This window comes from Salarias fasciatus, chromosome 5 (assembly GCF_902148845.1).
Source record: "Salarias fasciatus chromosome 5, fSalaFa1.1, whole genome shotgun sequence".
In the NCBI taxonomy this organism is placed as follows: Eukaryota; Metazoa; Chordata; class Actinopteri; order Blenniiformes; family Blenniidae; genus Salarias; species Salarias fasciatus.
The window spans coordinates 17,224,414-17,293,884 of NC_043749.1; the positions used below are offsets into that span (position 1 = coordinate 17,224,414).

General features: G+C 42.5%; 4 protein-coding genes across 7 annotated transcripts; all 4 read left to right on the top strand.

Moving 5' to 3' along the window:
* Positions 1–3,710: 3,710 nt before the first annotated feature.
* LOC115388620 (guanine nucleotide-binding protein G(s) subunit alpha-like) lies at positions 3,711–34,574 on the top strand. 3 transcript variants are annotated; one of them, XM_030091836.1, is made up of 13 exons: positions 3,711–3,958; positions 5,307–5,445; positions 8,125–8,197; positions 12,168–12,222; positions 12,377–12,496; positions 19,455–19,552; positions 30,409–30,463; positions 30,815–30,888; positions 31,254–31,312; positions 31,473–31,593; positions 31,986–32,116; positions 32,245–32,339; positions 32,846–34,574. In XM_030091836.1, the coding sequence occupies exons 1-13, from the start codon at positions 3,785–3,787 to the stop codon at positions 32,990–32,992; spliced, it is 1,341 nt and encodes a 446-aa protein (XP_029947696.1). In that variant the 5' UTR covers positions 3,711–3,784; the 3' UTR covers positions 32,993–34,574. The 3 variants fall into 3 exon arrangements, with proteins under 3 accessions (XP_029947696.1, XP_029947697.1, XP_029947698.1); XM_030091837.1 differs by having other exon boundaries at positions 3,712–3,958; positions 32,245–32,312; XM_030091838.1 differs by having other exon boundaries at positions 3,816–4,182.
* A 4,621-nt stretch (positions 34,575–39,195) lies between these two features.
* Positions 39,196–51,237, top strand: ipo9 (importin 9). 2 transcript variants are annotated; one of them, XM_030092775.1, is made up of 24 exons: positions 39,196–39,470; positions 41,611–41,672; positions 41,832–41,918; positions 42,051–42,252; positions 42,598–42,686; positions 42,976–43,062; positions 43,169–43,288; positions 43,409–43,509; positions 43,604–43,662; positions 43,757–43,908; positions 43,991–44,089; positions 44,275–44,381; positions 44,489–44,628; positions 44,840–45,002; positions 45,136–45,362; positions 45,503–45,651; positions 45,857–45,985; positions 46,626–46,901; positions 46,998–47,164; positions 47,303–47,436; positions 48,072–48,191; positions 48,303–48,413; positions 48,527–48,603; positions 50,398–51,237. In XM_030092775.1, exons 1-24 carry the CDS (start codon positions 39,311–39,313, stop codon positions 50,506–50,508), a joined length of 3,129 nt encoding a protein of 1,042 aa, XP_029948635.1. In that variant the 5' UTR covers positions 39,196–39,310; the 3' UTR covers positions 50,509–51,237. The 2 variants fall into 2 exon arrangements, with proteins under 2 accessions (XP_029948635.1, XP_029948636.1); XM_030092776.1 differs by having other exon boundaries at positions 44,843–45,002.
* A 1,684-nt stretch (positions 51,238–52,921) lies between these two features.
* On the top strand, positions 52,922–58,872 carry shisa4 (shisa family member 4). Its single transcript, XM_030092778.1, has 5 exons — positions 52,922–53,210; positions 55,583–55,760; positions 57,304–57,440; positions 57,528–57,719; positions 57,922–58,872. The coding sequence occupies exons 1-5, from the start codon at positions 53,135–53,137 to the stop codon at positions 57,960–57,962; spliced, it is 624 nt and encodes a 207-aa protein (XP_029948638.1). The 5' UTR covers positions 52,922–53,134; the 3' UTR covers positions 57,963–58,872.
* Positions 58,873–62,576: 3,704 nt separating this feature from the next.
* lmod1b (leiomodin 1b (smooth muscle)) lies at positions 62,577–66,550 on the top strand. Its single transcript, XM_030092777.1, has 3 exons — positions 62,577–63,068; positions 64,163–65,833; positions 65,918–66,550. Exons 1-3 carry the CDS (start codon positions 62,805–62,807, stop codon positions 65,942–65,944), a joined length of 1,962 nt encoding a protein of 653 aa, XP_029948637.1. The 5' UTR covers positions 62,577–62,804; the 3' UTR covers positions 65,945–66,550.
* Positions 66,551–69,471: the final 2,921 nt, after the last annotated feature.

Here is a 69,471-nt window from a genome sequence, read left to right on the forward strand (position 1 = left end):
TTACTCATCTTTACAGTTTCTTCAGTCCTTTACATTGAAAATCAATAATAGCCAACTACAGTTCAGCTTTATGATTTACACAGATCAATGATTTTTGTGGTTATATAAAAACTGGATCAGTGTCTTTGTTTATCTGTCCTGTTAGAGGGAAGAAAAGCTTTCCAGGTACAAAAACTGTCTCTTTGACAAGGTTGCAATGTGTCCTCTGCTCAGTCTGTTGACACAGGAGGGGGGAAAGCAGGAGGTGGCAGAATACGCTGTTAGTTCCGTGGCTAAATTTGACTTCTAAAGGTTCACAGGAACAGAACATAAACAATGCTGTACATAAAAACATATCTTTTAAAAAACACTGAAGTTAATCAGCAAAAACCTTCACCAGCCTCCATTTAAATGTGATGTACCGTTATATTGGGTTGTATCTCTCACCAGAACAGACTGAAATGCCACATGCTCTCATACGTGTGTCACTCACTGCTGCGTTTGCTGTAATATTTTCCACTGTGAGCAAATCGTTGGACACAGGTCTGGTCTATATTTACCAGTATCACAGTGAAACAGTTTGAGAATCCTCTTGAAGACACGGTGGCCTTTTAAAAATCAACAAGTCTGACGTCCAGATTGGAGAACGTAAGGAGAAAAAAAAAGCACACGCAATATAAATGTTATTTTCTTCGACAGAGATTTGGACTTCAGTTTGTTTCTTAGATCTAAAGTCAACATTTCTGTTTTCACTTGTCTCCTGTTCAGGTTCATTAGAAAGCCACAATAGCGTTTACTGTCACTGATGACCTTTACGTGTTTTGCCCTGAGCTTCTTCCCCATGCCTTTTGACGTATTTATGGAGAGGTGTGTGTATGTGTGTATGTGTGTGTGTGTGTGTGTGTGTGTGTGTGTGTGTGTGTGTGTGTGTGTGTGATTTGTGATGCACACAGTGTTTGCATGTAGGAGCTAAAGGGCAGAGAAGTGTTTAAATCACCATCAGGTGAGTTGAGATGATGAGAAATCAGGTTTTCATTCACAGTGTTTCAAAACTGTATTGATCAGGTTTAATCAGTGTATTCACTCATCATTGCCCCGAGATTTCAATAATTCTGTTTTGTGGGTCATTAAGATGCAAATATCACAATCATGACAAAGTCCAGAACTATTGGGCCTATAAAGAAGCATTTCATAAAGTTGCAGCAACATTTAGATAAATTTAACTTTCCTTCATTGTTTAGTTTGTAAAGTCAAAGTAAAGTCAGTTTATCTTCTAAAAGCAGAATAACCAATTAAAGAAAATAATAAACTAACTATTTTAGAAAATAACTAATTAGAGCAGTGATAAAAAAAAAAGTGTGACCCTGGTCTACTCATGGGCCTGAAGATCCTGGAGGAGGGCTTTAGGAGGAAAATTTGAATGACTTGATAAAAACTTTTCAATATTAAATTTTGCAGCTGAGTCTGGTATTTTTGAAAGTTATGAAGAAATACATATGGTTATTAAGCACATATTTCTTCTTATATCTTAAAATAAGACTTGATTTGAATGAAAAACGTCCTTCAAACCAATGTTTGTATCAGTTTGCCGCCACATTTCCTAAAACTTAAGTTTTCCCTGCACCAAAACCTCAAGAACGGTGCTTTAAGTGCTGCTTATGTTGGTTATTGCTTATATTTAATGTTGCTTATTCAAATGAAACATTTTGGGTAGTTGCAAACATCATAAGAACTTCCTTCCATCCGTCCACCATCTGTGGATGGAATCATCAATTTACCTTCAATGTAAGTGTTTTGAACAGTGGGAGGAAACTGGAGTATCCAGAGAAAATTCATGCATCTATAGGTAGAATATGCAAACTGCGCAGAAATAAGGGATATTCTTGCTGAGGCATGCTTGCTATCCATGACACCGCTGTGCTGACCAATAGAAGAATTAGTCCTGAGTTTATCTCTGATCTAAGTTTGTTCGCCACCACATTGAGAGTGAACCACAGAAAACTGTTCAGCAAAACCACAACGTAACATACAAGTTCTCTGAGCTGTTTAAAGCTTGCTGTGGTTGTTTGGCTGTTCAAGATGCCACTGCAGTGGGTGAAGCAAAGGATTCAAACCTCCATTGATCATGAGGTCAACTCTATAATGTGTCTTTTTTGGGGGGGGATCTGTGATGCTTTTGTAATCAATATTTGGGACACAATTCTACAACAAATTGAACTGGCACGTTTTTATTTTGAACCAACACCTTGCACTGGGATTAAAATATGTTTTGTTTTTGTTTTAGTGACAACTTCAGAACACCTCGTTGTCAAAACTGAATATAGATTTGATCAAATCCAATGACAGCTCTGTAATTTACTTGAAATGAATGTACTGGGTCCTTTAAATAATAATAATAAAGCACAGAGTAATGAGATACTGTTCTTACATGGAGAGTCAGTAGCCATCAACATGAACTTCAGCAGGTTAAGGTCATTGCAGTTGGAGACTTGGAAAACATCTACTCTACCCTGCTTAGTGTTATTTGTAATTTGCAGTGTAGTTTTTCCACTAGTGTTCCGTTATTTGTCAAAGAACGCAGCTGTGAATGTATTAGAGAGCGAAATGTTTTTGTGTTAAAGTGAAGAAATATTTAAATGACTGTACTTGGAGGTTTAGGTTGGTGTTGATGGAGGCTTTTTGGGAGGATTGCTGGACGATCACTGTGCTTCAAAGAGGGCGCCTCTCCCCTTCTGTACCTCCGCTTCTTGACGCTCCGGGCAATCATGTGACCCGACCTGCTTCAGTCCAGATCCGTCAAGTCGCAGCAGGACAGGGACCAGAAGCGCTCAGAGTCTGACTTCACACTACAGGCATGGACCGCGCTTCACTGTCTCTCTCTCTCTGAATGAGAGGTCATTCCAGTAAATTCTCGTGATTAGGACGTTTTTAATTCCCTCGTTGTATCTCATCTATTTATTTGTTAAAATTTAATTTTTCCTTTTGATTATTTGATAGAATCTTATCAATTCAGCATCGAACACAGAAACTTATCTTTGAATATTACTTTTGAGAATATTTCTTAAAATATGTTTAAAGTTTATTCAGTTACTTGTTTTTTCAATTATATTTAGATTCTGTGTTTATTTGAAATTTGTAGAACTGATACCTTTATATATAAGCCCCTGGTGTTCAAATCACATAATCACAACAGATATTCAAGCCGTGAAGATCCATTTTATATCCTCTTAAAGAAAAAGTATTTGCACAATGAATCCAAAGCAATCAGACATGTGTGTCTATTTATGTAGGGGACATTGCGATTGACAGCTATTTTTACAATACCACAACAAGAACTCCTGTGCACAAATAAGAATAAATAAAAAAAATAAGCAGAAGGAAAAATGTGTGTGCATGCAGTGTATGTGTAAACAACAACAGCATGGAAAATTGCTGAAAAAATATAAAATACTGAAAAATACACAGTTCTGGGGTTGAATAAACTGGACACCGATACTTGTGCCTCCATTTTAAACCAATAGCACTAATATTTTAAATAAATCATATACATCTCAGTGTTTTCTTTTAATTATTTTATACATGAGGCTAGAAAAGGTATTTGAGTCCTTTTAACACGGTGAAATTGAGGCAGTTTTTAGTGAATATCAGTGCGTTGTCGCCCTCGGAAGCTCCCCGGGGTTTATTCTGAAGGGTCCGGCCGGACCTGGCGCGCCTCGCCGTGCGTAAACTTCACCGCGGCTCTTCGTTCCCAGGGTTCCGTGAGAGCCGTTTGCCCCACCCCACCTCTTCAACGCTATCTATCTCAATGTACAATTCTCAGAGAGAGGAGAGAAAAAAAGGGGGGCAAAATAATTCTGAGAAATACCGCAAAGAAAGCATCCTCAGCAGCTCCCGGGGCCGGTGGATCGGAGCAGCCGCGGCCTGTCGGCGGCAGAAAACGGAGCGCGTCTCCGCGGGACCAGTGATTGAAAACACCGCGGTATGTTCATGTATCATGCACATGTAACCATAATCTGCCATACGGATTCAAAGGGAATACAAAAAGCCGAGAGACTTGACAGCGGGCTGTACCTGCGCCAAACGGGGAAATAACGGAGGATTTCCACCGATATCACCTGGATAGTGCGTTTTTATTCAAGGACATCCAGCTGCCAGGAGAGGGAGAGGGAGAAAAAAAAATCCGCCCCGGAGAAGCTTTCCGATGTGAGGAGAAATACAAATTAACATTACGGAGCGAGAAAAGGACGGAGAAGGGGCCTTTTTTGGGGGGTCTGGTCAAAGCGTTTCAGAAAAGAAGAAGAAAATAACCCGAGCGCCAGCATCTGTTGACGGACAGAGGAAATCATTTGGACATCAGCTGAAAACAGGATATTATCGATAACCACCACCCCCCCACCCCTCTGAAAAACGGTGTATAATGTGAGACTGTGATAGAGAAAGAAGCCCCGGTGTAGTCTGATGATTCACATGCCGTCATTTTAAGAGGAAATATTTATTTTTTTAATTTTTTTTCCCCCCCACCCAACCTCTAATGTGCTTCGGTTAGGTGGGAGAGCGGATCGAATTTAACAATAACAACCCGGTATTTATATTTAAAGGGGTTTAGCGACAACAGCGGTAATAAATAAATTAAAAAATAAACAGCAGTGGGGAGGTGGTGGAGAAAACAGGGCTTTGCTTTGGGAGTGCAAATGAATTGAATGGCAGGGTGAGATATCTGCCGAAAATGGGCTCCGGAGGAGACATTTGCTGAGAAAAATCCAACATCAGACGCTAATATCGGAGAAATAAAAAAAAAAAGAAAAGCCTGCATTTTGAATCTGAAGGAAACGGGACCATCGACTCGTCCATTCATGTCGCCGTGAGACGCTGGATATATCACATCCCCTCTCCCATCAATGTTGATGACTTCATTGCGGATTTACAGTGAAAAACACAGGAATCGAGCGTGTGAGAGGGCGGCATCGCTGCTCCGCTGCTTTCTGACGGATCTCTGGCGGATAGAACACCAGTAGATACCCACCACCCATCCATACAAACCGTGCCAGAAGCCAAAGTGGAGCCCACCCTCCTACTACCACCACCACCACATCTGCTCCATCCGCATCTGGCCACATAAATGTCACCCATTTTGAGCCAGCTGCTGCTACTCTGGTGGGCCCATCTAGGAATTTAGGATCGATTGATTTTCTCTTTTTCCGATCAGACACCCTCCCTGTACCTCCCTCCTTTCTCCCCCCTCTTCCTCCCTTCACCCGTCCGCCAACCCGCCCGACCAGCCGACCGTCCTGCCTCCCCCCTGGGCCTGCCTCTGGGTGTTTGGGAAGATGGGCTGTCTTGGCAATAGTAAGACTGAAGACCAACGAAATGAGGAGAAGGCACAGAGGGAGGCCAACAAAAAGATAGAGAAGCAGCTCCAAAAAGACAAACAGATATACCGGGCCACTCACCGGCTACTACTATTAGGTAGGTTTTGATGATATCTGTCGTTTGTGTGTGTATGTGTGTGTGTGTCTGTGTGTGTGGAGGCCTCAAGGATTTCTTCCCCCTACCTGTTTATGCACATGTAGTAGCCATTGTTTGCAACCGCGTCCCTGTAAAAGTGTTTTATGACCACTTCCTCAGCCCGTAACGGCGAAGCCCACCCCGCACATGATGCAGATGCACGAAGTCACTCCACCACGACTGAAGACGCAGGCCCCGTCTGCGTCTGCTGGTCATTCCGGAGCGTGATCGCAGAAACATTTTGGGGTGGGCGGGCGAGGAGGTGAGGGGGCAGACAGACACCACCATCTGCGCGAGGAGGGCAGCACATGCAGGCACCATGCAGAGGCCGGGAGGCCGCCGATAGGTGCTCCGAACTGCACAAACTTGGGATCTGCTCCGTGTTTGTGCGTGAGTGTGTCAGCAGTGTGGATTCACCGTCACCATAGCCGATTGAAGCCTGCTATTCAGAATCCGCTCGCACCCTGTGCACGACCCTCTCCACTCAGGCCTCTCTGAAAAAAAAAAAATAAACGTTCTCCAGTTCAGTTGTGTTCTGATAAAGCTATTTCTGGGGGCTTTTTATGTTGTGATACTTGTCTGGAAATGTTGAGGCCTGCTAAACCTCTTGGAGTGCTGAGTGCAAATTAGGATTACTAGCTTTAGCTGAACGCCTTTCTCACTCACTGTAATCTGTAAATGATCTGAGATTTGTGGGCTGCAGATGGCAAGCTTGTGGCCTCGCTGGCTCCCTGTGTTCAGGTCAAGAGATGTTAAACTCATATGCTTTCATTGTAAATGATACCACCACATATATTAGATCATTTTAAATCTAAAAGAATTAACTTTTTTCCCCCCCGACTGTTTTTATTCAAGAAAGAAGCCTCATAGAAAGAACTGATCTTCGTCTGAAATGAAGCCATGATGTCCTCATTTATGGATCTTTTACTACTCCAGCTCCAGAGTTGAAAATAAAGGAAAATATGAATAAACTGTTAAAATATGAAGATCTGCATGATTTTCAAACTGGCCGGGCAGCTGCTTGTATCTTCGTCTCACTGTTGATGGAGGAGGCCCAGTCGAGGCCGTAGTAGGGGCCTGGACATCTGTAGTGTTTCAGAAGATAAATCTGAGAGGTTTCAGCGTAATCAAGAAAAAACAAACAACGTCTTTGTTTCATCTGTGAAGATTCTCAGTCATGTAGGTCAGATTCTATCTAAATGTATCATGCAGGCGAGTGGACTTGCTGCAGGACCTTGAATTTCCAGGCTACTTGGTTCAAACCGATTAAACCTTTCAGCTGATAAGTAAAACTCTACAAAGTAAAACTCCACTATAATTCAAGCAAGTTCACGGGGTTTCATAATACAGTTAGAGAAATTTAGTTTTTTTTCTTGGATAAAGGGCCTTAGTGTTTATTTTTTAATGAGAATCAAATTGAGGAACTATTTCTGCTTTTGTAAAACGTTGCACAGAATGAGACCTAGAGGTTTAATCTTTACCTTTTATTTTAAATTACAAAGTCAGTATGCAGCTTATGGGCTGCACAACACAACAATATCCAAAAACCACCGCGGTGACGCAAGCTGCAGCTACATGGACCACGAGTAATCCAGTTAAACTCCAATCTGATTACATTTGCATCATGTAAACACCTTTATCTGATAAAATCGGCCCTATATGATTGGATTGGAGGTGTGGTAAACCTGTTCATGATCCAATCAGAGTCCATCTAAAGGGCACATCTGATGCTGCCTGTGCTTTGTGCGCATGTCAAACACCACGAGAGGCTTCACACAGTGTTGAGAGAAAAAAAATGGTGGCAAAACACGATATGCAGGAGGAAAATTCATTTTCGCCCCGTTTAGATCAGACTAAACGAGACGGTTGTGTTTTAAAAGAATCAAACCAGCTTGATTCATCTGACTAACAAATCGAACTTCAATATGGCCGATCTTCCTGCTGGATGTGGATGTGGGATCATGTGTTCATGTCAACAGTGGGCCACTTCATAGAGCAAAGCATGATGGGATGATATTCATGGTGCATTCAAACCTTCACACCAAGCTGAATACTTCACTTACTGTTTATGTACATGAACAATGTAACGTACCAAATTCAGGCAGATTGACGTTGGAGGTAATTATCTGACCTCCGACCGACTTACCTCAATTACAGTAATGCCATTTGTCACATCAGATGTCAAAAATCAAACCAGCCCAACATGCGAAGGCAGTGAGTCACAGTGAGACGGAGGCAGCGTTGGGCGTGTTACGGCGTCACCGCGGTGGAGTCTTAAACTTGGCTCTATGTAAAAGCTTCTCAATAGGTCACTTCGTGTGGCGTTCAGATGCTGCACCTGTCCTCAGTGTTTCATGCACCATTCAAAGTGAAAAGTTCCTAAAAGATGGAAATATATACATATATATATATGTATTTGTGAACTGAAATATGTTTTTTTTTTTAAAAGAACTGTAATTTTTCTCCTTAGATCTCACCATGTTAAGTTATCAGTGGCGTTCGAGTTCGCATCCTCTGTCCTCACAGTGGCAGCTTTCTCGCATCTTCTTTCCGCCAGGACACTTGATTTTTTTTAGTGGTTCTTCTGCAGCTTTAACAAACAAATGTCTGACTTCTTCTCTGTGGTTTCTCTGCTTTCAGGGGCCGGTGAATCCGGGAAAAGTACAATAGTCAAACAGATGCGAATATTGCACGTGAATGGCTTCAACGCAGAGTAAGTGGTGTTGGTTTCCCGTCTGCTTTAATGTGTTTTTTCCTCTAAGTGTCTCCACTTTTAATCCATCATAGCGTAAATAGCTTTCATGATTTTTTTTTTTAAATTTGATGGTCTTTTCAACAAACTAGGCAATGCTGATATGTTCAAATGTACAGATATTTATTATGATGTGTTTAGGAGGATGAATGCTTTTTATAATGGATAAGAAACTTAACTTCTGGGCGAAGTTTCTAATTTTAGGACTTTTAAAAGAATTTACGGTGAGAAATTGCATAATGAAAGTGCAGATTTGGGTGCGGTTTACATATAATTTTGCTTTTCAACTGCTTTTAAATCATTCTCTCAGGTTTGGTAGACCAATGCTGAAATAAGGAGTTTCCAGTGTAATTAAATAACATTTTCCAATTATGTATGTTAGCTTTTCCTCATTAAGCTATGTTTTCACATTCTAATGCACTTTTAGAAAATGCTACATTCAGTATATATGTGCTGTTTAACTTTAGAACCATAAAATGTTAGTAAATGAATAAACTATGAAACTTTCTTTGGAATTCCATTATTCCTGATGATATAAAGTATGAAAGGATGAAGTTTTGAAATTTAAAGTTAGTCGAATTTTCCAGACACTGAGGCCACAGGAACAGCAGTAGTTGATCCGTGCAGACAAAGTGCTGTTTATGAACCTTTTCTTTTGTTTAATAGCACCGATATTTTTCTTTTCTACAACTGTAGCCCAAATAAGAAAATGACTCCATACTTTTTAGCAATTTGTAGTTTATGAAAATGCTGATTTTTAACATTAAATAACTTTTGGAGCTAGGGAAGCAGCAAGAGGCACTTATGAAATGTTTTTAATGCAATAAATCAGATGGCAATGATCTATAAGCTTGTTTCTGAGGATTTGGGGTTTTTTCTGGAATAATTGCATGACGTTATTAAGAAGTTATTAAGAGCAATACGTTGCTTTGTTTTGAATTACATTGTTCCTGAATCAGGATGTTGTCTCTGCACACCGCTGCAAGTGTCGGTCGTTCATTAAGCTTTTCTTTCCAATTAATCGCTGAATAAAGTCTGTTTTATTAGCGACAGGACTCCTTGGTAAAAATTTGGTAAAGATATTTCATGTTTTCGTAAGCTTGTGACATCTCGCAAGGTTGTGGGTTCGATCCCCCATCTTGCCTCATATCAGAGTGTCCTTGGGCAAAACACTGAAGGCCAAGTTGTTCTGAAAGGATGATGAGTGCCTAAGAAAATCATATTCAGCCTGCCTTTGAATTAGTGTCTGTTAACATTTTGAAGTTAAATTTGCAGATTTTCTTTTTAAATTCAGAGTAAAATCAAGATGTTGTGATTTGATTTACTTTTTAGCCGAGTGTCATGATGAAGTTTAAGGATTCAGAATATTTTCAAGAAGTCAAAATCAGGGCAACTTTACTTGTTAACTTTGAAAAACAAATGTAGTTCTTTCATCTGTACAGTTCTGTGCACAAGTCGAATAGTTGTTTTTTTGTTTGTTTCATAAACTACTTTTACAGCTGCTGTGAAGTTAAGAAAAGATCTCCTGACTTTGAGCATTTTCAGTATTTTTTTCACAACAAATTGATGTCTGGTGCAGAAAGAAAAAGTATCTTCTCAATCCAAGAAATCAGAATACTGATGATCTGAGTATCTGATTAGAATTTCTTCATTGAGCTTTGATCTGCCCTCCCCTGCAGAAACATACTGAAAATTCTGAGTTGAGCATTTTTTTTTCTTTTAGATTTCTTTGTCGGTTTGGCCATTGACAAATATTTATCACATGTTTGAAAGGACAGACTGTTGTCTGTGCTCAGATACACTGGCCGTCATGATTTAACAGATGAAATGAAGTCGGGTTCTCGTGTTGTGGAGTAAATTCTCCAAATTGTGTAACAGAGGAGGAAGAAGCTTTTATCCGTGTCTGCTTTTCATGGAAAACATGTCCCGGGGTGTTCAATCTCAAGTCGATGCAATGGAAACACAAGTCACATTTTTCTATTCTTAATCGTCTGTTTCCTAGAAAGACACTTTTTGGGGGCTGGCGCGTCGTCATGTGCTTTATTTTTGGGTCACGTCAAACAGATGCTCCTCACAGACTCAGACGCTCTGCTGCAGTGACAAATCCACGGTCAGCTGCGACTCCCCGGGTGCCTGTAGTTCCAGGGTTTGTTTCACTGTTTGAGGCCCCGGTCGGCCTCTAACTCCCCCCCCACCGCCCCACCACCTACGGTGGTGCAAGGCAGTGTCAGTCAGTGCAAGGTGCCGGGAGGATGATGATGGTGAGTGACACAGGAATATAGCAGAGGCATGAAAGGAGGGCAGGAGGGGGAATTCAGATTTATCAGTTTCTCTTTGTCAAAGAACCTCAGCTTTTAATTAACACATTTGGGGGGGGAAAAAAAATCAGAAAACATTCCAAGTTGAGCACCAACCGATGCATCTACCTTCAAGAAAGCAAAGTTAATACAAACCTTTTGGTGTCATTGATGTGTTTTCTCCTCAGACTTTACAGCATCACAGCGTCTCCCTGTCAGCTCACCTGGAGGTTTCTTATCGATTCTGACACAGACTAAATGCTAATTGTGGATATTTTCTAGATGAAAATAACCCCAAATTGCACTTATTTTGCAAGTTCACATCCCTTCATCTCTTCTGCTTCAGTGACTTATGACTTATTTTGTTTCTTCCATCGTCCTAAAGAAAGATGAGAATAACTGAACTTGTAATTTGAACTTGAGTATTTCCAGTGAGAGTTACCGAAAGTGATTATTGTGCTTTGTCTTTAATTAAAATATATATGGATATCATGTGTTCTAGTTCCTAATGGGTATAGTGTGAAGGATTTTCTGCGAAATTGCTGTTTTCTTCGTACAAACATATAAATTATCGATAGGCCAGGTTTTTTTAAATGATTGTTTTGTTTTTATCCCATTACTTACTACTTTATTTCTCTTCATTTGTGTTCTTTCAGCCTCTGAACTGTTCCCACTAGTTATGAAATGATTAGGGCTGTCAATCAATCTGACTTTTTAACTAGTTAACTGCACATTAAAAATCTTTAATCATATGTATTGTGCAGCCCTCCAACACCGTGTTCTTCCAGTAAGGCGGTATATCCAGTTATGTCTTGACCTTGACGTCTGTAGAAGGCGACATTCATCTAGTTGGAACTTTTATATTTGTCATAGATTCTAATTCCTGCTGCTCTGAATAGTAAGTGGTAGTTATTAAGTTTTTAAATATTTTCATTTATTTATGCTTTTATTTATTCCATCAGTGTCTCTGTAGACCTGCTTCAGATCCGTGGCTCCGTCGTGCTGCTGCCGTGTCGCTGAGGAGCCTCTTGTCCTAATATTTGGTGGATTTCAGTATCGGATCAGAGTTTCGACAGCCTGACTTTTTGTCTTTTGTGTGGACATTGGAGAGATCTGGAGTCTTGCAGTGTTCTTCTGAAAGAGACGTGTGACGTTCAGGCTGGAAACTGGCTGCTATCGGTGGAGCTGTGCGCTCGTGCTGAAATCCTGTTTGTCTTCGCAAAGCATTGAAAACACAAAACGCACAGCATATCACTGCATGTGCTAATACTTTGGATTGCTGCAGTTTTCTGTGATAGGCTGCAGGTTGAAAACGTTCAAATATGCACTCATGCTGCTCCGAAAATCTGGATCTGGCGGGTATTGATTTAAGATTTGATTTAAATCTGGACTGTCTAAGAGATCTTTGGCAAAGTTTGTCATAAAAAAGAAATAAAACTTTTATTTTACTAATGTTGTGGAATAATTACTGTTTGTCAAATTTCCACTGTTTGGGTTTTTTCCCTTTATTTTTTTAAACAATAATTTTTTTTACACAGCAAGGTTGATGAAACTTTGTCAGATGAATTGAAAACTGAACAGAAACTTGTGGATCCATATAATAGACTAACTCCTGTCTCTCTTTGTCTTCACAGGGAGAAAAAACAGAAAATTCATGATATCAAAAACAACATTAAAGAAGCTATAGAGGTAAGAAAGTCAATCCCGTTGTCTTGAGTTTGAGACTTTTGTAGCTAGTTGTATGCAGAAGGAGGAACCACATCGACGTCTCCATCTCCAAGATGGAGTTCGTGCAAATCATCTCTCAATAAACGTGTCTTTCTCCTCCTCTCCTCCCCCCCAGACGATCGTGTCGGCCATGACGACGCTCACGCCTCCTTGCCAGTTAGCCTCTCCTGCAAACCAGTTCCGGATCGATTACGTCCTGAACCAAGTCAACCAGAAGGATTTCGATTTTCCTTCGGTAAGTTTCTGCACTTTTCCTTCACACACGCTGACTTTCTGACCTTCAGTACCAGATCGCTTCCCTTTTTTATTTTTTTTTTGTGCAAATGTCCATAAAAGCACTGAAACATTTTCCACAGCGATTGACGACGATGACTGATGATGCAAACCAGTCGTCCAGTTTGACACATTGATAAGATACATTTTCTGCGTTGCTTCTGAATTTGAGCTTTAAACTTCTCCTGCGGGAGGGGAGAGAGGTCTCAGGTGTCAGACTCATGCAGGTGCACAGGTTGGTTGTGCGCAGGAGGGGAGGGAGCGCCTCCCTTGGCGCCGTCTCGCGTGTTTGCGCGGTGCGGCGGTAATTAGCGGGTGTGCTTCCGCTCGGGAGGCTTTCAATTGAATGAGCCTCTCACCTGAGAGACCCACACACTCCGCCTATTAACACTGATCCTCTGTAATAAAGCTAAATGAGCCCACAGGGACACAACCTGCAGAAACAGACAGACTCAGAAGGGACCCCCCCCCCCCCCCCCCCCCCCCCCCACACACACACACACACACACACACACACACACACACACACACACACACACTCACACACTCAGACCCCTCCGCCCGACTATAGCATGAACTTTTCATGGTTTCAATAAATTTCACTCAAAAGCCAAGTGTATTGATTGTGAGTAGTGTGTATGTGTGTGTGTGTGTGTAGACTTAGAATGTAGTCTTGTCCGTGTTTTTCCAGCGCCAGTGTGAATCTGCAGTGCAGAGAGAGTGTATTTGTGTTGTAAGCAGAGCGACGCGTCCCGACAGCGTCTCTGTTACGTCACGGCAAATTTATGATGTGGGCCGATGTGGAGCTGACCGGGCTGTCGCTCCGTCGAATCCCGACAGAAGAACCCGTTGATCGATCGATTGATTCTACATCAGAGGCCCAGACGGTCTTGCATGTGTACATTGTGCAGTGGCTGCTCCCTTCTGCGCGGCTCGCCGCCGTAACGATAGCATGTTGTATTCTGCACTTTTCAAACGAAAACCTTCCTGCTGCCATCAGGAATCAAAAGCCACGTTCACCGGCCTCGCTGTCCGGAAGACCTAACCCGATCACCCACCAGGCGGGACTCTGTGGGTTATATTGATTGCCATCGAGCTGTCTAATCTAGATCAAACTCTTTCAAATAGTTGAGAAATAATAAGAGCTGTTCAGCTAAGCAGAGAAAGCTGCACTCAGCATTGATCAGTTGAATATGTGTCTGATAAAGCAGGAGAAGCGACCAGGAGAGCACCTGACAGACTGGCTCCCTCCTGCTGCTGCTCCCCCTCTCTTGTCCCGAGGGCCTGCTGGAAACCAGTTGAACTGGTCGGCTCTGCCTTCAGCCGAGGAGAAAGGCGCCGAGGAGAAAGGCGCCGATAGCGAGCGCAGAGTCCGCCGTGGTTCAATCCGGCCTGATTTCACTTTGGAGCTATGAGTCTGATCAATAATAAAAATGGATCATGAATTTGTACAGACCCTTTGTTTCTGGGGCCATTTGCTCTCAGCTGAATTAATTGAGTTAATGATAATTTACTAAAACAATTTTTTAAAATCTCTGAAGAAAATAAAATTTGAAACGGATTAAATCCATTGAGTGAGGAACCTGAGATCAGGTTGTACTCAGGTCACCGTTACTCTTGCTAACAATGTAAACTTGGCACAATGAAAAGTCATCGGCAAGAAAATAAAAGAAACATTTTGGTTCCATTCTGAATTTTGCCTGCAGGTTTGAATAAACATTTTTAAAAAAGAAGGAATAATTTGTTTTGAACTCAGGAGACAAATAGATGAAGTGGTTTTGAGTTTGACTCTTGAAAGTCTCGAAACAAAAAAAGAGAGCCTGATGAACAGCTGCATTTTCACTTTTATTTCTCCAATCTGATCATCCGTTTACATGAACGGTGATTGAAGTGATCCGATTCAGTCAGTTGATCGATCCGGTCATGCTTTTCCCTCTGTCCATGTGCGACCTGCACTCGTGATCCCTCTTCCAGAAACACTCCAGTATTGAAAATGGATTTGTTGGCCGGACTGATTGAGCTTGTTCTGTTTCTTCTCCCAGTTCAGGATGGGAGGCGCTCCGACGCGTCATTCACGTGGACTATGATCACAGGCTTGTGCCGCCTCCTCCGATACGACCGTAATGACAATCAGACCAGTCTAATCGGGAAGACGGGGTTTACATGACCTGATTTTAATCAGATTATTTAATCTGATTTTTGGTTCATGCAAACTGCCTCTCCTAAGTGTGTGATTGTACACTGTGGAGAAACTGTCGTAAAGGAGGGACAGTGACATTATGATGTATTTTTAAACACATTTATTGTTATTAATAAGAACAAAGCTTTTTTTTTTTTTAAATTTGGAGACTATTTACTTTTTAAATTGGTATATACAAACAATCTGATATTTTACGTAAAAAATGTTGAAGTTTATCTAATAACTCTGTATATCAAACAGTTTTCCAAATAGTTTTGGTTGAATTTCAGTTTTATTTGACTGAAACACTTTTTCACCATTAAAATGTGATGGCTATAATCCAGAAAATGCCAGAAATTGTAAATAACGTGAACAAATTGATTGTTTCGAGTGTTTGAGAGGTGAAAAGCCAAAATGCTACCTGATTTTTGGCTGTTTTATCGACTAAATGACACACTTTTTGAACAATACCAGACCGAGTTTTTCCTCTATTCTTGCATCCACCCTCACCTCTGGAGTCTCAAATGAAAAGAAAAACCAAAGAAAATACATTCTGCCCGAGAAAGAACTGAACATTCAACATTAAAGCGCCAAAGTCACAAAGGGCAGAGAACTTATTCCATAAACTGAATTCCTCACGTTCGAGTTTATTGTCATTGTCATGTGCATTCCAGCGCGGTGAGGAGCGTGCGCTCTGGCTCGCTCCCGACACTGAGCAGTGGGGGGAAAAAATGAACAAGATAACGGTGACAAAAACAAGATACATGTGAGATCATCCTGTCCACGTGCACGCAAACACACACTCGCCTGCGCGCAATCAATGAGAAGGCGTAATGAAACATACGGGCTAAACTTCTGAGTGGAGCAGATCGGACGCAGATAAGTGACGCTTCGGTGTCCTCGACCGTACCCTTTGTCCTCCTCCTGCTGCTGCTGCTGGTGTTGATCTCACGAAGGTTTGGCAGCTGCATGTAATGCTAACAATCCCTTATATATTGATTTTTTTTTTTTATCTTTTGAGGGTAGAAACATCACTTAACGACCCCAAAAGAACAGCTAGTGGCAGAAAGTGAGGCCATGGTGTTGAGCGAAAAATGTAAATCTGATGATAAACTCAGTTTTTTTTTTTTTAAAGAAGTTAAGTCTTTGCTTGTCCTGTTCTTGGATTCTTGGAGCTGATCAGTTTGAGTTTACCTAAATGCACGAATGACGTGAACTTAACATTGCGGCTCTGGAAAAACGGCTTTGCCCAGCGTCTTTTTATCGTTGGGCCGAGGTGACGTCCAGCGACTCCTCAACTGTGCCGCAGGTCTCCGTCGTTTCCATGAGACACTGAATGAATTAAGGAATTGAGGTTTAAAAACGGTGTCTATTCATAATTGTGGAATTAATGCGCTTTGAAGACATTGTGTTGCCATTTTGATCTATCTCACATTTCACGATTGTCCCGATAATGTTAAATAACCCTCACAGCCAGTCAGAGACTTTTTAACAGAAAGTTCTCTGAATTGCGTGTTGTCTACCAACCACATGTGTTTTTCTCTGTTACACTGATGAGAAACATTGTCAAAATCAATAACCTCTGTTTAATGAGTCGTGTTGAAGGAATTAAGTTCAGGAAACTGCTGAATGGAGTCACGAAAAGAAGCAGCTTCTGTTTATAGTTGACTTTAAGTTCAAAATGGGTTCAAGTTGTATTAAAAAAAACAACAGAATTTTACAAAAGAATAAAAGAAACTCTTTTTATAGATGATGATGAACAAACGAGACAAGTTCTGTGTCGCTCTGAGTTTTTGACACTTGTCCAGATAAAATCAATCCCATGTACTGACTTCTCTCCTTTTGTGGAAAGAAGTGATGCCACAAAGAAGAGAAGAGTTATGCTCCATGTAGGTTGTCAATGAATTCTTAACTGCTAAAAATAACAGTACAAAAATCCAACATGCATTGTGTTGCATGTGTCTCAGCTTATCATGGACGTTAAGTCATGGAGTTAAGGCCACAGCAGCTGTCTGGCATATGTATTTTCTGTTTACATTTTTTCATCTAATATGAAAAATGAGTATGAATGTGAAGCAATCATATCTGAGTGCAAACTTTTCTTCTTTTTAAACTTTAATTTAACTCATGGAACCACAGCACAGATGTGAACAGAGCCTTAAAGTGATGGACCCAGTCACTGTCATAGACACAGATAGAAGAGCGATATCGTTTTGACTGAGCTGTGAAGCGAAGTTTGGAAACCGGTCGTAGTCTGCAGCACGTCTGGCTTTGACAGGTTTCACATCAACGGCTGATGAGACCGGCTCCTTCAAGCTCCAACACGGCAGCAACAAGCGGTCTTTGCTTATGCTACTGTGTTGAATTCAAGCTGTAAATCTGTTGCTCACGCCGCTGCCTGATGTGCGCTTGGTGTTTGGATCTAGACAAAGCGTCTTGTCCAAAGTTGTAAAATAGAAAGAGAAAAGGTTCTTTTCTCGTTTTACTGTCGGGATCAAGCGGATGTAAACTTAACATGTTTACATCAGCGGTCCGGTTGTGGTCGGGGCTGCGGCCATCCGAACCCCGGCGTGATAAAAACGCAACGAACCCTGGGTTTGTTTGAAACTGGGTTTTAATCTGATTACAGCGCAAAACAAAAAGCTCCCAAATGGAGCAAATGCAAACACAATGTATTTCAGAATTTTTCATAGCTTTTATACACTTCACAGGCTGTTGGTTCATTCTCGGCTCATAAAAATATCTTCACCAGAATCCAACAGGCGTCTTTTTGTAATTTAGCTCCACACAAAGTTTTTTTTTTTTTTTTTTTTAAAAGAGTTCACAGAAGACACAGTATACATCACATCATTTGTGATTTTAGTGAAAACAGAGAGTAGCATCACCAAAAGTGGAAATATAGCTTAAAATATTCCCTGCCTTGAATGTTTTCTTTGCATTTCTCTGATTTATTCAAGTTTCTCGTCACTGAACGTTGCCGGGGGGGATAAAAAGGCAATCTAATATCTCGGATTAACAGCCTGTTTTATAAATTTATGTTATAATTAGAACAAAAACACGAGTAATGCTGCAGATTATTGAAGTCCCTGAAGTATCGTCTCGCCCCGTCCGTGCCTCTCTCTTTGCCGTCTTTTTCCATTTTTTGTCAAACTTTTTTTTTTTTCCATTAAACTGCACAATCCTGCATGCTCCCTGCTCACTGTTCGTCCGAAGTATTTCTTAAAAGTATACAGTTAAACTCTAGCCTCATAATGGCTTATTTGTGCTGGCCTGTGTGCTGTGACTGATTGAAGATCGCAGCGAGGAGATAGGCCGCTGCGCAGTGACAGCCAGGCCTTGTGTCAGTACAAAGCTCTCCGTTTCTTCATGAACTCGGTGAACTGTTCTATTTCCTGCCTCTGTCGGAGCCCGCTCATCTGCCACTGCTCCCCGAGCCGGCCTTAAAATCCAGGCTGAACTAGGGAGTATCGCCGCCTCCTCCATCTGTCCTGAAACACTTTTTTTTTTTTTTTTACCCATCGAGACCCTGACGAGAAATGTGTTTATGAGACAGAAACAGAGACTCAATACCAGCAACCTCAATTCCCCCTCCCTCTTCTTCTCTTTTTCTGTAAATCACTCTATTTGTAAATGTTATAATTTCCCATTGTGTAGCGGGACGAGTCCATCGGTCTGATTTCGACTGCCCAGCGGTGGAAAACCAAACGTTATGTCACAAACTGAGAAAAACACAAATCCTCACATTAAAGAGTCAAGTCAGGAAATATTTGGCTTTTTGTCTTCTGAAATGACTGAAGCTAATGTGCAGTGATCGAAATAGCTGCTGATTGATGCTCTGTTTATCAGTTTGTAGATTAAGTGGCTCAGATGTTTCCTCTTACTTATGGTATAATAACATAACAGTACATTGCTTCTGTTACCTCCAAGCATTAATGTCATGAAAGATTTTTATATTTATCATTTTTTTATTTTACTTTTTTGAATATAGATATTGTTTTTCATTTGATGTCGTTGTGATCGGATGCCACAAATTGCTTTTTCCTTTAAATATGCAGTATAATTCAATATTCTAATAGCAAATTTGACTATTATGATTATCTTTGGCTGACCCATCTGATTAATCAGAAGATGGATTGTGACACATTGTTACTTTTTTGTGTAAAGTGAAGTCAAATTCAAGCTTTTTGGTTAAGATTTTGTCACCTCTGTATTATTTTTTTATGATTAAATGACTCACCCTAACTAAAAAAAAATACAGCTGTCAGTCATTTTGATAATTGAACAGGCTGTCTACACATAAAAACAGTTCAGTGGGGTCAGGGGCAAAAACGGCTCAATATTGTGATTTATTTTTACAAAACTTCACACAGTTTCTTTACAGGCAAGCACTTTTATTTAAAGGGGCGTAAACAATGGTTTACTAGTCAAAACTTATGGTATATACATATACATAGAAACACACTTTCTCACCAGTTTCTATGGCTGAACACAAAAAGCATCCCAAGTTGTAAATGCACCTCACAACTACACACATTTCCATAAGAGAGAAAAAAATATCCCCTCTAAAACATCAAGGTGAAGATTTCTATTTGCTTATGAAGCCTTGTTTGACTCCCAGCTTCCATCTCTTCTGAACAAACTCCTGCTTTTCTCCCTGCAGGTTGACTGAGGTTAGAGCCCGACTTACAGTTATTTCTAGGTGTGGCACGTTGTTGATCCAGACCCTCCTTTCTCTTTCCAGGAGTTTTATGACCACGCAAAGATCCTCTGGCAGGACGAGGGTGTGCGGGCATGCTGGGAAAGGTCCAACGAATATCAGCTCATCGACTGCGCACAGTAGTAAGTCTTCGCTTGTGTCGTTTACCTTTTTCCACCTCACGGCACACACTTGGAGAGGTACAAATCATCACCGCTGCTTCATTATATCCTAAATGTTTGCCTCAGTCTTCCTTCTCCTGGAGCGAGCTGCTAGAATGGGGAGAAAACAGGAGCTTTATGTCAAAAGCAACAGGCTATGAGGAGCTGGATGGACAGCAGCTGTCAGTTGTGTGATGTTGACAATCTCACAACATATTTGATATCTGTTGGCTCGTCGCTCCAGATTTCGTTGAGCTTGATCGCAGATCACTCTGCTGTGCACTTTTCTGTGGTGGCGCGTAAGTTGAATTTCCCAATAAGCTATCGGTCTCGTTATTCCTGCTTAACAACTGAGATGCGAGTCCGGAAGACGTCGTCTCTGTGTGTGTGTGTGTGTGCGTGTGTGTGAATCCAACTGACTGCGTGTCCTGAAATGACTCCTTGTCCATGGTTTTTTTCTGGGTATTGCATATCTTTTTCTTTTTTTTTTTTATCCCAACCTTTTATATATTTTAGCTTCGACTTCCTCGGCCTGCTCAGCCTGACTGTCTCAAAAAGACCTCTGTAATTAATACTATTAAATTAGATAAATTGTTGATACATTAGTTCACAGGTAGAATTTCTAGTGGAGGCTGCTGAAGGTGGAGCAAGTTTTAAACACTGTCATTTAGCTGGATTGTTTCAGTTGTTGCCAGCTTTGAGGGTTTGGCTTCTCGGGAGTGAAACAATGTTTTTGGTGTCAGGGTCTGGAGTGAAGATACAGAATATAATAAAAGTTCAAAACGTATTCTGATTGGCTATCTGACGATGATGAAGCAGCAGAAATGATGGAGATATGTTGGGTGAGATAATATCAGATCACGTGCAAACAAAATATCTCAGTAATTTGTCTTTGAAGAGCGATTATCATCACGTCCTCACCTTCTGTGTATATAACCTTACAACAGCAATGACAGCCGCCATTGTAATTTAGAGAGACTGCAATTAAAAAAAAGGCAGATTTCACTGTCTGGACAAAAATGTGCACGAGGATGTATTTTTCTGTTTGTTTATTTGTTTGTTTTATGTGTTTGTTTCTTCAGAAAAGCTCAAAAAAGCTTCACGTATTGCACTAAATAATGATTTGAATTGCAACCACAGCAGTTTATTGAGAGTTCTCTCCAATACACAGACCTCATATTGAAGCATTGGGCTGAACATATAGGCAGCAGGACTTATATAGAAAAGGGTAAAGCCTGTTTCTTTCAAAACCAAGTAGTTATAAGTAAAATCAGTTGAGGATGATATGCAAATTGTTATTTGCTGTATTATATTGTTACTTATTTTTGTATTGTTACAGCTTCTGTATGTATGTAAGGAGTGGGGTCCACTGTTTTAATCTTGCGAATCGAATGTAGGCAGGCATGAAAGTCACAGCTATTTTTTCAAGTATATATTATACGTATACTAAAATAGAATTTAAACTCTTTACTGGAATTTACTTTGCTCGTTTTAGCCTCCAGTATAAATTATTTTGAACTTTTTGATCTGCTTTTTTGTAGCTATACGTTTCACAGGCCACATTTCAACAAAGGAAAACAGTACTTTTACTACTATCATTAAATACAATTTAGGCAATGCAACAGTCGCATCTTTAAAAGGAAATTCTATACTCTTTCCACCTCTGTATGTATGTTGCATTCACTCAATAAGGAGTGAACTGAATGAAGTCGCAGTGTTCTGTCTGAAGTCTGGAAACGTGCAGGTGTAAAAAGACTCAGGGAAAAGTATTTGAAAGGTCTACTTAGTTATATGATATGATGTGTGTAGAATTTTACGGGAGTATTTATTGAAATGATCATTAAAAACACAAATCAAAGGCTTGAGGAGACATACTTATTCCATTTTCCGGCTTATTCCCCGACACAGAACACTCTCTCCGCCCTTAAAACACACAAAGCTTCACAGAATCACAGATCTCAGGGGTATCGGGTGAAACGAAGAGACGGTGGTGAATCGGGCGCTCGTGAGATCTGCATGAAGACGTGTTTTCAGATTGATGCTCGTCTGTACAGTACAGTCCAGAGAGCCTTGCCCCGTCATTTCCAGTATGGGGCTGCTCCTTGAGGCAGAAGCTTAGAGCCTCCAAAGGTTTCATCATGTTCCAGGTCCAAAATGGTGTGTGAAGTCCACTGAGAAGGTCCACATCTCTGTGTGTGTGTGTGAGAGAGAGAGAGAGAGAGAGAGAGAGAGAGAGAGACACTGTGGTGCTGCTCTCATGGGCACAGGTGTTTGTTACTTGTGTAGGTGGAACTGCACGCTTGTAAGACGGAGGCTGATCGTCAGTCCAGCCTGTCGCCGTTTCCGGCGATCACGACAAATCTTTCCTGTGAAGGAGTGCGATCGCAGACGAAGAGAGGCACAGGAAACTGCAGAGACTGAATGGGAGGAGAGGGTTTCCCTGCATTGTGGGATCTCTCCTCTTCCTCCTCCTCCTCCTCCTCCTCCTCCTCCTCCTCCTCCTCCTCCTCCTCCTCCTCTCCTCCACACCCAGCAGCCCCAGTGTTATGGATCAGATGCTGGGCTGGGTGGCCAGACCGGAAGTGCTCCCCTCCCCCCTCTGTGTGCTTATGTAAACGGAGAAGCAGAGAAAGAGAGAGGGGAGAGCTATTTTTAACCCAGGCAGGCTGCAGAAGGAAAAAGAATGAGCGAGTGTGTTCGGAGGGAGACAACTTCAGCATTATTGATGACGGTTGTTAACATTAAATGAAAACGTGAACCCTGGATCGGCACAGGAGAAATCCAGCCCACCTCAGACTTCCCTGCTGCCACCTTTCCTTCTCACGCTCTCTCTGTCTCTTGTTCTTTTTTTGTTTTTTTTTGTTTTTGTTTAATGAATTACATCATCCAGTTCATGTCATAATAGGAGAAAGAAAGGGAAGAAGAATCTGAGCGGTAACGCTTTGTTGTCTCTGTGCGATGTTGAGGAAATCACCGAGGCCGGCCTCGCTGTCATTCTGCTCGGTCATGCTCCTCCACGATGGGTTTTCGTTGCTGCTGCTTCTTATTAACACTTCCTGAACGCGATCATGGTCTGGCTTTGCGAGGATGTTGTTGCCCTTGGTTTCCCGGCGGTGCCGGCGAGGTCCCTGTGACTGCAGGCCGCTCACGGCGACTGCGTGTTCCTGCAGCGGGACCGAGGCCGAGGGTTTGCTTTGTCTGAGAGGACCGGACCTGTTTGTCAAGTTTCTGTTGTTTCATCCACTAAAAAGATGACAGAGTCATCCAGAAATATACTCACCTGAAAGCAAACCGTGCCTGAGATGATTAAACCAGGTTCTTTTGATTGTCAAAACTGAAATTCAGTAGAAACACATGAGATTTAATGATTTTCTGTAAAGATACACAATAATTGATGCAAAATTCACTGACATTGAAATATTGGAAGGTAAGTTAGCCAAGAACAAGTTTTTTGATGATACTGCATTGTAAATGGCTTCATGGAGATTAACGTTTGTAGCAACGTGGACTCGTCCAATCAGCTCTGCAGATCCCACAATCAGTCTCTGAACTCTTTGAAGGTAATAACCCTTGACCGGGGACTTTTAACCCTGATTACACTGCAACTGAATGTAGACCTTGGATCCAGTGGTCAAAATGTGACCTGAGGATATTCTTCCCAGAGTAAAAGAGGAACTTTCTCATTCTGTCCATACAGAAAGATGTATTTTAAATTTAATTCTTTTCAAAAGAAAAACTGGTGGATTGTTCTCAGCGTTATTAAGTTATATCTGCTGCTGTGTCGCGAAACTTGGAATAGATTTTACAAATTTTTGCATCAATACAGCGTTTTAAATGAAAAAACAAAAAGTGCTCGTGGGGCGTATAAGAAATAAAGTATAAGAAAGAAACTGAGTACATGCACATGGCGTGGCGCACATTCTGGAAAACAAGGCCATCATGAGACCCGGCTGACCGCTTGCAGACAGCTGGAAAGAGTGAACAAAGCTGCACAGCAGTCGTCTGTTCATGCAGAAGTGTTTGAAAGTCTTACACTTTATGCAGTTTCTACATACGGCATGTTTTTGAGAACGTGGCGACAGGTTGTGTTTTATTGGCCAAAGGCCGGCATTTTCTTGATACTTGAGACACACTGATCTTCGTGTGGAGGCTAAAGAGAGCTCGTCTGATCACGCCAGTCTTCACCGCTTTCTGCGGAAGAAGCAGCAGCGTCTCTCTGCGGCGTGAGAGCAGCAGCTTCTCTGACCGGAAGGCGCTGAACAGAGTGCCAAGGGCCGCTCAGAGCACCGCCGGGGTCTCGCTGCCACCGATAAGGGACTTGGCAGAAAAATGTTGTCTGTCAAGGGCGTTGAGGATCACTCAGGACCCCACTCCGTCTTCTCTCCTCCCCTCGGGCAGGAGGTGCCGCAGCCTGAGATGTAAAACAGTCAGGTTCAAGGACGCTTTCTTTCCCACCGCCATCCGCCTGTTAAACAGACGGTTGTAAATACCACAAGTGATTTTACAGTATGGCACGTGCTGTCACTGCTTATTTTACTCTCTCTGCAGTGATTTTCTGATGCAATTTGCCTGAATGATTATGAAGAAATCCGATCTATTAATGTATTTTGAAGAAACTCTTTATATGTTTCCTGGAAAAACAGCGTGAACCCAGAAAAAAATGTGCCAGAAGTTCTTTTATGTGTGCTGACATTATGCTCGTCCGTGGCTCTTGAATTTTAGAAAGATGTTCTTACCTGGTTATCGTGTGCCATCAAGTGCCAGACCCCCCCCTGAGTTTCTCCCTGATCGCCCCGCTCTCCCCTCCACCCTCCTCCCTCCCCCTCGGCGATGTGTAGCGGTGTTCCTGCAGGGACAGAAAATGGCTGGGATCAAGTCTGACTCATCGTGGGGAGGGAGGGGGGGAGTGAGGGGACGGGAGAAACGGGGGGGGGGGGGGGGGGGGGGGGTGGATAAGGAAGCACTAAGTGATGTTTGGGGGGGTTGTCCTGGAGAAAGACGCAGGTGCGGGGCTGCAGCAGATGTTGACGGTGCTGCGGATGAGTCAGGCGCATTTTAAAGGTGAAGCAGAGCTGCTTGACGGAGGGTTCTGGGAAAGTTTGGAATAATCTCACTTATTTTGTGACTTTCTTCAAGTTGTGTGTGTTTAAGTGGAGCTGATGAGTTTAAATGGCCCGTTCTCTTTCTCTCGTGCTCTCGCTCTCTCTTCCTCCATTTTTTGTTTCTTCTGATCTATATTATTGCTAATTTTTCCTGTTTTTCATAGTTTCTTTTTATCCGTTTTTTTTTATTTTGCCATATTTCTTTCTCTGCTCTTCAACTGTTTCCCCCACTTTGCATATGTTCACCTAACTTCATTCTTTCTCTCTTTCTTTTATGTCTTTGTTTCTCTTTATTTATTTTTTTCCTATATTCTGGGCTTTTTTTAGGTCTCACATTTCCTCATTTTTTTTCTTTCTTAGAGTTTTTTCTCCCTCTATATTCTATATTTTCTCTTTCGATATCTCATCTCTTTCTGTTTAGCTTCTCAACATGTTTCTTCTTTCTCTTTATTTTGAAAAAAAAATTCACACCTCACCCATTGCTGCTTTAGTTCTTTTTTTGTAGTTTAGTTTTAATTTTGTCATTCTTTTATTTCTGTTTCCTTTAAGTTCCGTTGTTCATATAGTTATTTTATAATGATCTTTTTTTGCATCCTAGACATTTTTTTTAATTCCATGTTCTTCCTTTTACTTTCAAACTTTTTAACTTGCTTCCTCTCTGTTTGAAACTTTACATGGTTTTTTTTTATTAATGTTCACTTTCTTCTAATTCACTCCTTTTATTCTTTGTCCTCTCTCTCTCTCTCTCTCTCTCTCTCTGTCTTTCTTCAACCCACTCTCATTCCCTGCATTTCTCTGCCTGCATCTCTTTGTTGCCGACTCTCTTTCTATCCCCCTCTCCTGCCATCCCTCCTTCCTTTCTTTCACTCCCCTTCTCTCTCTCTCTCTCTGTCCCTCTGTCCCTCTGTCTGTCTGTCTCTCCCTCTTTCTGGCCCCTCTCCAGTAGCACAAGATTTGGAGCCGATTGTCTATTTATAGCGCCTGTGGTTCTGTCACCATGACAACCAAGCTGGAGGCCAGGGCGCCAGGGAGCTATTTTTGGAGCAGCGCTGTAATGTCAGACACAGCCTTCTCTCTCTTTTCTTTCCTCCTCCTCCTCCTCCTCCTCCTCCTCCTCCTCTCTCTTTCTCTCTGCCTCTTTCTTTCTCTCTCGCTCTGTGTTGTGTGTGTTTATGTTTGACGAGGGATCGACCTGCGAAGCCTTTGGTTTGGTCTGAAGCGTTAATGTATAAAGAAGCAGCAAAGCCTTCTTGAATCTGTGCACGAACACCCCCCCCCCCCCCCCCCTCCCCAACCACCACCACCCCTCCCTCCTCCTCCTCCTCCTCCTCCACACGAGGAAGCACCAAGACCATTTTCTGAGTCGACTTGGAGCTCCGGAGGCTCGTGAAGCTCTTCAGTTTTCTCTCGTGCACAGATTGATTCCAGCCCCCGTCGTAGCAGATTCAGGCGGTCGCGCTCCGTTTTGCAGCGCTTCGAGTTTTTATCTCAGTCCCGTTTCACCTTCAGCTCCCTGTTTCCTCTTTTCGGAGTCAACCAAACATATTATGTGTGAGCCTGCGGTGTTTTTCAGCATGGACAAAAGTAACGGATTACAAAGTCTCAATTTATTGTAATCAAGTAACATTTATTGGTACTTTTAGATTTTTTTTTTTCAAGTGTAAAAATTTCTATAATTTAGTCTTTTAATCTGCATGTTTTGCAGTTTGTTCTAACAGAAAAGTCCAGATACTTATTAGCATTAGTTTCCTAAAAAAAATATGAGTTTCATTTCTATAAATATGTAGTGTGTGTGAGGGATGATATTTGAATGTAGATATTTTTAATCAGCCCAATGCCTCCAATTATAAAAGCAATTCGTAGTTGAAAAGCAGCTCACCTTTTAAGCAGTTTACGAGAGCAGCAGTTTTAGAGTATTGTTATTACAATTTTTAAAAAATATATTTATTAATTTTGCTTTTAGGTGCATTGAAGCATTACAACAGTATTTGCTCTTGAATCCTGTTCACTATATTAGAACGAACAAGTCTATAAACAAAACAAAAAGAAAACCAACTACCTATAAGTAATGGGGACTGACATATCAATGAACTAAAATTCCATTGTTGATGTAACTGGCCAAGAATAAATCTTTAACAGATCTTTCTCTAATTTTACCTAATATCTATAAATATAAGACGTGTGTGTCACATACTCTGTATGCAGAATCATGGCAAAAAAATCATGTGTGGGTGTGTGTACAAAAATTAGTTGTTGCATTTTGTTACTGCACTGAATTCATCCATTATTGTAGGTTGTTTTCTGAAAAAAAAAGAGAAAAAGTTTTATTAAGTCCCAATAAAGTTCTAACATCATATTTTTAAAATGGAAATGTTCTTTTTTTTTTCTTCTTCTTCTTTCTTTTAAATCTAAATGAAGCTAATGACTGACATTCATTTGCAGGCCGGACAAATCGTGCAGCTCAGTGCAGATTATTCCTGTGTGGATCTGAGGATGTGCACTGTGTTCATAATCTGAGTAATCCTGTGTCCTAATACTGCCACTTTAACAAGATGAATGCATTAATGCAGGATTGCATTATCAGCTTTGCCCGCTGCTGATGGAGCTCTGTAGGTCGGCAGGAAGATGTGGAGGGAGAAACAAAAATTAGGCTTTTGGATACAACTTATTTGTTCTACTTTACTTCAGGTTTTTTTTTCTTTCTTTCTTTTTTCAAAAGTGACTGTTAAAATACACTGCATTTTGCAGAAGTTGTTGAAATGATTCATTGCAGTTACTTCCTGAAATAAAGTATCACAACAATTAAAAATTATTTAAAAAACAAACAGTTATCATGGAGTTTCCTTTTTTATAGGAACTATTAAAACAAAGTCTTAAATGTTTCCCTAATTATTCCCTTATTCCCTCATAACTTCCAAGTCTACTTTTATTTTTAGTGCAAATAAAAAAACTACAATTATTCAAACAACTTAAAACATGCACTTTTTTAATTCGTCCATATTCAATTGTTCCAAAGAACAAGCACAATTAAATTTAACATGACCAAAAAAAAAAAGAAAAAATGGAAAAAATACAGTGCTTCATCTTTTCATGTAAATACTGAGTTATTTTCACCCACCAGACAAGTGGGCTGTGTGTATTTCCAGAGTTTAAGTCCGCCTGTCTGCGAGCCCAGAATAACCCTGGGAGGTTATACATAACGCCGCGGCCCTCTCTGTTACTGGGGCAGCCACTATTATTTAGTTAAACTTACTAGGCACGGTTATTATGGGCACTTCTCCTATTAATAGGAAGTACGGCTAAAAATTGAGCGCTGTGTTTGTCCCGGGCGTGTCGACGCCTCGCGGTGCGGCGGAGCCGCAGATAAACGGCGGCTTGGCCTCGGCAGATGTCAGCGGCGGCCATGTTCACTTTGTCATCATTAAAGTGTTCGGATTCTGTCACATCCTGATTATTTATGTTTTTGAGAAGCCAGTCGTGTGTGTGTGTGTGTGTGTGCGTGTGTGTAAGGAGGGACGGCTCTTTGTTGCACAAACTGCCCTCTTCTTCTCTCCCTAACCATTTTCCTCCTCCTTCCTGCCGTCTTGTCCGCCCGTCCAGTGCGGCGGTTTCCGCAGACCCCTCCGCCGCCCCCGCCGTTGCTCTCAGTGTGTTACCTGCAGCCCCCCTGTCACATTTCACCCCTTCCTGCCACATTCCTAGTTATCTCACAGGGGGCTGCATACCTGTTCTCAAGCGTCTTGCCTTTCTAGTTTCGGGAGCGGAGCTGCCGAGCAGGCCGAGGATCCCACAGGGTGGGGAATCAGTATTTATCTTTTAAAACTTGGGGAGAAAAAGTGAAACTCTGAGGTTTTAGTTGTTTTTTTTTTAAATAATTTTGTTTGGGGGAGCTCAGACGTCTGACCTAAAACACTGAGAGAAACAATGAAAACCTAAAAAAAGATAAACCTAAAACAATGCTGGTATCATTTGGTACCAGAAACATGGAATAGTGTTTCGCTTTTCTTGTTTTTAAAATTGAAATCCTCTTTAGTAGAATGAATTAGCCCGGCAGATTAACAATGTTAAATATTTTCAACATTTAAATTAATGCAATCAAAGTGCTTGGAAAAGATACACACCTTCAAAAAAATAAAAAATAATAAAAAAAAAAGTGTTACTTTTGTTTTATTGAAAAAACAAAAAGTTTTGTCGTATTATGTCGCAGTCAGTTTATCTAAAATAATAAAAGTACATTCTGAACACACATTATTGCACTTTTTACAAATGTATTAACGAAGTAAAAAGTTGTTCAGGGTCCAAACTGAGATCCTGCCTGCCACAGTGTTTCTCTTCAGACTGTCACTTCCTAAAACACATGATCCCTGCAAAACTTTTTGAACACATTTTCAATAATTTGCTCTCACATTTTTAATCATTTTAGTAGCAATAAGGTGGATTTACCGCCGTCCACTGTTCAGTTCTAGGTCCCAGCAGCTTTTGTTGCGTGTGCATCGAAATTGAACAGAGATGATATTTAGATGGCGTCATGTAAACACTTCTGTCTGATTTAGATCTGCCCTATCCGATTAAAACGCATAACAAACCCCAAATCTTGTGCCCACGAGTGGCATTCTTGATGGTATTCTTATGCATATAAACTCGTACATCAATAGGTTTAGGGTTGGGGGTCATGTAAAAATTCAATCAAATTAACAGAAAAGTGTAATTGCAGTTTAGTTCCGATTTGAAATTGACAGTGACGTTGCGTCTTCATCCACACGTGCAGCAGAGCTTGTAAAGACCATCACTCTGCAGCACTGATGTGCCCTGAGCATGAATTGTTGTGGGGTCAACAGCACACAGCAGTCCTGGTTGATCAGTGCAGGCCAGTGGAACCGCCAGCATCGTTGACACTACAGCTTATAGATAATCATCAAATTCTTCTCTGGAGCAGAACTGACCCACAACTCAGCCGACTCCTCTCTCCGCTGCCGAGCCACTCCTGTTCTTCTTAAATACTGTGAAAAGGCTTCAGCAGCTGGGGTGTATAAACCTCTGTCCTTTGCGTGTGTTTTTGTCCATATTTGTCTGAAGCCCGTGACGTATTTCATACACACAGACATGTAATGGGAGGCATGATAAGTCACTTGAGGTATTTTTTTTTTCTAGTTAAACACACACTTCAACTTCCTTAGTCTGGGACACAAGAGAGACGCTCTTGTATCTGCTCCTGTTCAAGTATACGTTGCTCAGTTTCTTTACGCCCTGACTCCGTGCAGGGGACGCCTCTCTCCGGTCGCTCTGATAAAGTCATGAGAAGAACATCCCACACCTTTGAGGAGCAGCGGTGAATGTAGGCCAGCTCAGCAGAACAATTAGCATGAGCCTGGGTAGGCACTCTGTGAATGCGATCGCGCTGTAGGCCTGCATACCCACCCACGCACAGACACACACACCACACACACACACGCAGACGCACACTTCGCCTCCTGTGCAAGTACTACTACAGCAGCTCCATTGACGAGGCTCCTCCGGCTGCTGGTGACTCAGACTGGCTGCCTCTGATCTCCCTGTGAATTAAATCACATGCCCCCTTGTGGCAGCTCTGTCTCAGCTCTGTGTGTGTGTGTATATGTGTGTGTGTGTATTACGAATGTGAACTGCATTATGTGTTTGCTTCAATGTATCTTCATACGTTCATGTAGGAAAGCAGCTTAAAATCTAACCGTGTGTTTTTTTTTGCACTTGTTGCAGCTTCTTAGATCGGATCGACGTGGTCAGGCAGAACGACTACACGCCCACCGATCAGGTGAGACGCTCAACCATCAGTTCTTATCACAACAATCTCACTTCTGAGTTTAAATGTAGTGTTTTTTTTATTCTAGATTTCAAACTTTATTGATCATATTAGATATTTTTTTAAATAAATAAATAAATACCACCACACAGTATGTGATTATTGATCATGAAAACATCCAAAAAATTCTGTATTTGCCCAAAGTTAAGAGGCCAAGACTACGTTAACAAAAATGACTTCACAAAAGTTACATAATACCAATATTTAATTTTGCTCTTTATATCTTCTCCATTCCTGCTTTTGTTAATAATCCTGCATTTTTGTTTTTTTTGTTGTTTTTTTGTTTTGTTTTTTATTTCTCAGGACCTCCTGAGATGCAGAGTACTGACGTCTGGAATCTTCGAGACAAGATTTCAAATAGACAAAGTCAACTTCCAGTGAGTTGCAGTCACCTTTGTCCCAGTGTTGCGCTGTGAAACGATAGGTTGGGAGAAAGGTTTTGTCTGTTATTTCTTCAGAATACAGAAAAATGTTGCTGAAATCACAAAAGAAACATTAGATCTGCTGCTGGCAAAAGGTTCAACCAGTGGGGATGTAAGAAATCTGATTACCTGAATGCAAGCATCTGCTCTGGTCAATCGATAACTTTTAAAAACATTTAACCTTTTACATCTTCCGAAAGCCATCGATGCAATGTTATTTTTATTTTTATTTATTTTTTTGCTGTGAGACTGTGAATGAAATAGTTTAACTTTGTGTGTGTGTGTGTGTGTGTGTGTGTGTGTGTGTGTGTGTATTGCAGTATGTTCGATGTGGGAGGTCAACGAGACGAACGCAGAAAATGGATCCAGTGTTTTAATGGTAGGAGGGTTTATTCCTGTCATGAGGTGAAAACGCATGTTTTTGTTCTGATAAACAACAAAAGACAAGGAAGTGAAGTTTTTTCTAATATTCTTTCTTGTTTGTCATGTTTCTCCGACCCCCCCCCCCCCCCCCCCCCCCCCCCCCCCGTGTGTGACAGATGTGACGGCTATCATCTTTGTGGTGGCGAGCAGCAGCTACAACATGGTGATCAGAGAAGACAATCAGACTAACAGACTACAGGAAGCCCTCAATCTTTTCAAGAACATTTGGAACAACAGGTCAGAGACGCTTTGCAGTGATCCATCTCCAGTTTTTTTTTTTTTCTTTCTTTTTTCTTTCAGGGATCATCCTTAAGTTCAGTTGATCTGAAATTGAAACAAAGAGAACCATATTGGAAGAAATGTGTTCAAATATGAGTTAACAGTTCACTTTTGCAAGGCTCGGTATCTCGTAATCGGTAATCGGTAGCTCCTGTTCACTTGGATTCATGTATCCAAGTGTTCTTGAGCAAGACACTGGGAAAACAGCTTTAACGCTCGTTATTCTTCTTGTGTAGTGAAGTTTGAATCGCAGGGACACAACAGAATGGGATGATTTTAAGGTGCAAACCCTCAATAAAAGGCAGTGGGTTTGGAAACCTGGCGCTGACCTTGTTCGTCGCTCTCCACAGGTGGCTACGGACCATTTCGGTAATCCTCTTCCTGAACAAGCAGGACCTTCTCGCCGAGAAGGTTTTGGCAGGAAAATCAAAAATTGAGGAGTATTTCCCGGACTTTGCACGTTACACCACGCCTGATGATGGTGAGACTGACAGAGATTTATTTTCAGCTTTCTTTTCTAAAAAGACACTGTAGATAGATGCACCTGCTTCTCTGACTGTGTAGGATTATTTTGACTTCAGTGTGACCAGATTTCCTTCTGTCCAACAGCAATACCAGAGCTGGGTGAAGATCCTCGCGTTACCAGGGCAAAGTACTTTATACGGGACGAGTTTCTGGTGTGTACAAAGCTCAAATTCAAACAGGTAAAGCTCGTTTTACCTGTTTGAATTTGAGCATTTTTCTTTCTTGTTTCCTTTTTTTTTATTCGTCATGAGCCAATTCCAGTTCACTCCCATCACACTCATCAGTTTGAATCTGATTGTCCAGTTTTTTTGAGCATTTGTCAAAGTTTTGTTTAAATTTTTGTTTTTTTTTTATTCATGTGTGAATTTTATGGCCACCATAGGTTCTCTCTCATGAGGGCCGAGCGCTGTTCATATATAACTCGTGGTTAACGTGGAGAGCAAAGAAGTCCAGACGTCCCTCTCTCTTAAATGGGAGGCGACTCGGGTGCATCCTAATCAGATGTCCAAACCACCTCGACCGGCTCCTCTCGGTGTAAAGTACCTGTAGTCGCGGCTCGATTTTGCCGAACGCGCTCGCGTCTTTATCGACGACGGGTTTGGAAAAACTCAAATTCTGATATCAAGCCCTGTCGGGAAACTGCCTCAGCGGCGCTGACTTCCTTTTTCTCCTGTGTGTCTTCCAGAGGATCAGCACAGCCAGCGGGGACGGACGCCATTACTGTTACCCTCACTTCACCTGCGCGGTCGACACGGAAAACATCCGCCGCGTCTTCAATGACTGTCGCGACATAATCCAGAGGATGCACCTACGGCAGTACGAGCTCTTGTGATGGATGGCAGCGGCGTCCGCTCGGCTTGTATACCAACCAACCAACCTACCTACCTACCTACCTACTTTGCTACTCCCGTCATGACCAGATAGCTCAGCGCCCCTCCACACCTCCACCAACCTCACCTTAACAACCTCCCCCCTCCCCCTCCGGCTCCCCGATGCAACCTCTCCCGGGAACACGAACACAGCGGCTGCAGATCTCCGTTCTCAGATGCAGTCGACGGACTCGCAGCAGATCCTCCACCCGTCAGCCTGCTTTGACGCAGGGAAAGAGGGTGGAGGCTGGAATTGCTCGGCGTAGGCGACCTCTCCTTTCAGCTCTCTCTCAGACACGTGAAGACACACACACACACACACACACACACACACACGCATAAAGGTACACACACACGCACGCAGCAGAATAACACATTCTGGTGCCTCGATAAGTTTTAATATCACACTCGTTCACACTCTTTATGAAATCAAGTCCTGCTTTTCACACCCGGTGGAGGCCAGATTAAATAACACTTTCTGAGAGAGAGGGAGGTTTGTTCAGCGCGTACTCACGACAGACCTTTCCGGGGAAGGACGGCGGACGCGGGAGGGCGGCGAACGGACACGGCGAAGGGCTGCAAGCCGCTGTTTTTTTTTTTTTGTTTCCCGTGCCCACCGATGGACTAATTGACTAGTGGCTGCCTGTGGATGTGAGCGTGACTCAAACATAAGGCACGCGGCCCACATGACCCCTGCTCTATCGAGGAAGGACAGCAAAAAAAATAAAAAACACAAACAAAAAAAATATTAAAAAAAAGAAAAATATAAAGTGCATAAATTCATGCATACCAGTGAACTTCATGCAGTGCAAAAAATCCAAGCTATATATATAGATATTTATATATGTGTGTATATAAATATGTATATATATATATAAATATATATATAAATATAAATATTATATATTCATGTAATAACACAATTCAACTTTTAAGTTTTTGTTAGTTTTTACCCCATGTTGTGTGTTGGTGTACACTATGTGTGTGATCTGCCTCTGTGCACCATTTAACCTCCCCCTACATAAACACACACACACACACACAAAACACATATCTTTCTCACACTATTTTTTCCCTTGCTGCTATTTGACAACTATTCCACATGTGGGAAATGAACGAGGAGGAACGTTTAAGAAAGTAAGGAAAAGCAATGATTAATGGAGACTGGATGTAATGGATTTACCCACAAGTGGACAGACTGACGCTGACACACACACACACACACACACACACACACACACACATGCTCCAGTCCTCCGCAGCCCCCTGTTCACCCGCACCACACACACCCCTTCCTCCTCTAGCTTCCGCCTTCCCTTTTGTCTTGTTCTCTCACCCTCTCCCATTCCCCATCGCCATCTCCTCCTCCTCCTCCTCCTCCTCCTGGCTTTAATTATGTCTGTCTTTATTTTACTGCTGGACTATTATTCTTGTACAGACTGTAAAATGTATTATTTTGTACAACTTTATTGAAGATGAAAAAAAAAAAACCGAGAACTTGTAGAAGATCCCTGTGCCTTGATCACGACTGTACGTGTAAAAATGAGCTAATATGTAAGTTATGTTTCACTGCGCTGTACAGCTGGACGGGTCTGTCCCGCCTTGTCCGAGCTGACTTGCCCCCCTTCACTGGGGGCTATCGATTTTTTGGGGGGGACAACTTGGGGAGGGGCATCAGATAGGGTGGAGGCCTTTCGTCTGTTGCTTTTTTTTTTACCCCCTTCCCCCCCTGCTGTTTTTTTTTTTCATTAATTTGTTTTTGCTTTGAGTCTCCTCTGGTTTATATACTAAGATATGAAGGAAAAACGATAATCAGACACACCACCTAATGCTCTGTAGTGAAAGATAGTACTGAAACCTAACACAAGTTAATATATACATATATATATAAAATATATTTCAGATTATATTTTATATATATGTACTATCCACTTATATCTGCTCTCCGCTGTGAGCCGTCACCCCGGAGCTCACCCTGGGACTACTCTGCTGTCTGTCAGTTACATCTGCAAACATTTCAGAAAGGTGGCGGGTCTGTGGGCAGCGGGGCGGGGCGGGTGTTCTTCTTTTTTTCTTTTTTTTTTTCTTATTATTTTTATTTTTGATTTAGCTTTAACTTTTTGAAGGAGAGGGGAATATCCAATTGCAAAACATTGCTTGTTTCTACATAAACCAAATTCTTTTTGCTTAAACAAGAGGAAACAGTTGTATTAGTGTTTGGTTCATTCCCTAGACTCACAGTGGTAGATCCTCACATGTCGACCACGCCACACACACGCACACACACACACACACACACACACACACACACACACACACACACACACACACACACACACACACACACACACAAAGACCTGTGCAACAAAGTATTACAGCCACAATGAGGATTAATACATTAAAATGACTTTGATTCATTTATATATATATATATCTATTTTTATTGTTAATTGAGAGTCAAGACAGATAACTGACATGAGACCAAAAATTTGATATCTGACACAAATAAAAACATTTTTTCTGTCTATTTTATCTCCTTCATGTGGCTGGAATACACCGTCATGGCTTAATTGAACAGTCGGACTATAGATTCGCAGTATGTCCTGCCTTACCTTCATGAGGGTCCTGATGTCCAGCGATCTGGTTTGCGTCACATTATTCTCACACATTAATATCAAGAAGGGCAGAATCAATACAATGAGAAATAATCCAAAATACTGTTACAATATCAAGACCTTCAAATGTATCATTTTTGATTCAAACAGAACCTGATGCCATATACAGATACATTTTGCCAATGTATAACCTATGGACATGGTGCATGCATGTTAATTTAACAAATTTTAAATTTTACTAATTGATTTGGATTTTTCTAAATTCATCAGTTTTGTAGTTTTGATTGTTGTGACCGATGTTGGTCATTACAACAGAGCTCTTTTGTCACGTGAGCACAGCAACCACAACGACTCATGGAAAATCCAGCAATTAATTTGATAAAATGACTGATTTAATATTTTTAATTCAATCATTCAGTTGATTATCATTATGCTTAGCTTGAATTAAACCCAGTACTCGGGTAAACTGAGGTAAAATCTGGTTAAAATGTGCTTAATATGAAAGTCATTCTTCCATTACTTCTGAGACAGAGCATTCATTTGAGTGCTGCAAAGTATTGAGAGCCAGGGTCACATGTCACCCACATGCCACCTTTTTTGACACATTCTCATCATAGTAACATGGTTATGTACTAATGTCCCACTGTGCATGAAAAAGTTGAATTTATAATTCCATGTAGTTGGGAAATATTTACTATTTAGGAAACTCAAATAACTGATTTTACTTTCAAAAATATCAAAATATTAAAGCACGCAATTTGTTAATAATTCTTTTCACAAACAGTTGTAGCTGTCGTAGAATGATTTGTTAGGCCAACACTTAATCCAATGTAAATCAGGCAATTACATTTATTTGTAGTATATTTTATTTAAAAGGAAAACTACATCATGCAGAGAAGTCACTTCCCCTAATCTATAGAGGAAACTAAACCTTGACGACTAAAACAACTGGACATTATGACCTTCATGAAGGCAGAAATAAGAAGAAGACAGGTGTGTCTAATAAACCAGGAACTGGATGTAGGCAAATATGGATTTCTCACACCAGTCACCGTCCAGCACAACTTCTTACTTCATATTTTGATTGTCTTCTACTCGGAACAGATGTCCCACATTTTCTGAAAATGCTCTTGTTTCAGAGGATCCATGCTTTCCTTGATGACACCAAGGCCTCATTTCTCACGTCTCTGGACCACACTCTCATAAATTCTCATGTTCTCTGGTTTAAAGGGCACAACTGACAAGTATTTGACTTTTTGTCACCTGATACGGTCGAAGTGTGTCATGTAACGCACTCTGTCTCCGGGAACATGCTGTCATTGTGTCGTTAAAGTATGAAGTTGTTTGACTTCTGTTCACGCTGATAAAAGCAAACAGGTCTCTGAGGTTCAAACATTTAGATCTGCTGCAGTGATAATGTGAGGGAAATTGAACATATACACTGTATATCTTTATGTCTGCACCTTTTTACCCTCACCTGTGCTCCCCTGAACATCACACCGGCTGCTGCTGTGAGTGAGTCCACTTGCAGCTCAGGTGTGACACAACAAAAAAACCTAGTGCTGATCTGATTTTTTTATTTTAGTATTTGTATGTTTTTCTTTGAATTTTGTGCAGAACCATGCACTAGTACATAATTTAGGTCTTCTGACAGTGAGAGATCATACATGACTATATCAGAGGGAAAAAAATCCACATATCAACAGGAAGAACATGTCAGCTTAAAAACAAAGCAGTGATGTTCTCTCTGAGGCCAATGTGCTAACTACTACACCTCCCAGACATAAACATACACATTTATTAACTGACCTCTGAATGAACCATGAGAAGAAATGAAACTCAAAGATGGGAAGTGAATCACGAGAGAATGAAGCTGGTGGATGTGAGGCTAACTGGTGATCCAGACCTGCCCGTTGGCGTGATTGTGAGAGTGTGTGGTTTCCTGTCGATATGTTCGCTATCCAAGGAACCTCTGGAAACTTTGGTTAGACAAATGTGAAGAGACAATGCTTCCATCTTCACATCTGGCACCACCTGCTGCGTAAAGGAGTCAGACTGTACACGTGTCCATTAAAGTGATGTCAAAGGGCAGAAAATTATCTCTGCAACACCAGATCAGCTGAACGCCAAAAACCAACCCTGCGTCTAAGGTACGTGGCCACCTACGCTCTATAAATACTTAACTGTTGCAACATGTGATAGCAGTAAATGCAGTTATTGCAGCCTGCTCCTCTCTGACAGATATTTCTGCAAGGAAATTAAAATTGGCCATTGAGATTGATAGGTCTGTGGTTGTAAAGCACAATACACTCTCAGAATCTGATTTATTTAGCAATAAGCATCCTGTGATGTAAATATGATTGAAATATCCCACAACCTTGTTATTTACATACAGAAAACGGAAAAGAAGTTGTCATTTGCATTTTATCACACTGATATAACTGGGAGTACATAGAGAGATTTTGCAAAATTGAAGAAAAATCTAAAAAGTTCAAAATCCCCAAATATGCATAAATATCTTTTGGCTAAATAAACCAAGCTGTGCTACATTCCTGATAAATGGAAAACCTGCCTGCTGTCTGACAGGTTTAGGCCTCTGTGTGGTAGTAATCTGTCTTATGCAAAACAGACTTTTACAGTCTTTTCAGTACCCTCTAAATAACGATATTAAAGTATAGACAGGTCAAACAAAAAAACAACTCGTACTTTTGCAGCTCTCAGACCCTGTAATAAAAGCATGTGGTCTCAATGACGTATCAATTATTTTTATGCAATATTGATCACAAAGTGATGTGGTGATTGAGGCCTTTCTGTGTGAGTCTGCGTGTTCTCTCTGTCCGTGGCCTTTTTCTCAGGAAACTCTGGATTCCCCACACTGTAAAAAATCATGCACTGAAGGTTATTTCCCTCACAACTCTGTAGTTGGATAAAGCAGTTTAAGGTGAATGGAAGATACGGAGTTATTTCCTTGAACGTCTTTATTTTACAAGCGTCCACAAGAGGGCGCCAGAGCTTATCTTTAAAAAAGAGAATAATTTCTTCTTTTTAAAAAAAAACCGAAACGTGGCCATAGATAGATTACACTATGATCCCACAATAACCCCCTTTAGCCAGTGGCACAAACTAACCCAAGACATGCACAAACTCTTTCAGTATTTAAGCTGATTCCCATATACTCAATAAAACGGTTACAAATTAGGCAAAAATGTAAACGGTCTGGTGAACCAGAGATTGGTTGAATTATAATTTATTTCATTCAAGAAAAACATGAAACAATACAATTTGAACAAAACAAAATAGAAGTTTCCAAAGTTCTTAAAGAAAATGGACAGAAGGACATATAAATTTACATAATCTGGTCCTTTATACGGAAGCCCTAAAAGGACATGGTTTAATACTTTTTTTTTATTTCCTCCGGCTTCCATACCTTGATATCTACAAATATTAAACATTAGACAAACATAGTAACCACCACAGGGGGGCAGTAGCTTATAAATGTAGGTGTAAAACTGTGTAAAGGAAAAGCAGAGGAAGAAACGAGAGACCCCGCCTCCATGTTTCCATGCATTGGCGCGCTCCGGCTGTGCGTCCGCGGCTCTCTGCTGCTCCTCCCCGGGTGCTGGTGGGCCGACTGTAGCGGACAGCGAGTGAACACACTGCGGAGGCATGAGTGCTGCGGCGAGCGTTCGGCCCGGTTCGGCCGCCGGACCCGTCCAGCAAGGACTAAAAGAGGCTCTGATCGAGACCCTGACGGCCATCCTGTCCCCGGTGCAGGAGGTGCGCGCCGCCGCGGAGGAGCAGATCAAAGTGCTGGAAGTGACGGAGGGTGAGTGTCGGCGGGGATTTACCGGAGGCCAGCAGCCCGGTGCGGTCACTCATTAACCGGGAAATCGCCTTACCCGGTGGCGGGGCAGGCGGCTGCTCGGTGAGCCTACCCGGGCTAACTCGTCCCGTGCGGCTGTAGCTAACAGCGGAGCCGTTAGCAGGAGCAGCATCCCGGCTCCCGGCGGCTAGCATTAGGCCACGTTCTCTCAAGTTACTGACAACAAAGTTCGATCACGGAAAAGCTCCTACCTTAACTTGACGTCGATGTCATTTTGATGTCGTGGCCGCTGAGGCGGACGGTGACACGGCCGCTTTCGGGGTCTTCCAGCGGGCTGGAGCTGTGTGGAGGGAGGCAGCACATGGGACATGTGGAGCCCGGCCTCTGGCGCTCTGCAGCCGGCTGGACCCCAGGCTCTCCTGTCGGGGGAGGGGGTTTATGAGCCAGTCGTTCAGAGGTGAAGTGTCTAGTGTCATGCTCGTCTCGTTTGAATCCAGCTCGATTAGCTGGCTGAATTAAGACAGCGACGCTTCACAACCCGTCTCCGGGTACATGACACGACCCACGTTTCCGCTCAGCCGACTTAAGTTCATTTATTCTTCTGTCGCCATGGCAACCAGCTAATGTCCTACATGACACATTTTCCCGCGAAGATGCTTTCTGGTAGAAGGAAGGGGGAGGGGGTGACCCCCCCCTTGATCGCGCCAAATGGGACTTCCTCCATCAGGCATCATCTGGTCTACAGGACAAGACTATCAACTCACTCACGTCTGGATTTTACAAGATAACAACACAACAATGAGATTAGTTATTCGAGCAAACTGTATTTGTTTAAGAAACATAGGAAAATCATTGTCTAAGATCTCTCTGTCCTTCTGCGTGGAGTTTGCATGTTGTCTCTGTGCTATGCATAGATGATCTCTCACAGACATAAAGCACGCATTTGAGTTCAGTAGGTGACCCTAAAAAGCCTGAGTGACTGTATGTCTTTTGTTCTTGCACAACTTTCTCCAATAGTCAGCTGGTATCAGCTTCAGGGCCCTGCAACATTAAAGTTGATAGAGTTACAAACAATAAATGATAGGATAGAGAAAAACTCTTGAAGCCATCTTTTTTAATATGCCATGGATTAAAAGGTATATTTAACGTAATCTAACTTTTTCAAGATCTTTTTCAATTTTCAGTGTCTTCATGACTATAAATACCAGTGATTTGAATGACACTGTAGTATATTTAGTTTCACTCAATTTGCTTCAGTTGTGTTAAGAATGTGCAACTTGTTAGATGGTGTTTAGCTCTCAGCAATGTGCATCCTTAGTTCTACTGAGTATAAAAATTGGCGTTCGGAAGGAATCATTCTCGTTGTAAATTGCTGTATTTCATTGTCAGTAAGGCCTGAAAACGGGAGCAGATGGAGACAGTAAGCAGTTTATACTTCAATAGACTTTCTATTGTGGTTCCTGCGATCGCCGTGCCAATGGTGAAAGGCTAATTGTGCACGATGTCCGTCGGCAGCGCGGCAGCGTCGTACTGAGGCCGACCCTTTCCGCCGGCCCCTCTCTGAGGCTGCCACCCCTGCAGGACTGTCAGCACTAACATTGTCTCCTGGCGCCTGATGTCACTCTGGGTAAAGCCCAGGGGACGCAGGGTTGAAGTTGATGCTGATCCAGCAGGCCAAGTTCGAACCAGGGAGGATGTTTATGTCGTCAGACATTTGTTTTCATGCTTCTGAGACTCAAACGAAGATGGTCATGTTCAAACAAACCTTCTGCAGATGTTTTTATAACTAAAGCAGATTTTGTTAGTGGTTGTAGCAGATGATGTGAACAGCTGGAACAAGAATTTTATTACTAATGAGCAGTGTGATTATTCAGAGAAGCCAGCTTTGCAGCCGTAGTGTGATGAACCTTTTGGAAGATTATTCAGTGTGGGAATCCCTAATGGGACAATGCTGCAAGAAGAAGAGTCATTTTGGACTGTCGTGTATTGCAGTTGGATTTTATTCATGTTGTATCAAAGCACTTTTACAGAGAAAAACCCAAATACTCCACATGAAAAAGTGAAGGTGAAAAAGAAAAAAATCTTGTTTCTTGTGTTAGTTTATCCATCTTTTGTCCTCCCTGCTGGTATGTCCATGTTGCAGAGTTTGGCGTCCACTTGGCAGAGCTCACAGTCGACCCTCAGGGAGCGCTCGCCATCAGACAAGTGAGTAAGGAAACAAAACACACACATCATCCAGCCCACTCATTCATTTGTGTCCATTCAGTTCTCCAACACTTTCCCAGTTATTTATTTGCTTCTGATCACCTCCCTGAAGGCGCCTCGCTAACAGGATCGTGGCTGTGTGGTTGTGTGTGTTTGCAGTTAGCGTCGGTCATCTTGAAGCAGTATGTGGAAACGCACTGGTGCTCCCAGTCTGAAAAATTCAGACCGCCAGAAACCACAGATCAGGTAAACTTCACCTTCGACCTTCGATGCAGTCAATTTTCAAAACATCCCAAAAGTTTATCTCCACTTTTAAAGCATAAAACACACGTGTTTCCACATTGGTTTATTAAAAGTGAAGCTGTTTTCCTCCTCCAGGCCAAAGCCGCCATCAGGGAGCTGCTGCCTAATGGTTTGCGGGAGTCGATCAGCAAAGTTCGCTCCAGCGTTGCGTACGCCGTGTCGGCCATCGCCCACTGGGACTGGCCCGAGGCGTGGCCGCAGCTCTTCACCCTCCTGATGGAAATGCTGGTCAGCGGAGACGTCAACGCCGTGCACGGCGCCATGAGGGTCCTCACAGGTATGTAATAACACCCACATAAACAAACAGCCTTTGAGCTTGATAAATGTTTTATTCAGAGCCTTTATTTTACATAATCTCAGTTTAAGTTTACGATTAATTTGTCTTCATAATTTCATGATGTTGCTTTATTTATTTTAAAATTGCAACAGCAAGCACGAAGTGTTTTTCGTGTGGGTGTGTGTGTGTGTGAGAGAGATGTGGCAGGATTGTCTGTTGTGAAAATGCATGATGTGAGGTTATTTACTCTCTTTCAGAAGTCATTTCTCTCTTTTATTCTAATTTCATAATATGATAAAACTTTCTGAAACAAAATAAGCTTGACTCTTCCTTTGTTGTGCCCAGAGTTCACCCGGGAGGTGACTGATACTCAGATGCCGCTGGTCGCTCCGGTGATCCTGCCTGAGATGTACAAGATCTTCACCATGGCTGAGGTACATCTCCACCTCTTATCTCTGCACATCAGCTGGACTACAACAGTATTTCTGACACAATTAAGCTGGATAGGTCCGTCAACATTCTCTCTATCAGTCTGAAATACTGTTTAATGTAACTGGCTATTGTGTAAAAGCTATTTTGTTTGCTAGGTTGAATATACTCTTTTCCCCCACATGCTCCCTGAAGGACCTGTCCTGTTTTGTATTGCTGACTGTGATATCTCTGTGTTGTGTCTGCTTGAAATAAAGTGTCTGCCTCCTCCGTTGTCCTCTTCTGCTCTCGCAGGTTTACAGCATCCGAACCCGTTCCAGAGCAGTGGAGATCTTCACCACCTGTGCCAACCTCATCTGTGCTATTGAAGAACTTGAAAAGGTAGGCATGTGAGAGATGAGTTATGAGAAACAAACGTCACACTGATCACTTCCCTGTTTGTCCAAATTTTTTTTTACTGAAGAAACAAACTGTTATGTGTTTTTAGGGTGCAGCCAAAGCGTTGATCTTCCCTGTGGTGCAGCAGTTCACAGAAGCATTTGTGCAGGCTCTGCAGATGCCTGATGGACCCTCATCCGATAGTGGCCTTAAGATGGAAGTGCTTAAGGTGAAAGGCTTCATCATGCTCTGCTGCGAAGGCAAAAATGTTTGGAAATGATCGTTGGATGTAGTAGGGTTGACCTTGACGTGCTTGAAGTTGCTGTAAGTGCTTCTTTCCCTTTACCAGGCAGTGACGGCTCTGGTGAAGAACTTCCCCAAACCCATGGTGTCCTCCATGCAGCAGATATTACCCATCGTCTGGAATACTCTGACTGAAAGTGCAGCTTTATATCCTTTACAATTCCAGCCTGCATTTTAATTAAATAGTGAATTTTTTTTTTTTTTTTTTAATTCAGATTTTTTTTCTTAACTAAAAGTTCACTTATGTCAGAACAGAAGTCAACTACACAGAGGAGGTGGACGACCCGGTAGACTCAGATGGTGAGAAGAATTTAAAGTCCTCTGAACGGCTTTTGTATTTGACACGGCTTCAGAACTCACGTTCTTGCCTCCTGCTTTTGGTTCATTCCTCCAGGCGAGGTTCTGGGCTTTGAGAATCTGGTGTTCAGCATCTTCGAGTTCGTTCACACGCTGCTGGAGAACAACAAGTTCAAGAGCACAGTGAGGAAGGCGCTGCCCGAGCTCATTTACTACATCATCCTGTACATGCAGATCACCGAGGACCAGGTGAGCGGCCGCAGGAAGCTCGACAGATGGGACCGCAGGCTCAGAGTGTGAGCTGTGTGGTTTTGTTTGCGTTTTGTTTCAGATCAAAGTGTGGACGGCGAACCCTCAGCAGTTTGTGGAGGACGAGGATGACGACACCTTCTCCTACTCTGTGAGGATCTCTGCTCAGGACCTGCTGCTGGTGAGACCAACGCACCACCGTTTGAAGGCTGATGTCGTTTTTCATCCTGGTGTGTTTAGACAGTAAAAATCTAAATCGGGCCCAAAATGTTGGTTTCCCAGAAGTGTGTGGATCGAACGCAGCTCATCGGCTCAGTGATCACCATGTGAGGGTGAATAATCTTAACCTTTGACCTTTGGTTGTAGGCTGTTGCCGCTGAGTTTCAGAACGAGAGTGCAGCGGCGCTGGCAGCAGCCGCCACCAGACACCTGCAGGAAGCCGAACAGGCCAAAAACAGCGGCAATGAGCACTGGTGAGGAGAGATTTCACACTCAGCAAATTCATACAGAATTTATTCATTTAGCTTTTATCCAACAAATATCAACACAGTCTCTTCTCTATTTTTTTTTTTTGTCCCAGGTGGAAGATCCATGAGGCCTGCATGTTGGCCCTGGGCTCTGTCAAAGCCATCATCACAGAGAACGTGAAGAACGGTCGAATACAGTTTGACATGCACGGTTTCCTGGCCAGTGTCATCTTGGCTGATCTCAACCTGGCAGGTCAGGCTCAAGCTGACTTTTAGCGCTTCAGATGTACAGTAGTGACTAAATCTGTAGAAGAAGAAAGATTGTTTTTTTTTTTTCCTATTCATGTAAATCAGTTCATCCTTGTGGCATAATATTCTCCATCGAACTGATCTTTCTGATGCAGACGGAACCGTCTAACATCGCGATACCTTGCTCATCCTGCTCTTGTTTTTGTCGACCCCAGCAGCGTCTCCGTTCCTCCTCGGTCGAGCTCTTTGGGCGGCCAGCCGCTTCACGGCGGCCATGTCTCCCGAGCTCATCCAGCAGTTCCTCCAGGCCACCGTCAGCGGCCTCCACGACAGCCAGCCGCCCTCCGTCCGCATCTCTGCTGTCAGGGCCATCTGGGGGTGAGTTTGGTGTCAGTGTCTGGAAAAGCAGAATTAAGTCCCTAAAAATATAGAAGCACCCCCAAGACAAATTACACAACTACTTTTTAAATGCGCTGGATTCAAGAAATGAAAGTCTTCTCTCATCCTCCAGGTACTGTGACCAGCTGAAGCTGTCCGAGAGCACACATGTCCTCCAGCCCTTCCTCCCCAGCATCCTGGAGGGCCTGGTGCAGCTGGCCGCCCAGTTCAGCTCCGAGGTGCTGACTCTGGTCATGGAGACTCTGTGCATCGTCTGCACCGTCGACCAGGCCTTCACCACCAGCGCCGAGAACAAGATCTGTCCGCTCACCATCGCCATTTTCCTCAAGTACAACAACGGTACCGATGCGGCTCTGCACCGCCAAACCCCCCCTCATTTCAGAATGCTTCTTCTTTTGCTGTTTGCAAAGTGAGGAACTCGCCTGTAGCCTTTCCCCAGTGTTTCTCTCAGACTCTCCCCCTCTGGTTTTATCCTGCAGACCCTGTGGTGGCGTCGCTGGCTCAAGACATTTTCAAGGAGCTGGCGCAGATCGAAGGCTGCCAGGGTCCCATGCAGATGCGCCTCATCCCCACGCTGGTCAGCATCATGCAGGCTCCGCCCGACAAGATCCCCACCGGACTCTGTGCTGTAAGTTCCAAAAAAACAAGTAGACATTTACTGAAGCTGTTTCTCTCAGTGGTCCAGTTAGGAGGGATCTCAGTGTGAATCGAGTCGGGTCACCAGAACTGAACCTGCACTGCTCAGATGAGCTGGAGGAAGATCAGAGAGTCCATTACTTTGTTGCTGTTTGCTTACAATGATCAGAAGACGTGTTTCATTCCTCTCTTCACAGACCTCCATTGACATCCTGACTACAGTTGTTCGCAACACCAAACCTCCTCTGTCAGAGATGCTGGTGTGTCAGGCCTTCCCGGTGTTGGCTCAGTGTACCTTACGCACAGACGACAGCACGATAATGCAGGTAAACAAAGATAAACTATAGACTTCTTCTTTGTTTAGATGTTATTCAGATCCAAGATTCCCCTCCTCTTGCTCTGAACTTCCCTGCTTCTGTTTAATCAGTTTCAGTTATCTGTTTTTCTTTATTTAAAAAAGAGACAAAGTGGTTATTAATGAAAATATAGAAATGCACTAATTCAAATGATCAGTGACGAGGTTGACTATAATTCCAATAAAACTCAACAAATACCAAAGCAGCAGGGAGAGACGGGGAAACATTAAAAGAAGTCAATTCAACTCTAGATTTCCGATGTTTTCCCAGTAAAATATTTTACAACTTATCCGTAACCAATAAGCTACTTTATTTTAATTTGTGATTTTTCCCTTTTTTTGTGCTTTGAAAATAAATGCTTTGTTAAATCCCTGCATGCTATTTGTTAATGTACAAAAATTGTATTTTAATTATGATGCAACACTTCCCTTTATCATCACTTATTTCACCCTACAAAGCTTTAGTGCTAAAATTCCTCTTCTTTCTCTTAAAATGAACGACTGATCAGTAACTCTTTAGAGTTGTGGTGATATAATGAAATGTAATAAAAAGAAAACGGGGCTCCACCTCTGCACAGTCTTCCCCTGGGTAACTTTCCTCTTCCTTCCAGAATGGCGGCGAGTGTTTGCGGGCGTACGTCTCCGTCGCCCTGGAGCAGATCGCCCAGTGGAGGGACGAGCAGGGCAACAGCGGCCTCTGGTACGTCATGCAGGTGGTCAACCAGCTGCTGGACCCCCGGACGTCCGAGTTCACGGCCGCGTTCGTGGGCCGGCTGGTGTCCACTCTGATCTCTCGGGCGGGAACCGAGCTCGGTGATCAGCTGGACCAGATCCTGCGAGCCATTCTGAGCAAGATGCAGCAAGCCGAGACGCTGAGTGTGATGCAGGTGAGGAGAGGGAGCGATGTAGACCGGACCTGTGTTTTGATCTGTTCTGCTCTGACCTTTAATGTCTTCGTCCTGTGTCCTCCTCCTCTTCCGTAGTCCCTGATCATGGTGTTCGCCCACTTGGTTCACTCCCAGCTGGATCCCCTGCTGGAGTTCTTGTGCAGCCTGCCGGGACCGACGGGGAAGCCCGCCCTGGAGTTCGTGATGACAGAATGGATGAGCCGGCAGCACCTCTTCTACGGACAGTACGAGGGTAAAGTCAGGTCAGAAAACTTTTCACAAATCATTTCACTGCAAGGCTGGTAGGATTGTTCAGCTCATAGTGAAGAAATGAAAAAAAAAAATAGCATTCAACAATCAAAAACGGAGAGAGAGAGAGAATACTTTTTTTGTTTTTGCAGCACTGTGGCTCTCTGTAAGCTGCTTCAACACAGTCTGAACACGGACGACAAGCGTCTCCAAGACATTGTGGTGAAGGGAGAAGAAATCTTCAGCCAGGAGGACGGCATCCGCACGCGCTCCAAGTCCGCTAAGAGTAAGAGCTGAATGAGCTTCTGCTGTTACGGCGTCGACCAGAAGAGATGAGGAGACAGTTTAACATCTGCAGCTGGCCACATTAGAGTCTTCACCTGAGCACCCAAAATTAAAATACAGTACAGAAAAATGAAGGAAAGAGCTGCAGTCGGTTCTGTGCTCAAGCCTCCACAGCAGTTCCAGTTTTTCACGTGACTCCTCTGTAAATCCGATTGTCCACTGCTGGTCTATAGGGTCTAAAACAAACCCCATACGTTTCCACAGAGGGACAATACTTGCCATTCAGCCATTCATCTTCTATATCCACTTAATCCAGACTGCGGTCACGAGAGGCTGGAGCCGGTCCGCATATGCTGAAAGGCAGAGATAGTTCACCACCGGTCCGTCACACAGCGGGCAGCGAGGCACAGCTGCACTCTCACAGACAGACAGTTAGATTTACCTCTTAATCTACCAAAAAACTCATGAATGGTGCATTTCAGCTGAATCTGTCTGCTGTGGGATTTCAACCAGTAAACTTCTGTTTGCAATCTCACTGCTCTCAATATAAAGAGAAAAAAAAAAAAAGGTTTCTGTGTCATCAGTGCACGTCACACACTGTGATTGTTTTCCTGACTTCTTATTCCACCCAAACAGATCCAGAACGTTGGACCAACATTCCTTTGCTCGTGAAAATCTTTAAATTGATCATCAACGAGCTGTCGACGGTGGTGGAGTCGAACGCCAGCAGGGCGAACGCAGCAGACTGGAGCCAAGGTGAGGAGCGAGGGAGGAAGAAGAGACGGTGTCACCTCATTCAGCCTGTAAACAACAATAACAACCCGAGTAAACACGTCTGTGACCGGCTGCTGTTTGCGTTTGTTGCAGACTCGAGCGGCATGTGGGAGGAACAGGAAGAGGATGAGGAGGAGGACGATGAGGAGGATGAAGGCCTGGCAGGGCAGCTGCTCTCTGATCTTATCGCATCCAACAAATACGGTACCAGTGTCCCCCTGAGTGTCTCAGCTATTGCTTTGTTTTGTCTTCAGTGCTTCTGGATGAGTAACCAAACTGAGCTGTAATATTTCCCTCTGCGTCTGTTCTGTAAACAGACGATGATTATTATGAGGATGATGAGGAGGACGATCCCGACGCCTTGAAAGACCCCATTTATCAAATAGATTTGCAGGTAAGCTCTCTAAACTGTAAAGTCATGAATTACTTCAATCCTTATTATTTTCACACTGTCCTGAAGGTCTGAGTCCGTCACGCGCCGCCATTTGACAAATCTCACATTTCCAGCCGAATCGGGTTTGAAATGGAAAGAGTCGGGCTGCCCTCCTTCTTCCCTTCTGCTGACGTGCAGATTGTGAAGCGGGCGCGCTGGCGGCGCTCTGCTCCTCATGCCGATTAAACACACGGACACTTAACTGGCCCTCATGAAGGGGTTTAGTGTTAGTGTGTCACTGGGTCAGTATGGAGACTGTAAGGAAACCTTGAGAAGAGGCAAAACAAAGCCAAAAAAAAAAAACATAGCTATGTACAGTGAAAACATTTCCATAGACTCTCCAAATTAAACCCACTTTTAATTAAACTGACCTTAGAAGAGTTTTGTATTTCAACTTTCCATGAGCCTGTGGAGTCTGGATTGTGTTTCTACGTGGCTTCCATTTACTCTGTTCAGCTTTTTAACCTGCATTGATGGCTGGGATGGTAAACTTTACCTGTGGGTCCTGGTGAATAATAATAATGTGCGTCAGTATCTGTGGTCAATAATGACAACACCTTTTTAGTTCTCGTATAAAGAAACGGCTCAGCTCTCTTCAGGATGTGCAGAATGAAGCTGCACAGCTCTAAATGTGTACCCAAAGAAGAGAAACTTTATTTTGAAAACCTCTTTGATTGTGTTTTAATGTTTAATTGGATTTATTTTATTAAGTCTCATTTACTTTTTGTTGATGTTGTAACAGTCAATATTTTTCTCTGGTCTTATTTCACATGTCACCAAAGTGTCTGAATTGTTTGATATTGTGAACTTTTGGTGTTGCGTGCTTCTTTCTTCCTTCTTTTTTTTTGAGATATAGTTTGATGGACCTCTGTGTATCTTTACTTGTGGAAAGACTTTGCTTATCTAAATGCTCTCTAGCTATCAACTCGTGTTTCTTAACTGTCTTGCTGCCATCAACAAAATGATAAAAATGCAGGATAAAGCCATGTCTGTACGTCTGTTCTTTAAATTTATAAACTGTGTCACTGAATCTCAGACCAGCTGGATTTTTACCAATCGTATGGCAAAAAAAGAGCCACAGGAAGAGGAAACCTCAGATTGATTTGGGAATTATTACATTTGCAGAACATGCTGCTGGTTGTTTTCTGAACACTGATATTTTTAGTATTTCAGGAAATGAAGATGCGTCTTGGCTGAATCACTGTCTAATTATTTGTATCTACTTGAAGCTGTTTTCTAAATCAACGTGGAGACTTTGTGTGGAAATGTTTAAACCATTACAGTCTTATACATCATATATTAGTGCTGATTTAAATGAACACAATCTGACTGATTACTGTTGTATTCTTAATTAAATATCCCAACATGTATTAATGTTTTTTTTTTTTTTTAATTCTAGAGCTGCTTTATCTTTTCTGGCTTGCAGCATTAGTGTTTTCTGTCCTAAAACATCAAATCTCAAGAAGCTCCAATTATAAGAAAGAGCTTTAGGGTGTAAGGACGCCTGCTTCCCTGGATTAGACTTAAAGACTCACGCACGCTATTTGCACGTCGCCAGCTGCTGCTGAACGGCGCTAACTTTCAGCCGTTTTTGTGGCTTGACCAGCTTTGGAGAACTGACATGAAGACGTGGCGACCGTTGAACTGTTTTATGCCTGAACCAATGTGCTCAGGATGCTCAGAAATGTCAGGCTATGAAATATCAGTCAAAGTGTGAGTGCTTCTTCTGACCTGTGCCGTGTGTCTCCTCCTCAGGCTTACCTGACGGACTTCCTGACTCAGTTCGCCCAGCAGCCGTGTTACAGCATGTTCTCAGGCCACCTCAACAACGCCGAGAGACAAACCCTGCAGTCCATAGGCCTCTAGCCTCGCCGTGTGTTGCCCCAACACGCCGTTATCTTCCACTTCCATCACCCTGATGCTCTCCGCTGTCGCCCCCCCCTCCTCCTCCTCCTCCTCCTCCTCCTCCTCCTCCCTCAAAACTTTTATTCCCTTTGTCATGACATTACGACGCCGTAAACGGACAGTGGAGGACCTGGCACGGCGGGACGAGGGCACGGGCTGAGATCATGCACTTACCTATAAGTCCCCGTTTCTTGGGACTTGTGATTTGGAAGGCAGATGCTGCAGATGTTACAGTGAGAAAGAGACTGCACAGGTCTGTCCCGGAGGAAGGCTCGCTGTTGAAGCAACTTGAAACTGGACAAAGAGGATCGGATAGAGCGGCAGGTGATCAGTGACATGAGACTGTTTGATGAGGCCCTATTTATAATTCAGCCAGTTATTTTTGTGTTTCTGTACAAACCATGAAACGCAACATGGGTAAACGCTTCCTAAAGACTTTACATTGAAGGAAAAATAACTCATTGTGATTTCTGGGAAGGAGCGAAGCATCGGCGGCCTTATTTTCCACGGAAACAAATTTTGACTGTTCCCGAAATGAAAAGCTGAAAACCTAGCTGTCATGTCTCGGTATGGTGGGTCTTTTGGGAAATCATAATGATTCACAGCCTCGTCATTTTCTTGTACCCAGTGTAATTTGGGATGAAAATTTCTAAATAAAAGTCCCTTGTGGACGAAATTTTCATGTTGATTTCCACATTTCCTCTCGTATTTCTGAGAAATTTTAATATATGCTCTTTGCAAAAAAAAAAAAGGGAGGTGCATAATAAATTTTTTTTGACATTATATAAAGGATGTGATGGATCTGCTGTCATCTTGGATTCGAGGTTGGGGGAGTGAGCTAGTAGTGAAAAGTTTGCTGACAGGTCGACACAGGTGAAAGAGCAAGTCCCTCAACTCCCAACTGCTCGGCAAAACTATTCTGCACAGAAATCATGTCATATTTTAGTCTCAGGAGCACAAGGATATGATACTGAAACACTATTGGTCCACGAAATAGTGAAGATCAAAGGGTTGACTGAGTTCAACAAACTGGTTGAACTGATCTGGATATTGTTTATTCTCAATTTAAAGAAGCTATTTAAACTTTTTCAGTTTGGAGCATTCTTTGTGAATCTGTGAGCGATAGAATCCTTAAGATTGAAATAGATATTTACAGTAAAATGTTGGCAAAAAACAGTTGAGTATGAATTCTAAATCACAGGAAACTGTCACAAACCTTTTTCGTTTATTTCTTAGAGGAAACCTCTGCTCAGATTATTAGCATGTGTGAAATTCTGCACCAGTGGAAGCTGTGAGATGGATTGACTTTCGCGGCAGCCTCTCAAATCCTTAAAGCCACCTCCAGCTGTGACTGTGTTCATATTTCTTACAGCCAACTCAGTCAAAGTGGAGCACATATGTTTCAGCTCTAGGGTTTTGTCCTCATCTCTTACAAACAACCAGTTTTTAAATGTACATTTTACACATTCTGCTCATAGTGTTACATGTTGAGGTGTATTATATCCGTCTTGTACAAGCTCTTTATTTCTCTCAGGAATGGTAAATGAGGAGACATTGTAATATGCTGGAAAAGAACACCTTATTTGCAAACTATTTAGCAATGTTAAATAATTACCACAATGCAGCACGAAATGGATGGGTTCATTCAAGATCCTGCAAGTCCAACTATTTCCATAGAAATCTTCAACTTAAATCTACTTTATAGAAATGTTATATCAGCAATTGGATTTTATTGCATGACACCCAAATGTTTTGTCTTAGACCACAATGAGCATTTCTAACAAACTGCACAGAAAACAGTGAAGACACTATCATAGAAACATTTTTTCCCTCAAATTGTCATTCAAACTGAAATTGCCATTGCCTGAAATTTCGAATAATTACAGGCAAACTGAAATATAAAATCAATATTCTATAATTTCAGATTATAAACGCCGAAAAAAACCCTTTCAGATTATGAGACAGTGGGCCAAACCACTGTAAAGATAAGTGGGGGACAACAGCGCATCCCATTGAAAGGTCAAGCACACGGTGCAGCATTTTGAATAGGAACAATGGTTTTTACAGTCATATTGTTTTTTTTCCTAATGTAAAAATAGAGACATAACACCCTTATTTCTAACAGTACCACTATTTTTCTATCCATCTATGCAATGGCTGCAATGAAAACGTTTCAAGAAGTTTTTTTTTCAGGAATGGAGGATGTATTTAAAACATTTCCAATATACTTTTGTTATATATTATATTTTACTTTTTATTTGTGTGAAATATGTAAGTTTGCCCTTCACTACATATCTAATGAACTGATTTGCTTGGCCACATTGTTTTAACGGCGGGGATCATTCCACATATTCCGCGCGGTCCGTGAAGGCATCATCCAGCTCGTCCCGGGTGAACGGCGTCACAGACGCGATGTGTCATTTCGACGGATAAATGCCTGCCAGTTAACCCGTCCGCCGTCTCCCGTCTCCAGAGCTGCGATCATGTCGGAGAGCGGCCGCTAGATCGTCTGACTCCCCGCGTCCACGCCGATGAAAACACCTGCTCCGCAACAAGAACGCGCGTCCTCTCGGCTCGGCTCGCATCCATGATGGGGATGGTCAACATGTCCCTCGTCTCGGTGACTTTGGCGCTGCTCGCCGTCGTCCTCTGCACTTCTCCGGGTGAGATTGCCGCTCGGCGTCCAGGCCGCGCCGCGACCTGTGGCGGGTTAATGGTTTTAAACGTCGGTCCCCGGTGTGGTTCGGTGGGTTTCCCCGGTTATTATCCGTCCCGTTAACCTCAGACCCGGGGACCGTGTCGTCACTGTTTGCTGATATTAGTTCGTGTTTACATCTGCAGGATAAACCCTTTATTGTCAGTGTTATTTTAATCCACTGAGTGCGACAGTCCTGAATGTGTTTGCGTGTTAAAATCTGTTTAGTAATTCAGTAATTAGGTTTGCCTTACTTAGCTGAGATAAACATTAGCTCCAGAGCTAGCAGCTAGCTTGATGAGATAACCACTTACTTTTCATCACATTAGTTAATAAATCTCTGTAAATAGAAGCTGATCCACCTAAAGAAGTGTTTCACGTGATGCTGTTATTATACAGGCCACTTATTTGCATATGTGAGGTTGGAAGACCGAGAAACGCACAAAAATATTAATAAATCTCACACGTCTCCCTATTTTCATGTAACAGTTTGTATAATGATATGGCATATATTAGATACTGAAGCAAAGTAAGGAGGACACAAAAAATTACGTAATTTTGGAGCATGTATCAGTGTCAGTATTGGGAGTGTGTTTACTTCACTCTCTAGTCTATTATTTGACTTTTTATTAATCTGATCATCAGGTCTGTTCTAATAAAAATTGAAAATGGATTTTCTCTGACCCAAGATTTTTAATCATTGCTGCTGCATACACGATATTAAAAACCCATTGATTATTTTATTGGGTATTGAGGTACTCTGATAGGAGCAATTCAAACACAAGACAATGTAATTTGTTTTCATATCACAGAGAATAAGGCTGCATATAACAACGGTACTTTATCAATATACAGGGCTTTAGCTTGTTCATTTTGTAATGCATTTGTCAGTGTAGGCATCCAGCCCACAATAAAGCCAGGCCCACAGTGCAAGTCGCAACAGTACCAACATTCATCTTGTAATTCATTTATTGAAGTGACAACTTTTATTGTGATAAGGATGCGTATTGCCAAAGCCAGCACTGAAAAGTTGTGATTTACTCTAATAAGAGTTTCCATCAGTTCAATTCACTCGGCTCTCTGTGGTTGGATGTGTTGTTTTATTTACTTGCAGTTTGTGCCCAGACTAAATAACCCGAGACGTTTCACATTATGTGGCAGTTTTCTCCCAGGCAACAGCAGAAAACGTATAACAAGCAACAAAGTGGCGGAGCTTTCAGCAGCCCGCTCACATTGACGTGGCTGTCATTTAATGCTGACATGTTGTGGAAAACATAATTACACAAGTGCTTTTGAGTCAGGTGAAAGGCATGAAAAAAATGCTTACTTTCATCGAAGAGGACTTATTTTTCACAGTATTTTACACCATATTTTTTGTGAACTTGGAACAATTTGTTGCAGAATCAAATACTTTTCACTTGTTTTTTTCCTACACTGGGGAACAACCTTGTAATTAATAAGAGATTCCTCCTACCTGGACCAATGACAATATGCTGAGACAGTTAGTATGAGCTCCAAAATTTTAATGAAAATATTAAGAATTAGGTTTGATTGGGATTGTGGTTATAACTTAGGTAATTGTACAAGAAAAGAAACCCAGAAATCCATTCATCTTTCTATTTTCTGTTCCACTGGACAGATCACCAGGTCATCACATGGAGACACACACAGTCAAACCGGGGATATTCTCACTGTGAGGCGGGAGCACTACCCACTATACAACCTTACGGCCTGAGAGATGCTGGGAATATTAAACCTGTTTGTTCTTAGATGTGAGAACTGTGTGGGTTGTGTGGGTTTATTGGCCAGTTGGTCAGACAAAATGCACAATTCCCAGCGTCATCTCAGGACATAGGAACTTGTGCCAGGCGTTGTTGTTGTTGTTTGCTGGTGTTGCATATAAACCACACAATCAGGTTATCAGGTGCAGACTGACTGACTTGAGTTGAGTGAAGTCGTCCTTCGAATCCTCCGGGTGTCTGACAGAACTTTAGCTCCAGTCAGTCTGCCGCTGTCTGCCCTGACGCTGAGTCGTCTCAAACAACAAAGTTCTGAGGCAGAAAAGCTTGAAATGAATAATTATATTGTCCTGGAGACATAACAATAGTGTTTTTTTTTTCTATCTTTTTTTTTTTTGCTTTAATTAAAAAGTGAAGACTTTTTGACACTTGGAAAATGTGCAATGAAAAACAAACAAAAGCAGCTAGGTGATGGGATTGAGAGACGACGCAGAAGCCAGGCCTGCTGTTTCCTTCAAATCTCCGTTTCTCTTCCCCCCGCTTGCACCTTTGTGATCGTCTTCCCTGTTGTGTCGCTCTTCGTGCTGCTCCTGTTTTGCAGTCAGCGGGAACGAGGACTGTCTGTGGTACGTGGACAAAAACGGCACCTGGCACAACGGCTTCGACTGCCCGCTCATCACGTTCTGCTGCGGGAACTGCCACCGACGCTACTGCTGCCTGGACGCCTTCAAGATGATCACCGAGCGCGATCAGAAGCGCTGCATGCTCTTCCAGTTCAGGTGAGGCGTGGCCGCAGGGCTCACACTGTGAGATCAGGAAGTTTTCCTTCCTCTGCCGCTCTTCAGGGTGTCTTTGTATTTCTTCCAGGCAAAGTTCGCACATAGAACTAAACCCAAGTGAAAAGATGAAACTGAAAATGTGAAACGTCCTTCAAAACATGATCTGACTTTGATATAAAATGTATTGAAGCTACCAAAAGTAAATAAGTCAGCTTGTTGTCCAGTGGGACTGTCACTGTACTTCTGGAGGTCACTGAGTCAATTAATCAATAACGGGAAAAAGTACTGTTGGCGGTTCGTCATGCAGAAAGGAAAGTAAAATTAGAAGAAAAAATGTACACCGCATTTATATACTCTGTATAGCAATTTACATATGTGCACATAAATGGAATTTTATACACACTTCATGTAAAAATATACTTGTATACAAACAGCTATAGTGTGTATTAACATATGTTCACCATGAATGTGCACATCAAGTAAAGATATTTGATGCATTTTTAAAGCATCTTGAAAATGTTTGTGTTGCTGTTATTGTGGTCATATACTGTACAGATAATATGTAATAGTTTTTGTAATACTGTGTTTTGATACATGAGGAAAGGAAAAACTTTATTGGCAAGTCCTGGCATTGAACCATCAACTTCATCACTGTTAAAGCTGTAAAATCCTGCAGCGACAGTATTGATGGCTGCTACTGTCTTTGGTCTTTTCATCGTGACTCTTCATCCTGAAAGACTGAAACAAGCTGGTTTGTAGGGAAGAAAGTATCAATATTTGTGATCAAATTTAGGGACTAAAAGTAAAAAAAAGAAGTAATATTCAAGTGAAGCACAGATACTTGAAATACCTCCTTGTCCTCCAAGTCATGGAAGCAGTAAGCTTCTTGATAACACAACTCAGCTGTCCTGTGTGGGACGTTTAGGTTTAAGAAATTTCACCTTTACTGCGTGTTTGTTAGGATTTCCTCTTGGCAGAGCTCTCACGCAGACGTTTCAGGCTTGTTCCCTTTGCTCAGTTTCTGCTCTCGGCTGTAATATCTTCTCATTAGTGCTTCTGTCACGTCAGCTATCTGTGGCGCCGACGTGTTTAATGGCAGCGTCCCCTCGCGAGGCAGAATGATAATAACGCTGGGGTAAGCAAGCCCGAACCTCTGAGGCGGTAACAGTGACAGTTTTTCTGCACGGCACTAGAAACCATCCATCGCTGCCCGGCGGCGGCCAGACAACCTGCAGATTATTGAGCCCAGTGAGAGATCAGATCAGTGGGCGACGATGAAACGCAGGGATTTGTTGCTTCGGTGAGATTATGAGGCGACGGGACGCAGTAGAACCGGAGAGCCGTGCCGGGATTGATATCAGGGTCAGCGCTCGGTAAATAGCCTGACTCAGAAGTTTGGCGTCACGGCCGTCTCTGCTTTAATCCGCTGTAACGGGAGTCGTTAGAGAGATAGGGGAGAACAACAGCAGGATGCTTGATCAAAGGAAGGAATGCTTTGTGCCTCAAGCCCTCGTCTCTTTCTCTCCGTGTCCTCTTCTCTCAGCTCCACCACTTTAGCAGGCATCGCCTCCTCCATCCTTCTGTTCGTGGCCATCATAGCCACCATGGTCTGCTGCTTCATGTGCTCCTGCTGCTACCTGTACCAGAGAAGGCAGCAGAGGGGCAGGACCCCTTACGACGGTGAGATGCCGCCTCTGTATATCTGTGCAGGAGGATCGAAGACTCAGACTTCTCCTTTATTCACTTCCTCTTGACTTGACCCTCCAGCCCAGCACATCCCCATGTCCAGCTACCCAGTGGAGCCCATGTACGATGCCTATGGAAAGCCACTGGGGCCCTCTGACTATCCACACCCAGGTTATCCCATGGCCCCTCAGTATCCCGGCATGCCCCCGCAGTACCCCATGATGCAGCCCGGCCCGTACCCGCCACATCTGATGGATCCCGCTTACAGCCAGGGTAAGAACTGAGACTGAGCCCTGAAAAACAGGAAACGGGTCTCATCAGTGGCGCCACCTAACATTTTACAGTCAGATTAGACCAAAAGACAATGTTGGTTTCTTTCTGTATTCATTGCATTTGAACTGATTGAACATTATTTGTTCTACTTTGTTGCTTTACCGTGTTTGTAGCTCACTGACTCCGGTCTTTTTGTTTCCAGCCCCACCGCCGTACTCTCCACCTCAGTACCCCGGTCACTGATCACCTCATCTCCAAGAAACGACGACTTCTGAGAGAAATGACTGTTACAAATGGAGACGGCAGCAACACTCTCTCTCCTGCACACTTACATGAACACACACACACGCATACACACTGCCACATTCACACACACTAAAACACTACAGCGTGATGAGCAGCGGTTAGCCTGTGAAAGAAAGCAGGAGGCACTTTAAGCTTGTATTTTCGTTGTTGTTGTCCTACTTCTCCACAGTACTAATGTAAATCAGATTCTGCCCTGCGACGTGACGCCTGATCGCGGCGGGCGGGCGGGCTTCACAACGGGTGTCATATGATCCTTAAAGTATCTGCGGTTCAACGATATGCCGCCGCACCTGCCCTGAGGTTGTTACCCCGCAGAAACGAGGTCAGAGGTGCTTTATGAGAGAATTAAGCGCCCCCCCCCCTTTAGCTTGATACGGGAAAAACACTCTACTTCCTCACGTTTGTTCAATTTGACTCAATAACATTCCAGACTTTCTCTGTCGATGATCCTCAGAAAACTCGTCTTTGTAGAAACTAAACTGGGAACAAGGGATGCATGTTTTTATGACGGTGCCATGTTTAGCTCCAGGGCAGACATCTTTGAATTCTCTTATGATACTTCTCTATAAGACGCCCGCTACTTTTTAACTCCGTTGCGTCGTTTTGTTTTTTTTGTAACTGAAGTAATAACTCGGAGGTAGTTGTATTAGCAGCACCCCTCCTCATGTACCGTGTGAGCGTCGGCATGCTCCCCTCGTCAGAGTTACCTGTCCTCCTCTGCTTCTTTTCCAGTCTCATTCAGAAGTGACTCGTACAGACGTTTACCGTTTCACACTGGAATCCACGTTCAGCGTTTATTTCTCGTAACATATCAGATCAGGGGAGTCGCAGGTCACGCTGCGTAATTCAAACGAAGCGCCCGCCTTACAATATCTAACCACCAAGAAGAGTTTAGCTATTTAAATAATTTTGTAAATGTATTCTTCAGCTCGGTATTTTCTGATATTGTAACAAATTCTTTAAAATGGTGTGACGTTATTGTAACTTCAGGTGTGGCATTTGGGCATATTTTCATCAAGTATTTATTATTACTGCACTCACATTGGACTGTGAAGAGGCTCTCGCCTCCTGGACTCTGCTGAAAACTGACCATGAAAGGATTTGTTTGACATTTTTGGAAACTCACCAAGAATTCTTCATCTGTACTCGGAATTAAAACCAATGTATTTTGTCATATTTTATTAATGGACCCTGTAATGTGAGAGATTAAAATAATCTTAACTTCTCTATACATTGTTGGTATCTTATTTTATAATACACAAATAAAAACTGTTATGATCAGTGTTAATCATTTTCTGGACAGTATCTAGAAGATGCTGCCTACAAAAAAAAATCCTTTGATATTCAAGTGGCATTAAAATAAAACTGATTGAACTGTGCTATTTGCAGTATTTACTTCTTTACACATTTTTGTTTCTGAGTTGGGTTTTCTTTATTTGCTTGGTGGAACAGGTATGAAATGTCGAAAAGATAGCAGAATTAAATACATGCATGTGTCTTAAACTGCAGCGAGCGCACTGTGAAGAGTAGAAAAGCGATTGGTACAAGAGTCTCTAAAGTAGATCTGAAATCACGATGGATGGATTTTGTTGCTGCTCTTTTCAGTGGGGTCATTATCTTGTTAATGTCAGGAGGAAATATGTTTTATTTTAGTCATTTATTGCGACTTCCAGCCTCTTCCTTCAATTACAACTCATTCTCGGCTTTACTAAACAAAACTACTTCAGTTCAACAAGAATACAGATGGATTCCTCTAAATGTCAGATAATCCCTTCAGTTTGCAGAAAGTTTTTTTTTTTTTTTTTTGTCTCCAGTGAGGTCAGAGGTCAGAGCCTGTCACCTGGAGTGTCGTTTACCTTCCTGGAAAGACGACGGATTTTGTAAGTTTTGAAATGTGACGCTCAACATAGCAAACATGTGACGTCTGCCTCTGAATATGTGACTCCTGATTTATTCAGATCCCATGAAGCGCTGGAGTTTAAAAACACCGTCGACGAGAGAAGTTTTGGTCCGATGTGTCTCGTCTCGGCGCTAAAAATAATGTTAATTCAGTCCGACTGGTGACGTCCTCATGTACAGATTTGTTGAGCCTTTGTGAAGCGCAAGCAGAAGGACCTGCTGTGTTAAATACTCATTGCTCAATGACGTCTCCGTTCACTTGTGCTTCTGAACCAACTCTGTGTGTTTTAACAGAACTGACGCCGGTCAGCAAAAATAATCCGTCTGGTTAATGGCTTTTTCTCTGTTGTCATATGGATGGTATGGCATTGTGATATAAAGTGAGTGGAAAGAAAATATTTCTATTAACATAAAATTTAACTTTGGAATGTAAAATACTGTCTGCGTCATCTTTTTATGTCTGAGTCGATATTTTACAGCAGTGGGATTATATAACAAGGGAGAGTTAATGAGTTGACCACTAGATGTCCATATTGACCTTAAAACTACTTGTATTCAGATGGTTTGAAGATTAACTTTAGTCATATAGGATTTTTTTAAGCAAGAAATACAACTTAATGTACTTCAGACAGCTGCATTGTAAAAAAAAAACAAAAAACAAAAAACCTGAATCGACAGCAGGAGAATACATTTAAAAAGGAAGAGTGAAATGCTTCGGAACTGATTTAATTTCCCTTTCAATACATCACGCAGCATTTCATGAGTTTGGTTAAAATTAATACTGCTGTAAAATGAGATATTTCCCACTCTGACAATATGTTAACACACTTGCACAAAAGTCAACGTAGATTATTGCCTTCAAATCTTTAGTTTTATAAATTAATGAGTAAATCACCTAATACTTAGATTATATTCTCCAAGCATCTTTATCGCGCCTTTTTTAAGATTTTGTCAATTTGTAGAATTTTTTGCTGAACCATCAAATTCCAGTCTCCTTGAATTCATAATTTCTGTAATGTCTTTATTGATTCTATGTATGGACATGAGAAGAAGAGGGTTCAGGCCAGGTGATCTGAATGACGGCGGAGGTGATTTATGTTGGGCGAACATCTGTAGGATGGCACTGCTGCTGCTCCTTGTTGTACAGATTAAAGATGGTAGATTAGGCCAAAAGTCAGGAGGCTAAACTGGAGGTGACAGAGTTGAGGATGATGAGGTTTTGACCAGGAGTGAGTAGGATGAAGAATGAAAACATTTGCATGCACCCTCAGACTCAGCCTGAGAAAACCTGTCTCTGTATTTGTAACAATATACAGATCTGACTTAATGAAAGGCAGTGTTCTTATTTCATGTCCCCTGCTCATCATTGGCAAAGTACGTTTTGTGTTAAGCACAGAAATCCCTTAATAACATTGTATACTGATCTTCACATATGATATTTATTCCATTGGTGACTCAGGTGGAACAGAGGGTCATCCTCCAGTGTCAACCTGCTCAGTGTTGCATGGCCTGAAGTGTGTCCGGGCCCCAGTTGCTGCCAGTAATGAGCGAGCACATTGCAGGACATCCCTGTGTGTGTGTGTGTGTGTGTGTGTGTGTGTGTGTGGTTGTGTGTTTTAGTGTTTGTGCGGTTGTGACTTAACAGCGCAAATCCTTTTAAATAGTTTAATGTGCTGTGAAAATTAAATGTATTTATTTCTGCCTGAGTGCAAAAATACTATATTTATATAATACCCTGCCCCAGCAGCACACACGTACTATATATAGATTATAGTTACTGATTTTTTTCTTTTTCTTTTTTTTTTCAAATATAATGTTTTCATTGTATTTTGCACTCGCAGTATAATAACCGGCACTTAGGTTATGCAGGTTTTATGCCCCTTGTTTCCTACAGTTCGGCTCTCTCATGATCGCATTGAGTTTGAACCTCCTGTATGCACAGTCCTTCAGTGTGAATAACAATATAATGTCTAGAGCTGCCACTACTTAAAATACATCAGAAATATATTATTAAACCTTTATGGAAAGATTTAAAAGTGCTATAAAGATTTAAGCAAACCCTGGGTACAGCTTCTTGCATGTGCACGTCACACAAAACACCACTTTTAAGGTTAAAGGTGTGTCCTTAAAAGCCACATTACCATTCACCACTTTATAAATTTTAAATTCTATTATTTCATGCATTGTCAAATCACGCTGACCTTTTCTTTTTTTTCCCTGATTGCAAACAGCTCTCAGATGCATAATTAATGTTGTGTAGTGTGATATTATTTTGATAATTCATTCACAATGACATACTGAGCCACCCACATCCACAAAATCAGTTTTTCACTATTTTAAAACGGGCTCCCAAAATATTGCAAAAATCTACTTTTGGATGATGAAAAAAGTTCACACTGATGAAACTCGCTGATGCAGAAACCTTGAAATAAACAATCACAAACCAGTCTCCAGTATAAACACAAACTGTATCATAGGAAGTCTGTGTGAGTCTGTTCTAACATTTCTGTAAACTTCAGCCCTTCCCATTACCTTTAAAGGAGTGTGTACCCTGAACTAAATATGGACATGCACTTTCACAGGATTTCGAAGAATGTCCCAGCCTCACAGTCCACTTTGAAGATGCGAGCCTCTTGCAGTTCGTCACTGGTACCCCTCGCTGCAAGACGAGCACCGGGACTGATGCCTGCGGTGGCTGTTCAGTAAGCGGGACTCAGCGGGACAGCAGCTCCGGCACATAGGAATACTCAAGCCTCTCACCAAAGGACTTATTTATCTGATTTGATATAAAGGGATTTACTCACCAGAACCATTGCTACTCCCAAAGAACTTCTTCGTGAAGAACCTTCTTCGTGAGGCGCAGCACATATACCGCCTGTCATGTCTCGGCGAAAGGTCAGAGGCCTGACCCGTACGGGCCGCCAGGTCAGCGAGGACCCAGACCTGGACTCTCTGCTGTCCACCCTGTCTCCTGAGGAGATGGAGGAGCTGCAGCAAGACATGATGAAGGTGCCGGACCTCCAGCCAGAGGACGGTAAGATCATCGTCCAAGGAGAGAGCCAGCCACCTACAAGCAACAACATCCGCGAGGGGACGAGAGGCGACAGCAAAGGGAAGCTCAGTCAGAGGGAACAGTCGTTTGAGGTTAGTGAGGAATGTGTTTCAGGTTTGAAAAAGGTAAACCTTCAGCCACATGTTCTTGTAACATCTCTCGCTTCATGCATTTGTGTTCTTTCATCAGTTTTCTTAGAACCAGTCTGCAGGAGTTCGACCTTAAATCAGACACACATTGCTGATTGATTATCATATTACATAATAAATCTATTGTGTAGGGTATTCTAATGACTGGATACATGTGCTATTTTCTATCTCCCTTGAAGCAATTGGACCTCATGGACCCCGAGTCCATCAGTGTAAAAATAGTCTGGTCCCCGGAGTTGGGTCTGGTGCCAGGAAAAACATTGTTTTCCCCTCTGAGGCTTTCTTCCATCCATCCCACATCTTCAATCATCTTCTCACCAGCAGAGAAGCTGCCTCTTGAAAACATACGGAGACGCTTTTACTATTCCTATGACACACTGCAAATGTTTTACAGCAACTAAGAGACCACTGAGCACGGGTGAACCTGAGAACCCACTGAGTACGAGTGTCATTTGTGGTCGTTTACGTGTTGAAAAAAGAGGCACTCCAGTCGATGGAGTGGTGGCGGCCCTGCGGAGCTTCTTAATCCCGGCCTGATGGAATTCCTTGGTTGATTGCTCCTACGCTCACTGCCTTTTAAGGATACATCTGCCAGGGCTACGGCCTCACACAGCAAAACAGATGGAGGATCACAAATCAAACACTTAGCATGCTGCAAATGTATCCCTCCCCTGTAAAAAAAAAAAAAAAAATGGTTTCTTGTCCTTTTGCTTACTGTAAACACACATGTCTGTGTGTGTGTGTGTGTGTGTATGTGTGTGCGTGCACATGCGTGTGTGTGTGTTTACAGTGAGTACTTGGATGATTAGTGATTTTACAGGGAATAAAACTGTATTTTGCACAAATGGAAATCACACAGAAAAAGTTCTGCTTTCGAATCTCAACACATGCTTTGAATGAAGTGAAATGTTCATTGTTCTTCTGATTTGATTCATTTTTGGTACAGACAACACATCTTTGGTTTTAAACCTGCGAACACCTTTAAATTGTGGAATAGCTGCTGTCGTGATACTCATGACGTGTTTGTCCTCCTGTAGGGCGAACAGAAAAAAGAGAGTCGGAAGCAGGAATACCTAAAGAAGATGGGCCTCAGCCAGGAGGAGAACGATGTCAAACGAAGTGTCTCAGGCGAAAAAGGCATCAAGGTGGAAGACAGAAACAACAGAGGACATGAAAGTTCAACAGAAGAGCGAAGCTGGAATTCCAGTAGAATCCGGAAACAGGAAAGCAAAGAGAGCGAGGTGAAAGAGAACTCCAATGACAAAGAGAGATTCGAGGACAGTCGGGTAAGAGACAGGAGAGAAAACAGAGAGAGCACAGGTAGCAAAACAAAGGATATGATCTCCAAGTTGCAGGAAAAAAAGGATGAGAGCAAAGAAAAGGAAAGGAGAGATGACTGCAGGAGAAGAGACGACAGCAAAACCAAAGATATCATCTCAAAGCTACGAGAGAAGAGCGAGAAGGACATGGGCAAGGAGAAGGAGAGAAAATCGGAAGGCATCAGGACACAAGGGCTTGTCTCAAAAATGATTGAGAAACAGAGCAAAACTCCCGAGAGCCAGATTCAAGAGGGGAAGTCTGAAGAGAAGAAGCCGAAAGCAGAAGAGAAGAAACCTGAAGAGAAAATCAAACCTGACGCAAAACTTGAACGACAACCGTCCGAGAAGGGCGAGGCGCAGGTGAACCAGGTCGAGAAAAGAACAGATAGAGAAGAACTGGTCAATCACAGTGACCACGTGAAAGAGAAAGATAAGAAAGTTGAAGACACAAAAGAAGAGGAGGCGAAAGGAAAAGCCAAGAAAGTTGATGGAACTGAGAAACTTGGTAACTGTGGGGCAAAAAACAGCCCGAACAGCAAGGCGAAGCAAGAAGAGGAGGACGAAGACTCCAGCATGTTCGATGAGCTGATGGAGCAGGTTCGAAGCAACGACCCCTCCATCACCGAGCTCAACGTCAACAATTCAGAGGTCATAAAGACCAAAACCCTCATCGAGTTTGCTGAGGCTTTGAACAACAACACCAACGTCAAGACATTTGCTCTCGCAAACTGCCGCGCAGACGACCACGTAGCGTACGCCATCGCTGGGACGCTACGCAACAACAAGACCATCACCAGCATCAACCTTGACTCCAACCATCTCACCGGAAAGGGCATCCTGTCCCTCATCCAGGCGCTGCAGCACAACTCCACACTGACCGAGCTCCGCTTTCAAAACCAGCGGCACATCTGTGGAGGCAAGACTGAAATGGAGATGATCAAAGTCCTGAAAGACAACACCACCCTGCTCAAACTGGGCTACCACTTTGAGCTGGCAGGACCCCGGATGACCACCACAAACATACTGAGTCGCAACATGGACCGGCAGAGGCAGAAGCGGCTGCAGGAGCAGAAGCAGGCTCAGGCCAACGGGGAGAAGAAGGGGACGCTGGAGATCCCCAAGACCGGGATAGCGGGCGGATCTCGCAGGAGCTCACCGATGGCTTCCCCAAAACCGTCGCCCATTCCTTCGCCGATGCCATCGCCGAAGCTAACTCCAAGGAAAGGAGCTGTCGGTATGGCTCCTCCGCCCCCTCCGCCTCCTCCTGGCGGTGGACCCCCTCCTCCTCCACCTCCTGTGTCGGATGCTAACCGCTTATCTGGCAGCAAGAACTCAAGGGACCAACTGCTGGCTTCGATCAGAGGAAGCAATATGAAACAACTGAAGAAGGTACGTAGGCGGAGGTGCACGGAGAGTTTCAACTCACCCACACTACTCTCATATATACTCACATTTTATGTTTTTTTCCCACAGGTGCCGGTGCCAAAGTGGCTGCAGTAGTATTTTCTCTTGGATTATGAGATGAAAAAAAGAAGAGGGAAGGGGTACAGACATCTGGCCACAGGTCTTCAATGAGGTGAACTCTACATTTCCCCTGGGTCCTTATAGCTGTGGGGACGGGTGGAGAAGACGAAAACGCAGGATGGTTGGATAACTGGTCCTCACTATGAGTTCTCCTCTCAAACACTGGACCAAAAGGACTCTGTGGAGAATGAGTGAAGCGGGGCTCTCTCTGTCTGATCTGACTGCAGAGAGCACCGTGACTTTGTGGTTGTGTGTCTTCAGTTCATATTGACGCTTTGCTGGTTATTTGCACTAGATAATATAAAGCTGATCAGACAACATGTGGGTTTGTCTATGCATCTGAATGTGTGTGTGTTGAGAGTGTGTGGTGAGCTTATTAAGAGATTCAATTAGTTCTTTATTAAAGTATATTATACAGAAAAGTCTATCAATGATAATCCTAGTGAAAATTAAAATGACCATTTATTTATTTGTGAAAGAAGAATTCCAACTTATGCTTGTCATCTGTTCAATCTGCTTAAACTGGGAATTCAGAAAAGGCGGAAATATCAGGGAATTAACAAACATATGGCGGCCTGAATTTAAAAAAAAATGGGTAAAGAAAAAAAAAAGAGGTCACAGTAGGCTTTGTGTGTCTCCTTGTCAAATCTCAAGACATCTCAGGCAGGCTTGGAAAGCAGCCCAGAGGAATCCTGGTGCACGACGAAGGATTTTCAGTATGGAAATAATTACATAATGCATCTTATCAGGAAGTGAAAATGACTGTTGTATTTTGTACAGAATCATTGTAGCCTGGGTGTTCGAATATCCTGCACAGCTTTTACACAATACATCTACATGTCTTAACCTTTGGGAGAGAATTCGTAACATCATTAACAGGCTTTTCTTTTCCCCAACCCTGCTGTTAATGAATGATGAATGAACTTTTCAGTGAATGTCATTTCTGAGCAAGATTTGAATGTGAAAAATCAGAGCGGTGCCATGGTTGACATTCATGTCTTTCTTACAGAGCCTGTATGTCTTCAATAAAACATTACAGTATGTTTGTGAGTGTAACGTCATGACTGACTGACAGCATGAAAGTGCATGTTTTCAGTATATTTTAAAGCGACACTAAGGAACTTTTCAACCTTAATAAAACATTTTAATATCTTTTGTGACGATACATCGACTTACAACTAGTTGAATGACCCCTCTGTCACGGGCTGAGGGCGTCAGTATTGCTTTCACTTGGACTAAGCAACTGTGAGGAGGGTGGTAGGAACCCTGCACACTAAAACACTCCAAATGTGACTGCTTTACGGCATGCGACACATCATGATATAACATTGTTTAGCCACCATTAGATTCATGACCTCGTCGCTGTCCGTCCTTCACACAGCCACTGGAAACAAATGAAGGTGAGTTCAGTCCGACAGCATGCCACCGGGAGCAGCATTTTACCACGCCACGAGCTCGTCCTCATGGGAACTGTAGTATTCGTTCAGGCAAAACACTACTGCTTTTGTCCACTGGCGCCGCCAAAATCAACGAAAACTGAAAGTTCCTTAGTGTCCCTTTAAGAAGTCTGACCAAGTTTTGCTTTTTACCAAGAATGTTCAGTCGGGTTATGTATTGATTAATTTCTTTCACGCCTTCATTTATTTCAGCTACTTTGTGGTAGAGATGCACAAACAGCACTTCAAAGGCTCTGACTGAAAAGGAGAGCGAGTTTCAAAATGAAAGCTGTCAGCCTCATAAGAAGATTCTGGAGGGCTAATAAAAAAGCTGTGCTTGAATCTTTACTAAAGGACAAACAAGTTGTATGTACACTGTTGTATATTTCATATCTGCATCTGCCAGGGAGCCAGGTTGGCAAGTACTTTTGAATACTAAAGGAATCTTGTGTATTTTCCTCACACTTATTTTTCATTGAAGCTGTTAATTTGCTGTGGGTACTTTCTCACAATAAGTGAGGAAAAAGGGGGAAAAAACGATTTTGGAGTAAAATCTATGTCTCAAATTAAATACACTAAAAAAACAAAAAACAAAAAAAAAACGAACTGAGTTGTGTGAACTGTATCACAAGTAAGATGACTGAGCATTTGCGTATCTTCCATCATCACTGAAGCCTTTGACAAAATTCATTTATCCTTCAATTAGTGAAAACAGCTATGTGCAAAAATTGTCATTGACAACCACCATGGCCACTAGAGTCATTTTCTGTGTCATTATATATTGAGAAAGGAAATGTAGTATTGTGAATCCCTGCCGCGCATTGTGAATAATATCCTCAGGTATTTCCACTGTGTACATTCTACCTCTGATCCTGTTACTAAGAAAGCATAACGGTTACAAAGCCATATATAGATGTGGGTCCAAAGCCAACAACCATCACGTTAAAGTAATGTTTGAAGAACTTGCAGTGCTGGGTGTAAATCCTGGTTCAAACTGCCAAATGTTCTTTCCTAATCGTCTGTTTGCGATGTTGTATTGGTATCTATGTGTTGCTTTTGATGTGTGCTTCAATCGTCATCTTTCTGCGAGCTCATCTTAAGTCAAAGGTGTTTTAAAACTTCTCATTTGTCCATCGCAACCAGTTTAAAGGTCAGAAGTGGTGTAGTTTACACAAGTGTGTTTTGTGTCAAGTACTTTGAGTTTTGGAATTAAGAACACTCAATCTTCATAGGGGTTAAATTTAATGTTAAGAACATTTATGGAAATAAGACAGGGTGTTCTAGTGGGGAACATAACAGATAACTCTTTTTTAATTCCCAGAGCTGTGTGGAAATACATCATCATTCTCTCACGGTGGAGACCCTTTGGACTTTCTGTCACGCTTTGCAGAGCATGTTTAAAGCTTAATGGAAACAGAGGGAGTTGTCCTGTGTCTACCCGCCAGATGGAAACGTGGCCATCATCGTCAGTGTTCTGCAGAAAAGCAGAGAGCAGAACCAGCAGCTAGTTTATCTCTCGATTGCCTCGCCGCAGTCTTGGCCTCTATGAAATGCCTATATTTGGTCATTTCTTAATGTAGCCTCGCTCTGCAAGTCATTCCTTTCTCGTTCCTAATAATGGGCTACTGGCCAGCCGTCTGTCTTTCAACTGAGGCTGCTCTCCTGACCAACAGTGCTGGTCTCAGATGGAGGAAAACAGCGGAAAGAATGAAATTGTTGAGATTACAGGCTGTTAACCCTCGGCAGACAAGCTCTGTTCAGAACATGGCCCTCTTATGTATGCAGGAAAGAATTCAGCTGACATGATCTCACACATTTTGTAGAGGTGTTTACATCAGGTACACTGTGCACAGCAGTTTAACTTGGTCTTAAGCCGTAAGAGTTCTTTCTCTACATAGCATGCCTGATGGCGGGTTTTCACTCTTCTTATAAATAGATAAATAAAGTTAACTTACATCACCAACAAACAAAACAAACCTGCAACTTTTGCACATTTCCTGCAAAGTATTATCAGCTGGCAGTATTCAGGGCAGCAATAGCTCCTCTGGGTTAAAACATTTTGTTTTT

Coding starts and splice junctions, on each gene's coding strand:
- LOC115388620 (XM_030091836.1), top strand. CDS start 3,785: ATGTACAATTCTCAGAGAGAGGAGAGAAAAAAAGGGGGGCAAAATAAT. Junction 12,497..19,454: donor AGGATTTCGATTTTCCTTCG/GTAAGTTTCTGC, acceptor TTCTCTTTCCAG/GAGTTTTATGACCACGCAAA. Junction 31,313..31,472: donor ATGGATCCAGTGTTTTAATG/GTAGGAGGGTTT, acceptor CGTGTGTGACAG/ATGTGACGGCTATCATCTTT.
- ipo9 (XM_030092775.1), top strand. CDS start 39,311: ATGAGTGCTGCGGCGAGCGTTCGGCCCGGTTCGGCCGCCGGACCCGTC. Junction 43,909..43,990: donor TGCAGATCACCGAGGACCAG/GTGAGCGGCCGC, acceptor GTTTTGTTTCAG/ATCAAAGTGTGGACGGCGAA. Junction 44,382..44,488: donor AACAGCGGCAATGAGCACTG/GTGAGGAGAGAT, acceptor TTTTTGTCCCAG/GTGGAAGATCCATGAGGCCT.
- shisa4 (XM_030092778.1), top strand. CDS start 53,135: ATGATGGGGATGGTCAACATGTCCCTCGTCTCGGTGACTTTGGCGCTG. Junction 53,211..55,582: donor CGTCCTCTGCACTTCTCCGG/GTGAGATTGCCG, acceptor CCTGTTTTGCAG/TCAGCGGGAACGAGGACTGT. Junction 57,441..57,527: donor GGGCAGGACCCCTTACGACG/GTGAGATGCCGC, acceptor TTGACCCTCCAG/CCCAGCACATCCCCATGTCC.
- lmod1b (XM_030092777.1), top strand. CDS start 62,805: ATGTCTCGGCGAAAGGTCAGAGGCCTGACCCGTACGGGCCGCCAGGTC. Junction 63,069..64,162: donor AGAGGGAACAGTCGTTTGAG/GTTAGTGAGGAA, acceptor GTCCTCCTGTAG/GGCGAACAGAAAAAAGAGAG. Junction 65,834..65,917: donor ATATGAAACAACTGAAGAAG/GTACGTAGGCGG, acceptor TTTTTCCCACAG/GTGCCGGTGCCAAAGTGGCT.